General features: G+C 40.9%; 2 protein-coding genes across 5 annotated transcripts in view; both read right to left on the minus strand.

Annotated features, from left to right (window-relative positions):
* The window catches only part of slc2a12 (solute carrier family 2 member 12), an 8,773-nt gene extending 6,917 nt beyond the window's left edge, over positions 1-1,856 (minus strand). The window contains exon 1 of one of the 2 annotated variants that reach the window (XM_085770282.1): positions 1,756-1,856. The gene's annotated coding sequence lies outside the window, so the exon portion shown is untranslated. Of the gene's footprint in view, positions 1-673; positions 809-1,755 lie in introns of those variants that run through there. The other variant, XM_085770281.1, reaches the window with a different exon arrangement.
* A 5,328-nt stretch (positions 1,857-7,184) lies between these two features.
* Positions 7,185-42,880, minus strand: sgk1 (serum/glucocorticoid regulated kinase 1). 3 transcript variants are annotated; one of them, XM_085770822.1, is made up of 14 exons: positions 42,654-42,880; positions 41,791-42,007; positions 37,183-37,422; positions 23,217-23,432; positions 20,263-20,326; positions 11,500-11,575; positions 11,235-11,310; positions 10,880-11,068; positions 10,570-10,701; positions 9,549-9,785; positions 9,346-9,441; positions 9,047-9,202; positions 8,850-8,939; positions 7,185-8,731 (listed from the first exon to the last, which is right to left on the minus strand). In XM_085770822.1, the coding sequence occupies exons 2-14, from the start codon at positions 41,953-41,955 to the stop codon at positions 8,564-8,566; spliced, it is 1,905 nt and encodes a 634-aa protein (XP_085626948.1). In that variant the 5' UTR covers positions 41,956-42,007; positions 42,654-42,880; the 3' UTR covers positions 7,185-8,563. The 3 variants fall into 3 exon arrangements, with proteins under 3 accessions (XP_085626948.1, XP_085626950.1, XP_085626949.1); XM_085770824.1 differs by lacking the exons at positions 20,263-20,326; positions 23,217-23,432; positions 37,183-37,422; positions 41,791-42,007; positions 42,654-42,880 and adding an exon at positions 13,673-13,777; XM_085770823.1 differs by lacking the exons at positions 20,263-20,326; positions 23,217-23,432; positions 37,183-37,422; positions 41,791-42,007; positions 42,654-42,880 and adding an exon at positions 11,687-11,816.
* Positions 42,881-72,089: the final 29,209 nt, after the last annotated feature.

Here is a 72,089-nt window from a genome sequence, read left to right on the forward strand (position 1 = left end):
GTTACAGGAACATCACAGAGGAACAGAGTACTGTTTCACTTCATTTCAGAAAACCAGACCTTATTATTATTCAGCGTAAGTAAAACACTGAGCCTAGGCATTTTCCAAAGGACTGCATAAGGCAATCCAGGGTCAACCTCACACCAGCTGATGCCTTTTGGTGGTCCTGGATAGCCTACTTGCAAGTCCCCCAATGAAAGCCTGTGTCATAAATACCAGCTCTTTGAAGCTCACAATGGACATTTGCAGTCGGTTCTAGAGGTGCTAGTCTTCCAAGACTGTTGTTTTTAGTTTACACTTCTGTCATCTCTTGTTTTTCTTATTTTGTTCGCATTGAAAGTGTGTAGCCTAGCATTCATTTTGACTGTATACCTCATCCTCAGCAACCTGCAACAGCATATGAAAGGGTGTCATGTGTTATAGTCTGTGTGAGGCTACACAATGGGACCACATCGTTTTGTATTGAATACATAAAGCTTGGTTTAAAGATGGTCCAAGTTCATTTTGCGGACCTCAGTTACCACCTCATCAAAAACACAACGTTTGTAGCTAATGCCAACACCGACAGGTTCCTTTGAGACACCGACTTCAAGTGTGGGCTTGCAGTTATTTACATGCACTTCGCTACACTATTTCAGTTGACAACAGCTGTATGCAGTGACAATTTTCCTACCTGACGCTCCAGCCGAGTTTTTGGTTTTGTTTTGTGAGCTCAGAATCGTGTTTGTCGTGTCGCCTCCATTCGCTTACTTCTCCTCCAAAGTTTCCCCACCGGACTAACTTTTCCTTCGCTCGCGACTCCTATCTGCGGCTCGTGTCGACGCACGCATTCGGCTTGTTTTGGTAAGGCACTTGTTAGCCCCGCCCACGTTTGCCCGGACCACGAATAGGAAGCGAAGATTTGGCTTCTACCGTGAAATCTCATTGGTCCAGACGTGTCAATCTGGAATTGCCTATAGAACTATGTATTTATTGTAAACAAAGTAGCCTGCGAACTATTGTTGCTCTTCTGTAATATGTTTGAAGTTACAAATGATTTCTGTGCTGCACGTAGCTATAGCTCATCACGAATTTATGTATGTTGCTGTAATCATCGATATACAGTCAACCAGCAATAAAAAAAATACACCTGTATCAATAATGCTGTTTCACACCAGCTGCCAATGAAAACAAACGGAGTGGCCACCTGCCTGAAATGCTCAGTCAGTTCCCATGCCCTGTTTCTGCAGCATGCTGTAGGGCTGAGCTGTCCCATCTGCCCCTGCTGCTTTACATATGACAGAATGTACCCTAATGTGCCTGTAACATTCAGTTTGTGCTTGGCCTACTTCTGCAGAGATGTATTTAGATGTTGGCCTATAGGATCCAAAGTCTGACCTGTTGTGAACCACTGTCATTTGAGCCTCAGTTTAGTTTACCAGAGATGTGTGTGGGTGTGTGTGCGTGCATATGCGTTATGCAATGACTTGGTAACTGAGATAACTATGAGTGGCCTACTTGTCGGACTATGTCAGCAAAGTCACAGATTGTTTTCCTTAGGTTTAGTCCTGTGTCTTAAATACCACATTGGAAAACACTTTCAGCATTTCAGGTTAAAAGCACTATAAGCAACTAAGCCTACACATTGTAAATGTATGCTTTCAAGGCTGCTTTCTCTCAGTGTAGAACAGTCATTGGTTTGATTCTGACAAACAATGCGATATAGCTCTGTTTTAGGCTACTTAATATTACGTAGAAAAGAAAGTCTTTACTCACCACTGTAGCTACAACACAGTAATGGTAGGGTAATCAGCGGCAGACCTATTGACAGTTTAAAGGCCAAACTAGGATGTTGGTTGTGCAAATCAAAACAAATTAATCAATAGATTTGTTTTTGTTCAAAGTGGGGGAGTGGTAGACAGAGTAGTCATACCTTATTTTCGTATGTTTTCCTTTGACATACAGTGTGTGCATTCAAGTGAACCTGTATGACACAACACACAACAGTAAGATTTTTTAAATAAATGCAAGCTTCTTAATACAGTATAAATTAACTGTCTGTGCACACATGATGACATGCACAAGGCCATTCATGGAAACACACCCTCTTTTTCTGCTTCCCTCTCTCACCATCTCACATGCAAAGCTATGCTGAATATCAAAAGAAATTTGCAGGGGTACTATTTGTCTGAGAGGTTTAAATTCTGTTGTAGATTTATCAGGATATGGATGATGTAGGATCTGAGTTTATAAAGGAAAAAAAGAACGTCAGTTCTTCGCCATCATCCCAGTATACCTATGTCCAAATAGGCTAACTAACTTGTTTGGTAAGACAGGAACAGCAGAGTATCAAACAACTGTTGTAATAACACACACACCCATACTTTGACATTTAAAACTAAATATATGGTTGTAATTTAAAAACCATCATGACAGATAGGAGAGGAGTATAATATACAGGGTAAACATTTCCTGGATTTTTTTGTTTTGTCTTTATGTAAAGCACATTGAGTTGCCTTGGTATGAAATGCACTATATAAATAAAGATGCCTTGCCTTGCCTTGCCTATTGCGCACATTTTTTGCAACAGATATATGGAATTAAGTCAAGATGACATCGTCATTTTTGAAGGCTGCAGTTTGTGGTACTGTTGAACTGTATTGTGTTAAATAAGCATGTGTTTCTGTTATTAGGGGAGACTGGGGACAGTTGCAACACTTTTTACATTTTTCTCAGTTACTCGGAGACTATTTGGACTAGGCTCACCAAACTTTTATAGATTAAACATACATTTGTCAGCTAATTAGTCATACCATTTAAAAATGGTTACATATGACACATCAATCACAATATTCATTTGAATGGAAGAATTCAGACATTGCAACTGACCCCAAACGTGGGGACGGTTGCAACACGGATAAGGGACGGTTGCAACATATTAAATATACATTAAATTTCATTAATTAACTTTTGATTTTTGTCAATAAGCAAAGTATTCCTAAAATATGCATTGTCTTACAATAATACTATAGTATTATTTAGTTATTTAGTAATATTTATCAGAGAATAGTTGGAGTTTTGTTTTGTGTAGAACATAGGCCTTGAGTCAATGTGCAGAGGTACAGTGGTAATAAAACTCAATTGCTCAGTGTGAGACAAGAAGAATGGAACTATTTGCAATACAAGAAACTTTTATAAACATGTACTCTACTTTTGGATGATTTATTCACTGTATGACATCAAATAAATGTACTTTTCTCTAATTTTCAAAGGAAAATATATGTGGCTACGTCTGTCCCATAGATTAAGATACAACTACAAATTGCATATTTCATTATAGGAAGTTATCTAGAGAATTACTTTGAAATCTTAGTCTGTCATGGTTTAATATAATTGGCTGTTCTGTTCATCATGAGGGAAAAAAAAGATATATTGTGCCTATTTTATGCTAAAAATGTTTCATTTTATACATTTGCATTTGCATAGTGCTTCCATATTCAAATGGCAGTTGTTGCAACCGTCCCCACCCTGTCAGTCATGACAAAACATCATGTACTAGCTAGACACATGACACTGACACATGCTAACCATGTCATTTGATAGTCAACAAAACAGTGATTCAAACTAGGTAGGTTTGGATTCATTCATACAAAAGGTCAGGACAGTATGACAAAAATACAGCTCATGAAAAAAGCTACTGTCATACCCTTAAAACAACTTTGTCTCAGTACAAGCAGGAGCAGATGCTGAATATGTCTTTTCTATTCTTGGTGGGTAGAGGGTCTAACTGTGAATGTGCAGTGTGAGTGTCATCACTCTAGCATGTTTCTGATTGGAGAAATAAGGCTTGTTGCAACTGTCCCCAGTCTCCCCTATTAGGTCAACTAAATAACAGCAATTTGGTGTAAATTCAAACTTCACTTTAAAGAAACCTAGACTTCCTCAGATGTAATGTGAGTGTGGCTGAATGTGATGTAGTTGCTCAGTGTTTCAACTGCTGCCACAGAAATATAAAAAACTAATTTCAAAAAAATCAATCGGTCATCAATTAATATTTTTGAACTCAGAACAACATCCTCTGCCATTGATTAAAAATAAGTCATCTTAATACAGACAATTGTTTAAAAAGGATACAATATCAGCCAACCTTTTCATAATGCTCTATCTCACTGTTTTCTGTTGTCAATATTGCAACATCGTGATTAAAGAACTTAACCTTAATGTTACATTATTTATTCAAATTTTTTCAAGTGTCATCAAACTCATTATAGTGTCTTAATTACTCTGGCTGGCTGTGACTCTGGGCTTGGACCTTGAGCAAAAGAGTTCATGTGGTTGTCAGGCTCATGAATTATAAAGAGGGCTCCTTGCAGCTGTGCACTCCTGCCCTCTTGTGGTCGTGAGCATTTCTTTCAACAAAGAAAATTAGACAAGAAAATAACTTCATTGGATCTGACCATTTACCCCTACTCTTTAAGTGGACCCACACATTCAAGAACCAAGTACTCTAACAACTTCCCAACCACTGGAATCAAGTATAGGAGAGCTGCCTTGAGCTGCTGTTTGGCCATTCCAGTAAGCTTTTTGACAAAATTCATAAGAGTAACAAAGTGTGAATTTTGGGTCAATAACGCTGTGTGTCCTTACTACAAATTTCTTCAGTGGTTGGATAAAGCCATTGCCACTACACTAGTGTGAGGTGGTATGTGTGACACATGTAAAATTAGACAGAACGATTTTGTGTTGTAGATTTCAGATCAAATTCACATGTATCCAATTTTGGATTTATTTAGATTTTTCAACAGCATATTTGTGAAAGGACAGACACAGACAATCGATCCATCAATCAATCAAACAAACAAACAAACGTTTTAATAGCACTTTTCATACAATTAAAAATGCAAAACAAAGTGACAAACTAGGACAGATGTTCTCAGATGTTGAGGGATGGTTTGTTTAAGATTTTCATGACATTTATAGAGATCAGAAAAGTATAGAATGACATCGGCATCATCCTCTAACCATTAAAGTTTATCCGTCTCCCTGCAGGTGATAAAGGAAACATACCAGGGTGTCTGAAATTCTGTTTTTAAATCAGATTATTAAGAACATCTAGGATGTGTGTGGTGTTTATGACCTACCTTACTATCAAAGTCCAACACACACACACACACACACACACACACACACACACACACACACACACACACACACACACACACACACACACACCTGTGACACCTCCCTCATGCCAGTGTTCAGAGAGATGATGGTCAGATTGTGTGACTCCTGATGATAGTTAAGGTTCATAATGGAGAAGTTTGATGGAGAAACTTAAGGTGGTATGAGGGGGGATGTCATCTCTCTTGCCTTGTTAGCAAAATGACTATACACTTCATCCCTCTCATTGACCTGCCATGCCCCCTCTCTATCCCCTGGCAGCAGAGAAAGTGGGTGGTTTAATATATGTAACTCTCGGGCCGCCTGACTCATTGATCCTTTATCTGACTGGTTGTGCGAGTTACTAAAATCTATGACTGTGAACATGGCTGTGAAATATCAGTAGCTCTCTCTGTGCTGTGTATTGATAAGTCTATGATGCTGTCCTTGGTGCTGAAGTGGGAGACGGCTCTGCCTTACGCCTTTCTCCCTCAGACTGTTAAGACAGCTGTGATGTCAGATCTTTATCATGTGCCTCCACCTTTTCTGTGAGTCTGTTTTCGTTTCCTCTCCCAAAAAAGATGAACAACTTTACTCACCAATCTGCTCAGTCCCTTAGAACATCTCATGTTCAGTTATAAAGTCACATTTATCATGGGAATTTTGGCAGCTAGAGAATAAACCCCTTGTGTATTTTATCAGTTCACGGCTTGGCCAGCAGATGGCAGTACATGACTATGGCTGCGGAGCAGATTTAGAACTATTACAGAACATCTTCTGCCTGATACAGTTTTAAAGACAGAGACAAGCGACAAGCGACAAGAGAAGCGACTTAATAATCTGCAGTGATGACATTCAAAATATTCCAATAACTGTAGCGTACACGTTTTTTATTTTATTGATTGTGCCTCTTCTTTTAGGATTCATATGCAATAAGGATAATATTTTATTGGAATTTTTAATCTTGTTTTCCCTCTTGGAGCAGTGTGAAAAAAAAGGTAAACACTACAGTGAGAGCAGTAGCAACAGATCTAGATTTTACAGCAGTGGGGCACAGATACATATTCAGTGAAGGGCATTGACCTGAAGAGTCTGTAATCTAAGATACAGCACAAGCATACAGACTATGTGTAGAACATTATTCTTTAGATCAGGATATAGTGTTTTAGGAAAAAATGCCATCAGGATTTTCTATTTCTGATAAGCACTGATGCTCTGTAGACCCAGTTACAGCCCAATCCATAAACATTCTGCATCGCCCTCATGCTGGGTTTTACTGAATTTACAGGAGATGCCTCAGAGTAACAATGTCAAACTGTTGGCTGGTAGACAGAGTTAAATCTTTTATGGGTCTTCACCAGGACAGTTTCTGCAGTCCTTTTATAATGTATGGTAAGTCTTTTGTGTGGGAGGAAATCAGAGGTCAGAGGTCACCTACATAATAACCACCTAGATCTAGCAGATACTCGGTGTGCACCTCAGCAGACACTATTAACCTTGAACTCAGCAGGACATCAAGACACCACCCTGCTGTAATCTTACCGTAAACATAATTCTTATTATTGTCTCATGATTTATGAATTATTATTTTGAATTTAAAATCAGAGCCTCTCCAGTGCAGGTAAAGTTTCTCTGCTGAACTGATATTATTAATATCTTTATGTCCTGGAGTGGCCTTATCAGTCTATCAGACACTGGCCAATAATTTGCTCGTCAAGAGATCAGTCCATACGCGCGCACACACATTCACACACTTGGACGTCACAGTCATTGTTGTGTAAGGCTGCTGACGCATGACGGTTGGTTAAAGTCCATTCGATAATGTGGGACGTTTGGCAGAGGTCAGTAGCTCAGGCCTCTTCCAACCATCACTGGTCAATGTTTATAATTTAATCTCCTTACATGTTTTAATTTACTCTCTAACTTTGAAAAAAGCTTTCATGTGCATATTTTCTGCAGACACCGGATATTCGCTGCCAATGTTGAAAGATTAATCCTCATATTTCAGACTCATAGAAAATCAATGAAATGAAGCCTTCACCAGGTTTTAGGGTGTAATAAAGTTAAACTTTTATTGCAAACCGAACATGGTCACATAAATCTTAAACAATTTTACAATTTACAGTACATTTAACATGAATTGTTACATATACATATTTAAGCATACCTTAAGTCGTTTTTTGTTCAATATACATTAAAACTAGTACACATAACTCCAAATATACAAACAAACTTAAATACCATCAAACTGCATTACAGCAATATTAAAATGGAATGTTCAGTTTCGATGTAGTCAGCCCGGCTGCAGGCCGCCGTTACATTATTGTGAGGCGAATGGAAGACTATATGAGGGGGACACAGTTGGCAAGCAGAACCATACAAACACCTCTGAACGCGTTACTGTCTTTCTCACCTAGCAGCAGCAGTGCTCTCTCTTTCTCCCTCTGTCACCGTTATTGTTTTATGTGCAAATGAAGATATGAAACAGTTCCTACATCTCACGTGTTACAGAGAGAGGAGGTGTGTAAAATTTAGTGCTACATCTTTCCTCTCTGATGACTTTCAAAAATAATAATAATAATAATAATAATAATAATAATAAAAACAATGGGTGAAACTGTGACATTAAAGTTTGACACAAACAAACCCAAAGGAGGTGAGCTCTGATGGAGAGAAGAGAAAAATAAAGGCACCTTTGAGAGAAATAGAAATGTCCCCCTCTGTAACATTCAGCTTCAAATGTCTCCCTTTTCAAACACACAGAAAGGAAATGAGAAGAAACTAAAGCACCAAAATGAATGTCATCTCCGAGCTACTCAACGCAACAGCCAGGTTCCCATGGGTGGTTAGACAGAATCTCAAAAGGGAGAAGATGTTTCGCTACATAGATGAAGATGGAATTCCTTTTTCAGGGCTGGTACTAAACGGCCCAGCCTTCCTCTTTTGAGAAAAGGTGGAAGTTGGTGTATGTGTGCTTGTCAGTTGTGGCTTTAGGGTCGAAGGAGGTGAGGAGGGGGCTTTTAAGCTGCCTGAGCTATGTGCAAAGGACCTCCACTATCAGGTTTAAGATGAGCAATCGAGGGCTGAAGAGGGATCTGGTTTGTGTCGGCTGCGGAAGGTTGAAGAATTTGTGCGTTGGTAAATAATGGTAACATGGAGGATTGTAACCCCAGTAAGTCCTTTTAAACGTCAGGCATCTTCTTGTAGCAAGTCGTCTTCAATGCATTCAAGAGTTGGAGAGATTGTGGAAAGTGCACATGTATAAACTTTTGTAGATGCGGAGTTGTTGCAGAGGGTTGGTTCAAAAATATCCATCATCCTGATGGGAAACGTAGGGTGGGGTCAAGATGCAGATCCATGGACATGCCACAGTTCATGTCCTGTAAGTCTAAACTCGTGTCCATTGAATGTCCGACTTTAAATCCTATAGGTAGGAGTCCATAGAAGGGGCGTAGGAGAAGCCCACAAAGGCCTCAGCTGCCTCTTTGATGCTGGCTGTGACAAGTGCGCTGTCTGGGGAGCAGCCAATGGAGCTGGGCACCGGCTCATCTGTGAACTCTGGATCAAAGTGCCGCAGGTCATTGGGTCCTGTCTGGAGGCGGGAAGGGGAAATGGAGAAGGGAGACAACAGGGGATTAGTCTGGCTGTAGAAATACGAAGCCACAAACGTAGAGAAGCAGCACTTATTGGAGTATTAAAATGGAACATACCACGTTGGGGTTGAAGGGAGGGGTGATCTTCTTAGCATTGAGGTCATCCCAGTTGATAGGGGAGAAGAATACGTGGTTCTTGATTTCAATCTGGAAAAGACCGGAGTAACAAACAATTAAAGGATGGGCATAGGCAGAGAATATGTGTAAACAAACATATAGGAATATCTCATAAGAATAATATAATAAACACTTACAAAGTCTTCTGTGCAGCCCAGCCTCTTGGTCCGGTCCTTCTGCAGAAGGCCCTCCAGCAAGTGTCGGGCTGCGTTGGAAATGTTGGGTTTCAGCTGCAGTGGCTTGTTCAGGATGTTGTCATACATCTCCGCTGTGTTACGGCTGTAGAACGGAGGCTGAGGAGGGACAAAAGGAAATGATTAGGATCGAGGAATCCACATGACCAACACTGATTACATCACTTCAAATCACGCACAAATTCCTGAGCCAATAACAAACGGGACAAAAATGTTGCCAAATGACTGTGAATGTTACTCACCAGGCCGTAGAGCATTTCGTAGAGAACAGCTCCTAAACACCACCAGTCTACTGTCCTGTCATACGGCTGCTTGTGTAGCACCTCAGGAGCTAAATACTGTGAAGACAGGGAGAAGTGGTAAGAGTCAAATACTGAATGTTCCAGAGAACTGTCAAAACACCTGAACAGCAGGGGGTCAGCATAACTGAAGAGTTCATCCTTACCTCTGGCGTACCGCAGAAGGTCGACGTGGTCCCGTTGGGTTCGATGTTCTCTTTGCACAGGCCAAAATCTGTGAGGATGATGTGTCCCTGGGAGTCCAACAGGATGTTCTCTGGCTTCAGGTCTCTGTAGACAATGTTGAGGGAGTGGAGGTATCCCAGAGCGCTGGCGATCTCTGCAGCATAGAACCTGGCTCTGGGCTCAAGGAAGCAGCGCTCTCTCTGTAGGTGGTAGAACAACTAGAGAGAAAGAAAAAAAAAGAGGAAACAGGAGAGTAAAGGTTATTCATACATGTATATTTTTTAATCATGGTTAATCTAGAGGGAGGCTCTGAAAGACATGCACCGAGATAGGAAATGAGTACAAGAAAGCCCGATAATAAAGGGTACAGAGACAGAACGGAAACTGACTGGCAGGAAATAAAGAGGCAGGAAGGTGACGGCTTAAAAAGTTCGACAGGGGAGGACAGATGACATGAGGGCCAAATTTGGAGCGAGAGACCAGTTATGGAGAGAAAAAAATAGAGGGGAAGAAAAGAGAAAGGGGAGAAGGAGAGTAAATGTGTCCTGTTTCCTGATAAGGCCCATATTTAATCAGCAATGTCTTTGCTCGTCCAACAATCACAGGAAATTAGCTCGATTAGACACACACTGAGTCTGAATGGCGCTGCTAATTTTGGCCCCCCGAGTCTCTCCCGCTGTCCCAACCCACCCCACTATTTCCTGAGAGGTGTTTCCTTAAGTGAAAGAGAGACTAAAAAAAAAGAAGAAAAAAAAGACAGAGAACAACAGTCTCTGTTCTGCTTCTCATGACAGGATATCCCCTCCTGTCTGTCTCTGTCTCATCTTCATGTCTGATTATTCTGAATTTACAGGTTGGGGGCCTCTATCTCTCTTCCCCTTTCTCTTTCAGCTACATCCACCATCCTTTTCCTGGTTCAATCAGCTCCTTCCTTAAATAGCTCAGCTTCTCCTCTTTTATCCTCATTCTTTAAAGGCAGCAGCAGTTCAGTAAGTGACTCACCTCGCCTCCGTTGATGTAGTCCAGGATGAAATAGAGTTTGTCTGCCGTTTGGAAAGAATAGTGCAGGCCCACTAAGAACGGGTGCTTGACATTCTTTAGCAGCACATTCCTCTCTGACATGATGTGTTTCTCCTGAGTTACACAAAGAGCTTGGGTTAGACATGTTGGTGAGAACAGACTTTTTTTGTGCTATGAGTTTGTCTGAGTGTGTGTTTACTAGTTGAGCGCCTGTGTGTGTGTGTGTGTGTGTGTGTGTGTGTGTGTGTGTGTGTGTGTGTGTGTGTGTGTGTGTGAGAGAGAGTGCATTTACCTCCTTCTTCTTGAGAATGGCCTTTTTCTGTAAGACTTTGACTGCGTAGAACTGGTCATCTGTGCGGTGGCGTGCCAGCAGGACCTTCCCAAAGCTGCCTTTGCCAATCACTTTGAGGAAGTGAAAGTCGCTGGGTTTGGCTGAAGGGTTGGAAGATGGACCGAGGTTGATCTGTTGGGATGGACTGGGCTGCAGGAGGGGGACCAAGGGAGAAGAGGATGGAGAGTGTTAGGGCTATAAACCAACTCCCAAATGTATGGTAAACATAAAAGAGGAAATGAGTGCATCCCTGCATGTGTCAAGTGTAAACAGAGGAAGAAGCACACAATTCACTGTTTAATTCAAATATACTTACAGGGGGAGAGGGGTTTGCATTCATGAGTTCAGCTTCCTGAGGAGGGCTTAGGTTCAGAATAGACTGAACCTCAGGACTGAAAAAACAAAGAAACATAAAAATGAGCTCATCTAAAAGGAAAGCATGATAAAGAGCCTCATTTCAAAAATTGAATTAAGTCACATGAAGTCGCAAAGTTTCTCCAGAGGGCAAGTAACTGGCATTTCTGCTTGTGTTTTGTCCTCTGGCAAATGCAGAACAATAACATGAGTCAGATGGTACTCACTGCTTGCAGGCGTAGGAGTTTGTGGCAAGCCGCTGAATGAAGTCGTTCAGACCCATCCTCCTCTGTTTCATAAAAGCTGCAAGGCAAGGGAGAAAAAGGGAATATTTAGATTTTTAAATAAAAAGCAAAAAGTTGTACATCCAAGCAGTAAAGAATCAGCGTCAAATATCCAGTTATGACTCCGTACCGGTGACTAAAGCTACTAGTCCTCTAGATTTCGAGTAGGTCAGGACAGGCTTCTCTGTTTCTGTTTTGATCGTCATGATGTGATGAGTTGGACAGACACCGCACTCATCAGCTGGACAAAGCCAAAATACAACTAACTTGCTTTAGGCTCTTGTTTTATAACAGGCCAGGAGGAGGAGGAGGAAGAGGAGGAGGAGGAGGAGGGCGGAGCCGCCCCTTTTTTCCCACTCCCCCCTCCAACCTCCCCCTCAGTGGGCGTGAACCCCTGCAAGCATTTCACTCTGGTAAAATGGGCCATCAGAGGATGATCGATCTCGTTCTCGACCAATCAGAAGCCGTTGCGCTCCCTGCGCGTCACGGCCGCGCCTCAAGATGTGCTTGCGTCAAAAACAACAGAGGAAAAAAAGAGTCCTTTACCACAAGCCCGACTTGTACTATTTGCACATATGTTTGTGCAACACCATAGCAACTTTGCCTAATGCCCCATGTGTCACACAGTCTGAAATTGTCGCAGTATATTTCCAGCTGCAGAAACAAATCTTAGAGGATAATGACACCCAGATGTGCAGATGTCCATTAAGTAGCATAATGGTGCCACTTAATGTTCCATGGATACAGAATAAATGTGCAGTAGGTAAAACTGCTCAAGATAGTTGCTGTGACTCTACATTATTCTCCAGGCTGCTGATAAAATTTTTTTTGTCACAGACAGTCAGTGTATCCAAACTCCACAGCCTACCCCCCTCTGCAAGTAGGCTCCTGTACAAATAATCTGATAGTCTCCGAACTAGGCCTATCAGCTTAACTGTTTGGCTGTGTCTCAATTAAAACGGTCGGGAATGACGCAGGTTATACAAAAGACGAGAGGGAGAGCCTGAGCCGAGGGAGGCCAGATGCCAAGAAAAGCCGCCGGTAGTGGAAAAGTACAGAGTGAGAAACTCCAGTCCGAGTACATTCAGCTCGAGAGGGAGAGAGAGAGGGAGGGGGGAGGAAGAGAACCTCAGATCGGCAATCTGTTATGAGCTAAACCTCTCGGGGGTAAGCCCAAAACGCTTCAATGTGATGTTTAAAAAGTGAAAAATTCTGTGGGGGGAAAATGCCACCCTGCGCTGTGTTTTGGCCGCTGGCACGCAAGAGCACCAGCCGGCCTCAGTTAGGCACGGTTATGTAAGGCACCTGGTTCAAGTTTGATCAACACCCCCCAGTGGAATGAGAACGTGTAAGGTGATATCACCTGTGAAAGCCAAAAAAATATTACCCCACTATGAAATAGGACATTGTTCACCGTGACTAGAACAAGGAAGGAATCCACATTAAAAATCCCAAATGTGGCAACACTCAATGGAAAAATCACAGCTGGGAAACAGCTGTGTAATACAGTACAAGGGGGGTAAAGTGCTGATTGCAAACTTAAAATTCTATAGGAAAAACTTCACAAATAAACTATTCGCTCACAAAACACACACACGCAGCAGACTCAGTTTCCATGGGGAAACAAACAAACCTTTCAGATCTGAGGGAGTTCTCATGTCGCCTGCCTGCAGCTCCGCAAGTTCAACAAGTTGCGAACTAGAGCTGCCAAAGTTTCTCTGGCACTTTTAACAGAACAGACCCCCTATCAGCGAAGCATTTCCATAGATAACAGCATCATAAATCCAGGTCACGGGATTAAGGGGGTGAATGGATGGAGGCCCCCCACCCCCCTCCATCCCCACCCCTCCAAAAAAAAGTATGTCTGCCAGTTCTGTCTTCCCAGCCACACACACACACACACACACACAAAAACAGCCCACAGACACACAAAGTAGGTTAACAGCTATGCTTACAAAATAATCTATAAATATCACAATAGGCCGGTTACTGCACTAACACCATTAAGTCTCGCAATAACACCATTAGTTCATTAGTTTCCCATAGGAGCATTAGAATAAAGATTTCTTGGACAGATCCATCGCTGTTGCGTTCAAATACAACACAGACTACTTACACGTCAAGGTGGTCGTTTTGTCTTTCATGGGGATGCTTTAATTCCCGACTCACAACAGACGGAGAGGGTAGTACAGGTTCCTCGGCGGAGAGGTAATCGAACTACATCGCATTCTTCTTCTCGGTGAGTTTCATCAAGCAATTTTTTTTACCTCCCTGTTGAGGGCGGAGACATCCCGCCTCTATTTCCTTCCAGTTTAGTGTTTCATGCATGGTTGGATGAGTTTTTCCTCAGCGCGGGGGGGTTATGCTGCCTTCAAATGCTCCTCATGAGTTGAGCTCCTAATTTTTTTTTTAGCCACTGGAAATATTGCATTTGAAGTTTTATTTCAAATATTAAAACAACAACAAAACTTAATGATACGTTTGTTTGTGTATTTTTCTGCAGCCATACCTCCCTCCCCCTTGCAGGACAGTGTAAGCACATGAAACTGAATGAATTATAGCCTTAATATTAGTTGTAGACTATGTGCCTCTAACTTTAAAAAAAATTATATATTTATTTATTTATTTATCTCAAATGCTGTTCATGCACAAGACAACAGTGCCACAATATCATACTGGACTAATATAAATGTCTTGCACCTGTAAATGTGGTTTGCCTGTGCAAAAACTCAGGTTGCCAAATTTTTTTTACATATCATTTCATGTTCATTAGAGCAAAAAAAAAGAAAACAGAGCGATAGATATCTATCGCTTTTTTTTTAACACCACAGCAGGGGCCATTCACCCACTGTGCTGCTGGGAATGAAAAGGTTTATAGAGTTCACAGTCGGCAGCCACCAATAAGTTATAGGGTCATATAAACCCAGCCTCTCAATGGAATGTTCTCTTGACTATTTTGAGCAGACATGATTTAAAAAAAAAAAAAAGTGTTTTTTGATTCATTTTAGTCACAATCTGCTTCTGTATTGTTGTTTGTGTTTTTTATTAACATTTTCATTATGTATTTTTTCTATTTTGAAAACATTATCTCCTGTGTTGGCTTGGATTGGAATGGGTGCTCAGTGTTTTTAGGTGCAATATATTTTGTAAACCTATTATTATTCTGGATAGTTTCATTCATTTTTAGTAATACCTTGATTCCACTTGCACAATCGTACCCATTCACCCTAAAAGCTGAGCAGCTGCCCAGTACAACCAGTGACCGCCAAGCAGGAGGAGGAGCAAATTAAAGGGGGGGGGGGGTTGTCTTGAGGAAGCTTACCTCAGCAGAGGTAATAATGGTGCAGTTGCTGCTTCCTCACTTTCCATAGTCAGATTCACCCTGTCTGTCTAATTCACTTCAAACCAGCAATCACAAATTCAAAGGTAATCGAGGTCAAGCGCGTTAAATGTTGGCTATGTTTTAGTGCGACAGCTACTCCGTGTGTAATCGTTATTAGACTGTGGAAATGCAGAGACAAAGACAAAGACAGCAGCGATTTAAAGGGATAGTTCAACATTTTGGCAAATTGGCCCATTGCCATAATCGCTATAGTCATAGCAGTAGGTTCATTACCTTTAATTGTAGGTGTAAGCTATTTTCAGTACGGCGGAGCGCAGCAGCTGGCTGCTCAGAGCTACGCTATGGAGGCTAACGGAATTTCTTGGTTTCCCTCATCAAACTCATCAAATTCAACATCCCAAAACTCCACAGCGCTTTTGTAGACAAGTTGTGAGCTGCACAACCACCACGCTATGAGATAATGACGGAACGATACGAAACGGAGCCGTTTTCGAGGTAAATTCATACAAAACCGCTGATGCGTGTTGCGTTCAGGGACAGTTTTTCAGCAAGCAGTCTCCGTATTTACCCTGTATTTACCTCGAAAACGGCTCCGTTTCGTATCGTTCCGTCATTATCTCATAGCGTGGTGGTTGTGCAGGTCACAACTTGTCTACAAAAGCGCTGTGGAGTTTTGGGATGTTGAATTTGATGAGTTTGATGAGGGAAACCAAGAAATTCCGTTAGCCTCCATAGCGTAGCTCTGAGCAGCCAGCTGCTGCGCTCCGCCGTACTGAAAATAGCTTACACCTACAATTAAAGGTAATGAACCTACTGCTATGACTATAGCGATTATGGCAATGGGCCAATTTGCCAAAATGTTGAACTATCCCTTTAAGCTTATCCACAAATTATATGGAGTCAGGGAGATGGCTGTGTGTGTGTGTATTCTTTTGTTCCTGACCCCCCGGCTTCTGTTGGAGAAAATCATTGTGTGGCTGCATGTATGACTTTGCAGTTTTTAAATATAGCATCCACTTTTCACTGCTGTCTCTGTGTCTCCCTTAACTCAGGTCAGATCTATTATTAATCTGTCTCCCACAGCCACCTGATGCATGTACACACACACACACACATGCACACACACAGAGCTAGAGGGCAAAACAAACTTTGCAGGGAGACTGACAGAACATGCACACACACAAGTTCCCTCAAGGTGTCCAACACGCCCCCTTCCTCACCGAAATGCCAAGAACTTATTTAGAAAAAGAGATTTCTCCTTGAGGAAGCGCAGGTTGCAGTGATACAGTGCCATCCCTCAGTGTGCATTTATCATCAACTGTATCTCACTGTCGACACCGCAGAAGCAGTCCACGTGGGACACAAACAGACATCTGTTATTAGCACTTGAGAGCATCACAAGCGAAACCTTGCACGTCACACGGTGTCTCCTCAAAAGAGAGCGGAAAGGACGTAAGGAAAATGTGAATTAGTGCAAAACAGTGTTGACCTTGAAAAATTAAGCTTAAAGAGACAAAAAAAAAACAAATTGTGGATAAAACTTAAAGATAAAAGTTGTTACGTTACCTCCAAAGGAGTGTAAGCAATGTTCTTGTGCCTGCATCTGTGGTCATAGCCCAGAGTTGAATGAAATGAGAGAGAGGTGTTGAGAGAAGATCAGGAGAGAGGAGGAAAGAGAGAGAGGAGGAAAGAGAGAGAGAGAGAGAGAGAGAGAGAGAGAGAGAGAGAGAGAGAGAGAGAGAGAGCAATACCAACAAAAGCTGCACACAGTGTTTTTCCTCTCTGGCCTTCTTCCCCTTCTGAATTTACAGGCTGCTCGAGGCTCGGACCACGAACAAGAGGAGGTTCCACAATACTCAAGCTGTGTGTTTATTGCCTATGTCTGTGTGTGTGTGTGTGAGAGAGAGAGAGAGAGACACTTGTACATTATGTAACCCTCTTGTGGCACTGTCATCTTTGCCAAAGCCCAAATTGGCTCAGACACACACACACACACACACACACACACACACACACACACACACACAAAGGCAGACACACACACCCCGGGGGTTAGTTCATGAAAGGACAGGAAGGGTTTCACTGCAGCATCAGAAGGGTTGAGGTGCAGGATATTAACGTTGTAGTATAAAACACAAAACACGCACACGCGCTCCCCTCAGCCCACCCACCGACAACAGCGTACCCATACATACACAAAGACCAGCACATGCCCATATTCACGCGGTCTCCGGCAGAGGACATCCATCCATTAAGTCCGCTCATGTCTGTCATCACTCTCCCTTCCCTCCATCCTTGTAGTGTCCGTTTGTCTGTGCCGGGGATGATGAGTGTGTTTGTGGCTATAGTTGATCTGGTGATGAATGTGAATGAGCCTCGGTGGTGAGGAACCAAATGACACTGTTACATAAAGGCCTCGGCTATTCAGAGAGGACAGCCAGGCTTTTATTTTGCCAGTGGATATGGTGAAGGGTCAGTGTGCCAGTGTGGCCTGCTTGGCTATATCCAAAAAAGTAGCCTCCTTATCCATTCATCTACCTCCACTGACGGTCATGTGACCGCCATTTGCTCAAGCTTAGTTCATTGAGGAAATTATAAGGCACTCACAAACCCATAAAACAAAGCATTAGAGTGTGTTTCAGTCTTTTTTTGGTGGGGGGGGGTGCATTTAATGTGTCTATTATTAGACTTTGCAAGGACAGGACGTTATGGTGCATCCTGAGCTTTTAGTAGCTTTTTATTTGAGATTGAGGATTTAGGTTTCGGATTAAGGTTAGAATTATGAATGTGATGGTCAAAGGTAGGTTTAAGGAACACAGAGTGCATTATGTCCTTTGCTGTACACCCAAATCCATCTCTTAAAGCACTTTGCTGAAATTTTTCAGGGTATGATGGGAACATGGTCAAAAAAATCCTCTTTAAGCTGTCAAATATCTCCGGTTTGGGAGTGCCTTTATGAATTGCATGCTCGTCCTGGTGATGTATTGTATGCGCATGTGTATTTGCATGTGCCTGCCTGTGCTGTGTGTAGGTGTGTTTGTCTGTAAAGGGCAGGTGAGTGATGTGTCATAAATAGTGTGAGAAAAGTGTAAATAACAGCCTTAGAAAAGGGCCTGTTGATAGTATTTCATGTCACTGAGAACAAGGGAGTAAAGAACACACACACAAACACGCAGGCTTAGTAATCACACGTTATATAAACCTGTTGGCATTTCAATGCACAAAAACCCTGTGTAAATGCTGATTAGTTGTACTGCAGCGAGTTGATGAACATACTAATTTGGTTTAATAAGGGTGTCCTGAGCAGATGCTTTGTTACATAAGACAATCTGTACTTTTTTTAAAAGACGCACACAAGGCAGCTTTCACAAAGATATTTTAAAGTCTTGGGCCAGTCTTCACTTTGCCCTCAGATTGGCCTGTTCCAAGTTAAACAGTATCCCAAAAATAAATCCGACTCAGCCCTTTCGGCCTAACAAGTTAACTGCTTGACCTACACTTTCAACTAAGCAATATCTCCATGGTAACAATCAATACATGTGCTGCCAGTGGCATCAAATGACAAAATAAGTAAATAAAAGTAAAGAACAACGTCATGGAGTGAACAATGAGAACTGAAAGAGTTTTTAGAGATGGCAGTGGCACCTTGGATATAACCATTGTTAGTTTGCTCTTGCCCAAGGAAACTATTTTGCAGTGGAAGTCCTGCAACCATTAGAAGCCACTGAATCTCAGCTCTGTTGCAGGAGATTTTTATTCTGCAACAAATGCCCTTATTACTCTTTAGTTCATTCAAAATGTTTGAGGTTTTCCTCTGGACTGAAAGACATGAGTGGCTGGACATGTCAGTCATGTTTCTACAATAAATCATTGCAGATGCTACTTAAGAGAGTGAGAGAGTAGAAACTTCAGTACAACTGATGGATTTAGATGTCTATGTGAAGTCTGGTGACTTGGAACTGAACCATAATCAAGGTCTATCTTTGGTTTGTTGTTTGTTCTTCCTACAACCTATGATAATTATTATGAGATCTATAATTGCCCTTTGCTGCTCTTCACACCACTCACATCACATCACTACATCACTGGAAGTGGCTGTGATGTGTGACACCCTTCAAACCTAAAAAGTGCTTCTGTAGTAACTAATTGCTGAACTTGGAACAACAGGGTGTAGCAGCATCTTGGCCGAGGCCACAGGAACCGCTTGTCACCAGCTCGGCTAATTGCTTGGATTTCTCTCGGAAAACTCCCATAATTAACAGCCAGACTACTCCCAGTGAAAAACATTTTCATCAAAATCAGGCTCTTGTCACATTTCTTTCTTGGAAATGTTCCCATAGACAGCAGGTACCTGCAGCACTGCCACTAACACATCAGCACTTTGACTATTTCCACTTAGTGTCTCTTTATATTTGCACTTCACATATAAGTAGTTACTTTACAGATAAATAATTTACACATTAGCCTATAATTACCACTGTGTAATTCTTAAAGTATAGAAACAATAACAGTATCTAAAAGTTAAAGCTGGCCATACCTTGGCCAATTAAACCAACATCATCAATACTGAAATGCCAAAAAAAAAAGTTAGTTTGTTCCTAAAAAATGAGGTCACACACGCACACAAGGAGCTCATGTCTGCAAGATTCTCACCAGAGTTAAAAGTACAAATATAAAAGGGAAGACTGTCGATAGGCTTTCTGCCAAAATGTCACACGCGTACATACTGTGCCCTTTGGATTGGACTGTGATGTGTGGCAGAATGATGGAAAATTAAAGTACAGTCACTTACAGTTATGTCGGCTATAAAGAGATTATGGACTACTGCCCAGTGGTACACAGGTGAGAAAGAATCATACAGTAGTTCATGTTAGTGCTTGCAGATGAGCTGTAAACAGAAAAGGTCACTGTGTCGTGTGTATGATGATCGGCCCTTTGTATTGTGCCTGTAACTACTGTTTTGCCAGTTTCCACAAAGCAACAAATAGTAATCTGGGTTTATGGACAACAGTAATTATCCTGTTTAGAGGTTGGATTAGAGGGGCCAAGTGGTGAGGTAAGGTAACATGGCTGAATCTTTTTTGCTTCCACAGCCGTCAGGTCTGGATAGCAAGACAAACAAGAGGAAAACAGACAGAGAATGAATGGTAGGAGACCATTTTGGATTGATGGTGAAAATAAACTAAACTGCAGATAATAAAGAGAAATGAGCCGCCAGTGACTGAGGGAGTTGCTGGAGAAAGATAAAAGAGGACGGAGAGCTTGTGCAGCGGAGGCACGGTGTGAGAGATGGATGGAAAAAAGGGAGAGACGGGAGGAAGAGGAGGAATACAAAACAACAGGATTAGTTGGTGGTGACTTACTGTTGTCGCCAGGGCAACAGTAGCTGTCTGGGTCTGACTCATTGTGGTAGTACAGGTCCATCGCCTGGAAGAGAAATATGGCATTGCTTAGTAAAAACAACTCAAACTCAAACCACAAAAGTAAATTTAAAAAAAATGGACAGACTTTGGCGATCTACAGTATACAGATATTTATGACTGCTGGTAGAAAACAAAACAAAATACTCACAACACTGTATTTAAACATACATAAATCACAGACTGATGCATCTATGTCTTACTATGCATCCAACCTTGAAAATCCAGTTTAGTTTTCTTGTTTTTAATCAGGTGAATAGTGACAGTGGTTGCACATCTTGTGTAACAGCTCAGCCCTCAGGCTTATAACATCCTTTCAAATGCCCAGATAAAAATAAAAAAAAATAGCTAAATAAAGGCAGGGTAAGCTACAATCTAGACCAGTGTTTCCCAACTTGACGTTTGGAAACTGAAGCTACTGAAGACAAATCTGAGAGGTCACTATGTGATTAACAGCTGAGAAGAGAAGACAATATTCTAGTTTCTTCTAATCATTGTTTTTGCTCTTTTGAACAGTTTCACACCGATTAGTTCAGGAAGCTCTGACGCCGAGTTGGGCCTCCAGTCCACAAGGTTTTGGCGCACGGTGACATCACGTGCCGTGACCTTTTGGAAACAGCAGCATCCTAAATCAGCTTTTCCAAAACCACAGGTTCCTGACCCAGTTTCAGTTGGTTTCCCACGTGATGTGTTTTAATGAGTTTCCAGGGTGAGACTGCATTAAATCATTTAGGGAAGTGGTGAGAAAACTCTGCTCTATAACATGATGATGCTTGTGCTTTCTAAATGACTTGATGCTAGTTGGACCTTCATCAGTAATTGGGCCAAGGATAAAACAGGGCATCATTAGGAGGCTTCATTACCTCCTAATACTCATAGTATACCAATAAAGTGTATTTATGTGTTCCTCATTGTGTGAACCCTTATTCTGAAAAGTAATGAGAAATCATTGGTATAAATTAATTGAAGTGGACTGAAATATCTGATAATATTAATTGCAAGTGCAAATAAGAATCTAAAAACTGTAGAGTAGTTAGGTAGAAATATCTTACATGTTTAGAGCTGATGTTTGACTTGCCCCATTTCATTATAAAACTTGCTCTACATATGGTTAAATGTCTCAGAAATATGCAAGTAAACACACGCGAATTGCGCACACGTCTTATGAGCAGCTGCTTATGTCTGTCCCACTTTAACCCTCTGCATACAGTAACAGTATAATTGGCAGCTGTCATCGCACAAGCAGCATTCGCATCTCAGGACATTCCCATGAAAGTTGCGCTGTCGTGTCAGATATGCCTTTTTCGAGACGCCCGCTGTCAGTCAGCAACTTTTCAAAGTGTCTGTCTTAAATACAGTCTTAGCCTAGTTTGCTATTCCACGCGGCGGCTCTGAAAACTTATTGGAGCTCTCAGTGTTCTCCCATGGGTGTTTTCTGAGAACAAAACAAGCTGAGGCATGTGTGTGTTTGCATATGTGTGTGCGGTGTGTGTGAGTCGTTTCAATCTCATCAGTTTGTTTAGTCACTCACTGCCTCCAACAGCCTGCCTATCATGCTGGTCATTTCATCTCTGTGTGTAAGTCTTAAAATAGCTGACAGAGGCCTCATCTATCAAATCTGTTCCTCTGAGATTCACTAATAGATTCATATGTAACTTGCTCTTCATATCCCTTCATACTATAAAGATTTATCCACAGTCAAAATCTCTTTATCACTCATACCCCTTTGTCCTTTCCCTCCTTCTGCCTCACTTCGGTCATGTCCTCCCTCTCCCTTACCTCAGGTTGTTTATTGATTCAGTAAAGAGATCCGATGGAGTAGCATCCATAGTGATGGTGAATCTAGGCTTTCTGTTCATTAATATTTCATGGTGAATTTATTTTTCCAACACAAGGCAGAAAGTTTGGGTTGTTCCAGCAGAGGCAAAGAGAGACAGATGGGGGCGGGGGGTTGGGTTTCTTTGTAAGGGTCAAGGAGAGGTGTAGGCTTGTATGGCTTGAGTGTGAATCATACGTTAAAACTCATTAACAGTAAAATATTAAAATATTTCAATTTGTACATTCAAAGAAATAGGTATATTTTTTGGGATGTTTCCCTTGGTTTGAGCCTATTAAAATGTGCAAAAGAAATAAAAGAAAGAGATGCAAGTAGACATCATATTTTATTTATACCAATGTGGAAAATCTTGTTTGGTTTTTTCTTTTGCCAAACTGTAGGTGAAAATGATTTGCGCATTGAGCGACATTCTATGAAATCATCAGCATCTAACGAGTCAGCATCTTACTTTAATTTTTTTGTCATCTGCTAACTGATGTTATGTAATTAAAGGAGTTATTGTGTTTTATTTTTGCAACATAGCCAGTGTTAACTTTATAGTTTTGCCAAAAGCTTGTGCCATTGCTGTATTTACAATAGTAGAGGTTATAACATGCCTCCTGAGCAGATCTGCTTCTTCATGGCAGACCAGATGCTACAGTGACTCGGTATCGGAAAACTGAAGGGACGGACCGACCACGCCAGATTTAGCTGGTTAGCATGTTGCTTGTTCTTGGTGTGTAAAGGAAATATGTTTTATACTGAATTCAGAATTTATACTGGTAAATGAATATCTTCTAATGCTAATGTTGGCTATGTAGCATTAGCAAGACTTACAAATAACTCCTTTAACCTTTTGCTGTAGGTTGCTTACCTCACATAACCCAGAAAATAACATCTGCTATTTAATATAACTCAATGTTATAATGGATGTTTACAGTCCATAATTTCTCTAGAGATTTCCTGAACTAACCTCATGAAGGACACCTGGAAGTCCCCCTGCTTTGTGAACCACTGATTACTGTGATAAATGAGTGTTTGCTACCTGTAATTTAATTAGCTGCACACAGAATGAACTTGCCTGTGTGCGTTGGCGTGGCTGCCAGATATCCTCCAGGGTGTAGCTTATGTAGGGTCCACTACAGATGGAGCACTCCAGCATGACTGGGCTGGCCTGGAGGGGCGACGCGTGGACCCCCCAGGACTGACAACCTCCCAGGTGGACATCTGACTCTGCTTCTTTCTGCTTGCCTGTACTGTCGCCGTGATGGCGAGCCAGCATCTTCCACTTTCTGACCTGCAACAATAAGATTGATTGGGTTTTTTTCATTAAATTGGTTAAAACCAAATGAATGGAATAAATGAATCCATATGAGAAAAGGTCACATGATTATTATCTAAACAGACTAATATAAGCACACAAGTGTAAACCACAGTGCATCATACTTCCAATGCAAACCCTAGGTGGGAGTTTATACAGAATTTAACCTTATCAACATTAACCATCTACTTAAAAACAGCACTGATCTGATTTCAGCTTAGTGTTGTTGGTGGTTTAGACTTATTTAGATAATCTTCCTCCTACATCTTGTCAAAACTTGTCTCAAAGTTGATAACAGGTCTGTTTAGTTCATAAAATGGTGGTTCACATGTTTAACAAAGTCCTTAGCCTCATTCCTGAACTCTTACATATACATGAATCACTTATATACTAATCAAGAGACACATTCTTGAACTTTTTTTTTTTTAAATTATACTTATACTATTCATTTTTTCCTTTATAGTGAGATAAACTTTGAGCAAATACATTAGGCCACACGGGCCACGTAGGGCATAGAAGTAATATATACATTATAAATATACAACAGTGGTAGAGGAAGCAAATACTGTAGGTATTGTAAGCCCTGGGTCAAGGCTAACACTGTTGTAAAGGTCAAATGTAATATAAAGCATGTATCAAGAGTGAGATCAGCTATAACATGACTGCAGCTACAGGACTCCATGAGTAAAATATCTGAGACTTGTGTCTGCATTGCACAGGAGGCAGTGAGTGAGTCAGGCTTAGCCTTTGCAGTAATCCCTTCTCATGTGACAGCAGAAAATTGACACACTTTACTGAGTAGAATTTTCATCACAAACTCCTATCCTTATAGTCTTTCAGCATGTGACTTACATCACAAGCAGAAAACACAAAAACACGTTAAGCACACACACATTCACACAGAAGGCGTGAGAGAGAAATACTAGATGCATGATGTGACAATGGAAGGTAAGGTCAAGGTGCACATAGTTCTTGAGGGAAGTGAGTTGCACAGATGGATGTGTTAGTGACCCAGAATGGCTGTTACGTAAGGTAAATGGTGTCCTTGGCACAGAGAGCGGACGGGTTCAGTGACTGCAGCCGTTTCAAATGAGTCTTATCAAGGCCTCTATCAGTGACTGCTGCTCTGCTGGGCCTCTACATTACCACGACTTGGCATGGAGAAATGTGTGTGCTAGTGTATGTGTGTGCGTGCGTGCGTACGTGTGTGTGTATGTGAGAGAGTGTATTGGAGTTCAAACTTGCAACTCAGCAAAAAACTTTCCCTGTGCGTGAATGGTCGTTCCCTTGACTGTAATTATAGCCCGGTGCTGGAAGGACAGAGGGGATCCAAACAATTACTGAGGGTGTCAAGTACAACATGATAGCATTCTGTCGCAACAGAGAGAGAGACAGAGAGGGTGTGTGTGTGTGTGTGTGTGTGTGTATGTGGTCTACCTTACTTACCTAACTATGTCATTTAGTCAAACTTTAATATTACCATATTAAATTAACACATATTATAGTAAAATGTTAAAGGAACAGTTCCGTATTTAAAATAGCAGCTCTACAATCAGCAATTGTACATTCAAAATAATAATAACACTAATAAGAATTTTATGGTCTAAAGTTTTTCTAAAAGTCTTGGTTGTAGTGGTTCTAGCTTAATTGTGATTTATTTGTATTTCAAATGATCAACACACTAATTGTACATGTACAATTTACATTGCCTTTCATACTAATTCACACCTTTATCTTTTCTGAACGCAAATATCTGGTTATGTATTTATTGGTGACCTCAAATTATAAACAAACAGACGTCCAGGACAGGGCAGCAATATCACTGTGTGTATATTGTGGATTGTAAAGATTCTTCATCTAAGCAATATTTCATCATGTGTATGTTACAGACCCATAAAGGCTGAGCTGTACATGTTTATAATGCAATTTATCATCCTTTATTGTATGGCCTCTAACTGAACCTTGTTCCAGAGAAGGAGCCACACATTCTTCAAATGGGTAAGAAAATATGTGGACAGGATGTACAACACACACACACACACACACACACACACACACACACACAAATACCAGTGTCCAGACTCTCGCTCCTATTAACCCCTTTTCCTTGCCCTCTGACCTGGTTTTGTTCTACGACCTTTTAAGACAACAGTGGTGCCGCTATTATTTAGGTTACATAAAGCCTCCTCTATAAGATCTGTCCCTTCACGTCATAAACTCAGGATGTAATAAGGGAAATTTGTCCATACTAATCCCAGGATATACACATCAGCCCCATAAATCAAGAAATAAAAACATCACACACGACATACTCAGATTCATGACCCCTTTCCTCTGTTGCCACCTCACTCACCTCTTTGCCCGTGTCTTTGCCTGTGTTTTATACAGATTATCTTTGAAAAACAACATTTTAAGTCACTCACAAAGTTATGCAATATCTTCACTTAAAGTCCTAAGCGTAACCCCAACCCTCTCCATAAACACTACAGTGACTTTGCTGTCTGTGCAGGATCATATTGTTTTAATCAGTGACTTTACAACAAGGCTAATATCAGTTATGGGTGGTGATACCGAGGGATTAGATGATAAATGGGCAACACATCACTGGACATTGAACAGTAACAACTAAACCTACTGTAAGATGATGGTTTTAAGTTTTACAATGAAATGGTCTGAAAACGTACCTACTAACCCTCAATGTGCCACAATCATGTAGTTGTGACTGTGCAACTTTGCATTCAGAGAAATCATGACATCAAAAAAAAGAAAGAAAAAAAAACAAGAAACAATGCTTACTGAGACAGAAAAGACGGGAGGACATTTGGTGTAACAACCAAACTGATAGTCTTGAAAAACAAACACAATTATCATTATGAGCTTCACTGATCTAGTGTTTACAGCTGTTGAGTTCTGTACAACATGTCTGTTATTACTATGTAAGCGATACGATCTTCAAGATTGTGTTCACAGCAGGGTTTTAGCCAGTCTACGCATGGCCCTGTATCCTGGTAACCTCGTTTCCGCCTTGTCCTTATCCCTTCCTGTCCTCCACTATCTCCCCTTGGTGCATTTCTCTACCTCTAACAGGATGTGTGATGTCCCAAATACTGTATGTCTGAGCATCAAAGAGTAATGAAATGAGGGGGAAGACAGCATTAGTGAGGGGGGGTAATAAAGTGGAATGAGGTAATACGGTTCAAACTGCGATGTGGAGACAAAGGAAAAATATGTTTGAAAGACCAAAAAGATAAACAGAGAGAATGAGAGTGCAAGCTAGTCTTACATAAGCAATCCCATTCTCTGTCAGAGATAAGATTTGCTTATTAACACCAAGGTCACTTCTCTTTCTTGTCTCTTTCTTTACCCCGCGTTTGTTCCTATACAGTAGATTGCAAACATGGGTCCTAAAATGAATGAGTATAAGGGAGTAAAGTCAGAAACCAAAGGGCAGAGAATCAAAGAGCTATGATACAGGAATACAAACACAAATAGTAGGCTACATTATTCCCCACGGGAGATAAGCATCAGAAATACTATTCAGACTCAACAACAGAGAAAGAGGGGGAGTCAAACTGAGAAAAAGAACGAAAACGGGCGTCTGAGAAACAAGATGGATATTGTTGTTGAGCAGGAAAATCGGACCAAGTGGTAAATTTGGGATTTTAAGATTGGGATATTGACCTAAGCTGCTTTCAGGTTTGCAGCCACTTTCATCCTATTGGGTCATACTCAGGCTTTTTTCAAATTTAAATCCTGAGGAGCAATGAGACAATCGTCTCTAAGCCCTGACTTTCTATTAAACATTAATAATCATGGTCGTCCACGGTGACTCAATACGCAAGTTTTCTTGGGAATTGAAAAGAAGAAGCTACCCCATCACCTGTTTTTCTGTTTTTCTCCTAACATATTTCTTTTTACCCTCTTCCTTTTTTTGTCTCATCTCTGTAAACAGAAATATATCCATGTGGCACAGAGCCTCTCTGCAGGGGCTATTATGAGATTTGTTTCGTTCTCCTTTGTTTTGACATTAAACCTCACCTCCTGTCACACTGATAGTCATAACTACCCAAACATTTCACACAGCGTGAGCACCGTTTGAATAAATTGGCCAAAGGTGAAAACATTGGATCACAGACTTTAAAAACATCACTAAAATACAGTATTTCACCCACAAGGCTCATCCTGTTTTTGATGCTTAGGGTTAAGATGATCTGATTATTAAGTTGCATGGTGAAAACACTTTTGTTTTGCCCTGCATAACAAAAATTGATCTCTGTATGTCACTGACCTAATGGATAAACAAGACTTCACACCTATGGATACAAAGCTGCTACCAATATCTGGCATCTCATATCACCAGTCAATCCTTTTTTCGTCAAAGGTGCATATGGAATTAGTTATGCTAACATCAGTAACTTAGTACTAAATGCAAACTTAAGCTAAGGCTAACAGTAACGTGATCCTTTCAGGTTCTCATTCACCAAATACACTTTGCAGATGAGAACATATTAGTGATGCTATATGAAAAGTCAGTGGATCATTAATAAATTCACCCTTTGTGGAACATGAATGTCTGTAAAAAATGTCAAAATCCAATAGTTGTTGAGCTATTTCAGCTTGAACTGAAGTGGTGGAGTAACAGCTCATTTGACACAAATCAGTTATTAGTATCAACATTGATTTCACAGCCAGATATAAAGCTGATTTGACATTCTTTACTTAGGTTAGGTTAGGTTGTTTCCCTTGTTTGTTGCTACATTAGGTTTTGTTAATATACTTTACTGGATTTAATGCTGCAAATCTGCATCTTTAGCCCAATGTCCATTGGAATAGGAATACCACTAAGACCTATAAGTCTGAGTCTTTCACAACAGAATGCAGTATCACAGTCAGTAACAAAGCACAACCACAGTAGCTTGGTGTTGTGCACCAGTAATGCCGTGAGTAAGCATATTGTCCACGGTGGAAGCAGATCAGGTCAACTTTAAGCTCAACTGTCGAGGGTGTGTTATAAGCCTAAAAAACCTCAGTGCACAAAGCAGTTTCAACAGAGCTGAGTATGTGAATGGGATAGAAAAGAGAAAAAAAAAAAACAAGTTACATTGCATAGTCAGGGTGCTGCTGAGCCTCTGTGGCGCAGTTTTGGCTTTAGCTCTGGAACATCAAGATGGAAGAGGGGATTAGCCGGGTTCTCAGGGTAGATTAGAACAACAATAATTCCCAAATTCCCTCAGAATGAGAGTCGGAAGGGAGGGTGCTCCCTTTTTCTAGTGGGCCAAGGTCAGCGGAAAGAAGAGGGGAGGGCACGAGGAGAGGGGGAGCATGAGGAAAAGAAGTATCGATGCCGGTGGATCTCCCAGTAATGGACGGTTTAATCCTCACGAGGTGCGGAAACCGATACAGCATTTTTTAAACCTTCCCTTTTTGTCCCTTGCAAACCCAATACACACCGAATAATTATTATATCATATCCATTTGATATCAGTGTATTAACCATAGGAAAAAAGCATATAGTGATGATTTCTTTAGTGGTTTTCTTCATCATATCACCTCCGTCTTTAATCCTTCTTGCATTGAAACTCAAATTCCACAAATTCACTTTCTCTAAATTTCACCATGTGACATGCAGTCATGCAGATGCATATCTTTGCGTACCTCAAATGCCTTTACTAACCCTCTCTCACCTGACACAGATTAGTCAAGATGGCTCGTAACATCAGAGAAAAACTGTCGGACTTCTCACCAGCTCTCCTCTTGTCTGTTGTAGCTATAGGGCTGAAACACTACAAAGACATTTCAAACATTTCACACAAACGTAAAATGACAAATAATCTGTGAAACTGCCAAGATAATGAAGTGCTATACCTCTGTGATTACTTACCTCAGTTTTACCCTTTGGCAGAAAAAAAGAGCCTGTCTAATCCTGCAGTAACAATGAAAACAAATGCACCATGCACATTTTGGGATATATATACAGTTCATCTACTGTGAGCAAAATGGAGAGATCACGCAAGAAAAGCAATTCCAAGTTTATTACTCCAACCACATTCTTCCACTGCCAGAGTAGTTGGCTTTGGAACAAAAGCATAGCTGAGGATTAGCAGTTTTCCATTGCTAAGTGTATGCTAAACAGTGGTAGCTTTGAACTGCCTTCCCGACCATGGGAGAGATCCCTCATTAAAATGCTGCTTAAATATGTTTAAATCAGGGGAGAGTCGTGACAATAAGGAGGGCAACGGCTAATGGCAGGAAAATATCAAGGTTGTGAAGGACATGAGACATGATTTTAATAGAGGAACTGATACAAACTGGCTTCGCACCAATGCTAAGCTGGCAGCCCACCAGTTTCATTACTAAGCACAGAATCTGAGAGACTCCAGGGGTTCTGACTTCTGGCATTTACATGGAGAGAAAGTGAATATGTGCTGAGGTCTTTAACAAGGAGAGAAAGTTTTGAGTCAATTAGCCGAACTACTCAAAAGAGCACAAACATGAAGTTTGGTGTAAGAGGCATTCCTCCCTGGTATTGGTACAGTATGCATGACAAGACAGCAACTTGGAAAGGGATTTTTGGCTCCCTATGCAACTCTTTGTATCAAATATAATTGGACCTTGTGGGTTGTTCCTCTTAATTCCTTTTTTTATTCCCAACGCTAAAACTGTTTTGACAGTAATGCAATTCAGAGCAAATACAACTGAAGCTTTTTGCAAGGCTGTTACCTTTTTTGGCTATTGGTGCAGGGTCACCCACCAGGGCAAAAGTGTTCATCACTTCATTAGATACGTCTACATTTACCACAAGCCATTACAACAAACCTGTGATAAATCTTTTTTTTTGCTGAGTCTCTTTCAGAGAAGCTGTTTTTTAGACTGTGGTGTTACATTGGGTTTTTTTCATTATCTTTGTGAGATTGACCTAAATGTCTTTGGGAAATCATTAACTCACAAATTTAATTAAATCAGCAGAAAGTGAAAATGTTCCATCTAGCATGGACAGATCAGATAGCCGTGTGTGACACATTTGCAGTCTGGTCCAGAGTTTATGTCATTGCCTCAAAAGCGTCAGTGGAATGCCAGTTAAAGGTCACTGGTGAAACGGTGTAAACTTTGACACCCAAGGCATTAACCATTAGCTCCTCCGAGAAGTGAACCGCCTGAGATCTGTTGCTTCTCCGAGAAAGGCCACTTCTCAGATACGACTGGACCGATGACCAAAGTCGAGCAGAAAACCTATAATAAAACCATAAAAGTGAGAAATATTCTCATCCTGAGGTGTGGACAGCTGCACTAACACAGTGACCTGTTCGGTGTTGACACAGCTGAATTGCATTTGTACTTGTGAACGACTCACAGTCTAACTTGACACAATCTTTGAGGGGAAATTGGCCAACCATCATCAACCCCCTTCTTGGTCTCAATCACCAGCTGAGACACAATATGCATTAGCATTCGTGGACCAGAGCTTTAAGCCTGCAGGGCCTTGTCACTGCTGAGAGAGAACAGGACAGAGGTGGATTTGTCACAGGTCGTCTCCTTCTGTTTCCTCTCGGTAGAGAGCGAAACAGGATAGCCGGCGGAAGAGACACATGTTTAAAACACCAGTGACCCAGTGATCATCTGACTGAGCGTTTTTGACAGGGAGGAGGACAAAGGTACGGTATGATCACGCCTTTTGTTCTAGCTGACTCCTACAAAACATTTACAGGATTAGCTCACCTCTGACAGATGAAGTAAGAGCTTTCTTGCATCCCAGCTAATTTCTAAAGAATTCAGATGCAGTTTTTCGCCCTCTACTTCGTGCCACTCTTGTCAGCTGAGATCTAATCAATAGTCAGCCACATCTCACAGGCTGCAGGGGAGTAGATAAAAATCACTGTTCTTCTAGGACACGCTTGGCTTCTCTCATCTCCTTGGATTTCCTCACCCAGCGTCTTCTCTGCTTCACTTCCTGCTTTCCTTCCAGCCCCCCTCAACCACCCACCCTCTCTCTCTCTCTCTCCTCTGCATGAATGAGTTTTGGACAGTAAACACAATTAGGACCATAGAGGGTCAGTCCTTTCAGGGTAAAGTTGGTGTTTAAACCAATAATGACTATACACTTGAATGATTAACACCATCACCTGATCCATGATCAGAACAGACCACATGCAAATAACAGTAAGCAACTTATGCAACTGCAATGAGCTTATGTAATGTACGAATCTAATATCTGCCTTGTTGAGAAGTATAATATTAGATTACAGCTCTTACACAGAGGTTAGTTTCTATATTACAGATCCATTAGTTCCTTACTACTTAAAGGTGTACAGAAATGGCCGTTTGTCCCGTTTGTCGCGCCGAGTTGTCACGAGCTGCAACACGAGTTTACCCGAGTAAGGAAAATGAATTTGATTGGTCGTTATCGAGCGGGCGGGATATTCAAAGTTTGGGGCGAGCCCGAGCTCCGTGTGTGTGTGCGTGTCTCAGACGTTTGAATGACGGATTACGGATCCAATATCAGTGGCTAGTGAATCGTGTACAGGCTGACGTATAATCCGTGCGCCTGCATTATCCAATACGAAAAAAAAAAACTACACTAAAATACACACTTTCATCACGGATTTACTCAAAAATAGAATTTTGCACAAAGTTTGGCCTACATCGTCTGATAGATGAGTTATTACACTAATTTTATGACCCAGAGTGGGCTCAAATTCAATTTTCTTTTCTGTACACCTTTAAACAAAAGTGAAAAAGAAAAGAAAATAAGAATTTTGCAATTGCAATTAACCTTTGGGTTTAAGAAGGATTTATATAACATTTTATAATGATGTATATGTGTGTATAAGGGGATAGCCTGATAAAAATTAATTGTATCATTTGCTGCTATAAAAAAGTTGAGGGTGGGTAATGGAGAAAACCATGAGGTGACGGTAACTGCATGAGGTGACGGGGGCAGGTGCACACTGGTGTTCCAACAAGAATGGGAGGTTAATTATTGCAGCGTGTCCAGCATGTTTAATCCACTCATCAACATGTTCAGTTTCAACAGGCCTGTGACAAACACACTCCTTACCTCCCCTTTGCCGCAATTTGCGTCAAAATTCCTACTCCTTCTCTGAGTCAGAGCTCACAACACACATTCTTTTTCTGTGTGATTTACACTTTCCACAGATATAAACTCAGATTCAAGCAAATATAATGCCACTGCCTGAAAATCAACATGTTTTTACGTTTTCTTCAGTGTTAAAGTAATCCATTGAGAATGGACTGTGTATGGGTGCACTTGCAAAAAGGAACTGCCAATAAATAATTAAGCATGCTTGCTAATGGCATCAATAAGCCAAAATTTACAGGGGGAAATAACCGGCCTCAAGTTGTTGGCCACAGGTTATGAACTTACTCCATGGGTACATTTGACTTCCTGTCCACTTCCCCCAGTGAGACAAAGAGTAACAAAATCCACTTTTTGCATGTAGCTCAATCAATGTTTTATGACAGTACAAAGGTGTGGGTTGGTAGGTGGGTAGGTATATCTTTATGTTTTGCATGAATTTACCTCGAAAACAACTTCGTCTCATAAAGTTCCATTATTATCTCATAGCGTGGTGAATGTGCAGGTCACAACTTGTCCACGAGAGCGTTTTGGAGTTGTTGGATTGCGTATAAAATAGCTTGCACTGACAATTAAAGGTAACAAACCTTCCCAAAATGTTGAACTATCCCTTTAGGTTCCATGCGGTATCTTGTTGGTAGCCTACCCTGTATGTATAAAATACAACATACAGTACACTGTGTTTGTGGGTTGCAAATGTTTCTTAAGTTCCCATGAGACTGCAGAGAAAATGCATGACAAGAGCGATAACATGTCAGGACAACCATCAGTCAGCAAAAGTTCGCATTCTATTCATTTCAGATTTAGTCTTCATCAAGAACGGCACAGGCGAGAGATTAGTGGAAAGGCTGCGTTTGCATTCGCTCTATGTGTGTTTGTGTGTGTGGAGCATCTGACAGTGTGCTGGTGTGTACATGGTACAGTACAGGACGTCCTTATCAAGAGGATTTATGTGCCTTTGATTTCTGGTCCTACTCAGGCAGTGGGGCAGATGCTCTGACCTCATCTCCTCCATCGTCTAATAAAATTGTCCTCTCAGCTCTTCTCATCTCTCTCTCTCTCTCTCTTTCTCTCTCACTGCTGTTTCCTCTATTTATGTCTCTCCCCTCAGCTCCGTCAATCCCTCATTTCTTCTCTCCTGTCGTTATTTTTTACTCTTTGTCTATATTTAATTATAAATTCTTCTGTTACCCATCTTTCCTCCTACTTACAGTAAACATCTCTCCCTCTGCTCCCTTATTTTCTCCGCCATCATCTCCCCATGGACAAAATGCAGGTGTCATAAATTCAGGGCACTGATTTTACAATATAATAAGATCAGCGCCATAAAACGTGGTCTATATTTAGCTTTGGGTTTGACTTATCGAAAGTAGCACAAGGGTGAAGGCTATGCAAAGCACTGGGTCAAGGCTAAGCTAAGCTACATGCATTTTTAATAATGCTAATGCTTTGTAATTAGAAAAAAAGGTGCCATCATAGATTTTTAATAAGGCGGAGAAGGAGGTGGGCAATCCGTCACAGACGTTTTTTGGAATGAGAACAACACTCAAAGTGCGCACGAGGGTTGGGCGAATGTCCCCACATTAAGTCAAATATTGCAGAGTTCATATTTTATTTATTTTGTGCCCTTTAATTTCAGCTCTGATGCAGCTCCTCTGGCAACAGGAACTGCAACAACATTTTTGCTGCCAAGTACAGATTAGCTATTTCTAACAAAGGCTTCCACTCACAATGAGCGTAATGCAGAAAAGAGTCGGTGAACAGGACAAAGGCTGAATACCCAGTATTCTACAATACAGGGCACTTAAGGCAAAATAATACACTTCTACATCATAAACAGAATAAATAGCAGAGAATAAAGAGCAACATATCAAACCGAGACAAATATCCCCAGAGCTTTCCCATCAGTCTCTGCACACTCAAGAGTAATCTGACACTGTCTGTCATCATCTGCTGTCTCATTCATCTTCACCTCCTCTAAAATGTGAAAGCACGAGCAGCCTCCCGGCGTCATCACCCCCACTTTCTTAAGTCCGAGTCTGAGACACTTGCTAGACAGCGACTGACACGGTTCACTTTGATGGGCTGACATATTTTTATAGTGAAGCTTTTGCTCATTTGCATTTGAGTCAGGTCGTGGGTGGCTTTCCTTAAGATCAGAGCAGTGTACTTGGCATGCGAGGGAAATGTTTCTGTTGCTGCTTCATTTGTTGAACAAGTGTCACGCTTGGGGAGTGTTTGGCTCACCAACTTTGAGGGCCCTGAGATGCGGAGCGTTTGGACAGAGTGTGCCGAGATATGGTACAGTATGGGGAACATTGCAGAACATGACGTCTGTGAGCTGAACTTTGTCGGGGAGTATTTGGCATTGCCACACAAAGTCAAACACAGGAAGAATGCATTTCAGCCCATATTTAGATTTTGCTGTATGTTGTAAGTTTCCATTTGAATCACTGACTGACTGAGCTTCGGTTCAACAAGACCATACATGAGATATGAGCGGTTACTGGAGGTCAACCCTGTTTAACTCCACATTGGCTTTGCATCGACTTGACACACATGCACACACACACACACACACACACACACACTCTGCAGTGAAAACTATGACTCACCGCTGAGCCCCCTCCTCTTTAACCCGTCAGCCTGCTCCCACTGCTCCACAACACCCATTAATTCTACACATACACACACACACACACACACTGGTTGTCTCCACTGAGACATTAGTGACAGATCTATCGGTTGTGAGGCCAAGAGGTGGAATTGATGGAGAGATAGAGTGAGGCAGAATGGCTGGGAAGAAAACCAGAGCAGAATGAAACAAAATGGAAAAAAACCTGGAGGACTGCAGGGATGCAAACCGTGCGATAGACAACTCCACAATCCCGTTTCATACTGGTATACGCCTCTGTGTTGATTCTCTGTGCACGTACTCACATGCAAACACATACAATACAGCCTGGCTTTGTCTTGCTGGGATGGTGATGACTCATTCTCTCCTGTCACGCATGGGACTGGAGAAACACACACACAGACATGGGTAGGGGACCAACTGATGGGTATGATGATTGATAAGGAGTGGGATAGCTATTATGATTGCAGTTACATAACCAAGGACAACCTGGACACCTGCAGCAGCAGCAGCATTAGTGTGAACGGACTGGTGTGTGTGTGTATGTGTGTGTATCTGGGCCAGCTGCTGACAGCTCTTCCTTTTCACTTCCTTCCAAAGGGCTTGTGTTCATTTTCTAAAAACTTTTGTCGAATTTTTAACACAAAAGAAATCAACTTAGAAATTCTGCTTCCTGCTCTGATTTCAGAAACACCAGCCCACGGTGAGCAAGAACAAGGGGGGCTTTGAAAAACACCCCTGTCGCTTTAGTGTTTATGTTATGCAACGACACTCGTGGTAGAGCTTAAAGGGGGAACAAAGACAAAAAGAACAATGTCTAGAGTCCTGTTAGCGCCTAATTTGCTTCTTTGACTTCTTTCAATGAGCACTAATGGGTAAACAGAGGGAGGCCTGTGAAGTGAGTCAAGTGTCATTATGGAGTGTGTTAGTGGATACTCTCCCACCTGTGGAGAGGATGTGGTGGGTGGGATATGGGTAGGATGGTGAAAGTCATATCCTCCTTATTATAGTAACCCCTCATTTGTCTCTCTGCATGTAGGCTACAGAGGTTATTCCACACAGAACAACAATATCACATATGTGCTGGGCATTGGCTTCCTCCAACAAAACAAAATGTTCTAAATGGTAATGGCATTTTTTTTTTTAAGTATAGTTAAATTGATTTTATGATTGCAACATGACAGCAAGTGGACATATGCTGCACACATTTCTTCAAAATCAAGTCTGAAGTAATGAGATCTCTACTGGACATGTTTGCAGGTTTGCAGGATTAAAAATGGTGTTTCCATTGTATTAAAACTTGTTTCGTATCATTTCATAGTGTTGGTGTTAGTGTCTTGTTCTTATCAGCAGCTATAATGTTGCTTGTGTACTTGTAAATGTGGTATCTTCAATAAAAAAGAAGATGTCTAAGTGAAGCAACCTCATGATCCATCAAGAAATCAAGGATACAGTGTGAAATCATGAGCCACATGTAAAGTGATATGCACAATAGGTTGGATTATATGGCTCAGATGTTGGCTTGTTCAACTTGTTTGACAATCTGAGCCTTTACCAAACCGGGGTTTCAAGATTTACTGGTGAGGTTATGTTGTTCATTCATGGGATTAAAAAAAAAACATTTATGATTCAAAATGTATTTCTTCCTGATGTCTGTAGCATTTATCTAAAATAGTCAATATTGCATTTTTTATAGTGTATTTTGGGGATTTTGTCCCTTTCTCCTACTGATAGACTTAATGATAAACTGTCGTAACGTATGATTTGATAAAAATGACGACAGTAGGAGTTGTGCTTTATTTAGAGGATGATCACAATTTAGCACGTTATTCACAGCCTACAGCTGTGTGTGTGATGGAGGTGACAAATGATACTCGTGAGGAACAGGCAGCTGATCGTGTGTCACAGGGAAGAGTGTGACTTACAATGAATGGGTAGTGACACAAATGCGGTCAAGGACACACAGGCACTCTCTCTGTTTGTTTTCCCCTCTTTACCTTACAGCCCTTGCTCTTGTCGTGGCCGCTGGTTTGTCCATTGGCGGGGCACGGCGAGCACGGCTCATGGTGGTAGTACTGGCCCCCTTGCAGGCCGGCGTAGTGACAGCAGCCGTAGGGCGAGGGGAAGTGTGTGTACCACAGGTCGTCTGACAGCGGACACTTTGGACAAGGGTAGATGAGACCTTTCCCCTGGGCCTTCTCCACGCTCACCTTGGGGTTCCGCATCCATCTTCGTACCTGGGCAAGAAAGAGATGTTTGGTGTCAAAAGCGGTTGGTTTGATCTCATCTTTACTTTGCTTCTTGTTTTTTTTTATTCACACATATTTATAAGTACTTGCACAGGTGCTCCACAGACACACACACACACACACACACACACGGACATATACTGTCAACCCTGCCAGCTGCAACCTTTGATCAGAGAAAGAGGAGTCTTTTTTTTTGTTATCCCTAATTACATGTCAGTTCAAGTAGGACACACACCACACACACACTCAGTAGTGCACTTCAAAGAGGCACAGATTGCGTATCTGCTCTGGCACACTTTGAAGACATGAATCAGAGAGGGAACACACACAGAGTGACACACAATATATGCATATACACTTGTTGCATGTTGATGACACAAGGTAAAATGCTGATGGCCCTTACAAACATGATGAAGATGGAAGGCAAAGTCTGTCCTGTCAAATCTTATGTAACCTCTGACTTGCTTTAATGTCAACAATAGTGGAGAAGCTGGCCACCAGACTAGGGAGATTAATCCGTGATGGATTAGCACAAATGAAACCAAGTCACTGACAGACATTATACAACCATACTCTACCAACAATAAGTGAGACATGATGGGGCATGCAAAGCACACTGCTCAAATACACACATCACTCCTGCAGTGACTAAGACTTCCCAGTAAAGCACTGTCACTAACCGTAGGACCAAGTGTGGGTGAATGTGTGTATGTGTGTGAGCGTGCGTGTGTGTGTGGTGATAATGGAAAGGAAGCAGGAAAAACCAAGAGAAAAACCCAAGAGAAACACAAGAGAAAAAGAGAGAGAGAGAGGCATCATTTTCACAAGAAGCCTTGTGAAATCCCGTCCCGCTGCGCGAGCCCAACATTTAGTAAACACACACCACAGGACGGTAGCCTATGTGACTGAGCATAGAGTCCAGACAGCTGTGTCATGCACACATACACACACACACACACACACACACACACACACACACACACAAACACACTGAGATTAAATGGCTAAGTCAAAGGGTAGCCAGTCAGCATGTCAAGACGAGTCGCATCAGAGGGAAAACATTCCAGCAGGTCAACACAAAAACAAACCAGCCACTGTTGGACTGACACAACAACTTCTACACGTGTTGCTTCACGTTAAACACGAACTAACGTGTGATTGACATCACTGCTGATCTTCTCGTTGTTTTGCATGAGAAATGAAAAGTGAGAAATGTCTCGGCAGTAACTCGTGGATCAAATCTGCGCACTGTCATTACTCTTGTTTACGCTCTGACAATGAACCTATGTCTTTTAAAGCTTAACACTTTTTCACCTTAGACACAAAACAGCACAAGTCATCATATCATGTGATGTGATGTCATGTCATGTCATGCAAACAACTGCAGTCACAGTATATTTTCTCTCTTATGGGCCCCTTAAAAATTCACTGAAGAAATATACCGTACACCGGTGCATCATATTCACTTGTTTCCTCTAATCACATAAGTCATCTCAATTGCACAGTCTAAATGCGTAGACAAAAACAAACACTTACACTCACAGGGCCATTGATTTTATATTTCCTTCCATCATTTCCCCTCTCTCATTTGTATGATGCAGAGCTTGGTCTGGACCCGTGCTCTCCCCATTATGTAATTAGGTTTATTTAGTCACAAATAGAGAGAAAAATAAACCCTGAAACAGCAGCAGGCATTAAATCTGATCTGGAGCCATGTGTGCATGATGGGAAAGTTCTTTTATTCGATCTGGCAGGGAAGAAGGGAAAGCTGGACTTATACAGTGATATGCAAAAGAAAAAGATTTAACATGCATAGATAGATAGATAGATAGATAGATAGATAGATAGATAGATAGATAGATAGATAGATAATCACTAATTAGTGCTAAAATCTCATGGGAGACTCATCGCAGCAGAATGTGCCTGTGGGAGTGCATGTGTGTTTGCGTGTGGGTGTTAACACAACACAATCTGTCCGTGTTCACCAGGCGAGTCATCAGTGATCCACACCATACTGCAGCACCATCTGAGCCCAACACTCACAGTTACACACGCACCTCAGACGGCCACACTGTCAGCAACAACATACGGCGGCGATGACACATCCACGCGAGAGAAAGTTTGTAAGCTCCCAGAAACCTAAAGCGAAGACATATTTGTCGAGTACATACTGTAAATGATTGTGGATTGTTGGCAATTTGTTGCTATCTTGGAATCCATTCAGTCTCTAAGGCTGGAAATGTGTTAACTTGAACCTGTGCAATAAACTCTTAATTTATTATCTGATTTATTTTATTACACTGTTTGGGTAATGGAAAAAATAACGTTCTGCTTTATCCTCCCAGCAATACAGTGATTAGTGAGTGAACGCATCAATCCATCTCTCCTCCACAGGCTGGAAGTAATGTTAGTCATTTCCTTCCCATCATACCCCTGCAGTCATTACTGTGTGTTTTCTTTTGATCTCATGTAAATCAGTGGCAAATTATTCAGATTTAAAGAAGCAGAAGTCGAACTGTTTGTCATGCTCGGAGTGTTTTGAGTGAGTGTAACAAACCCTAATGGAGGTTTATTGAAATTAGAGTGTGCACTGAAGCTCTGGAGTCCAACAAACTCTTTCTCATGCCAACTAATTTTGCAAGAATTCGCATTTGAATTTATCACCACTACAGTGTTTGCTACATTAACAAGGATACTTGTTCATCATCTTTCTTTTGAAACTTTTTATCTCTACACTTGACTGATTTTTAAAAAATATAATTACAGAGTTTTAGGCAGAATCATTACGTAATTTTTAAAATCATTATTTAGTCACTTATGGATTGTTTTCATCTGTTGGCTACGACAAACCATTGGGTTTTATCATCAATTAATTCACTAAAGAGCAAACATGAGCAAAATTCCTATTTCTTTTTTTCAGTTTGTTTCAAATGTGTTTTGCTCTCATTACATTGATAATGTTAGCATTAACATGATTTCAACAATTGCGCAAATTCCTTTATTGGCCAAGAGCAGGACACTTGTTTTTCATCAGCTTCTCTTTCCCATCCTGAACTTAGCATGCTAACCAGCTAGCCCGTCCTGTTGTGTCACTTTCTCAGAGTGAGTCACAGTAGCATTCAGAGTTCAGCATCAGGGTGAAGACATAGACAAGATCAGAGGGAGTGTTCCAACCTCTTGTCTTGTAAACACAATTTCTGAAGCTTTTGTTCAGGGATCAACCACCACCACCCCGACTACTCGCACAGATAGACAAAGAAAATTTATGGCTTAAGAAATGACATGCAATTGCTCAATTGTCAATTTTAGATTCATTGTTTGTGCTCAGCATGCGTTATTGCTCTAATTTATGCATGTATTTTAAGCCACAGCATGTATAAACAAAACAAAAAAAACACTCAACTCAACACTGGTCAATGTGTTGCTTCCTAATCAGAAATACATATAAAAGGATTTGCAGTTTGTAAGGGCTTCTTCATAAATCTTCAATTAAACAGTGTAAGAAATGCCATTATGCTGCAATAATAGTGGTATAATGCAAAGTCTGTAGTTGTGAATGTTAATAAATTCCTATTGAGTGCATCTGTGTTCCAAATTCTCTGCGAATGTTCAAGTCAATTGGTGCAATATTCCTTTGTGAGGGACTTATTAACCATATTACACTCCATAATAGGTGATTCATTTACCTCTAATTAAGTTATTAGTTACGATTCATCAATCTTTGTGACGTATAGCTACCTTATCAAAAAGTGGAGCCTGTCCTTCAAGGGGATTTGTGCAGCCTATTAAATCCCTGCATTGTTCTTTAAGACAAGTCAGCACATGCATTTATTACACAAACACGCCAAACAAGGAAAACCTATAATGCAAACCATTAACATTACACAGGAAATGAGCCTTAGTTGTGACAGCACTGCAGCATAACGCAGGATGTGCTGAGTAGATCTTGGACGACAGTGTAGCACCTCGCCAGCACAATAATGATGTCATGATTTCAACACAACAGACACTTGTGGGCTCTGGTAGTGCAACAGTGTTCTGGAGCAGACACAGGCACAGAGAGGCAGACTCACTCACACACACACAGTAAACATAGACACACGGGGAGCCGAAGCTCGCGCCTGATTAGCAGGGCTTAGCTTCCACAATGACATCATCTCTGGCGTGCACATACACACACACACACACACACACACACGTTGAAGGAGAGAGGGAACACTCCGGCTGTGACACCTCCTCTCTCAGCCAATATAAAGCTCATCCTGTATGTGGGCGTATGTGTGGGCACACACTCACGCATGCATCATCCCAAATTGTGTGTGTTTGTGTGTTTGTGTGTGTGTGATCCAAACTCACCTTCCTCTTGACAAACTGGAAAGCGGAGCACTTCTTAAAGGAAAAGGCTGTCTTCTCTCCCCCTCCTCCAACTCCTCCACCTCCACCTCCTCCTCCACAACCACAACCACCGCCACCACCACCTCCTCCTCCTCCGCCACCTCCTCCTCCATTCACCAGCTTCATGGCCGACACCGGCACTCCGCTTGCCTCTGTAGAGCCCAGGGTGACGGACAAACTGGCAAGGAGTTAAAAAGAAAAAAGAAAAGAATGAGAGACAAGAGAGGGAGAGTTGTTTAAGGCATGAGGAGGAGGAGGAGGAGAATGTTTGCAGGGACAAGTGTGGGACAGCGAATGAGAGAGATGCTTCTGTGTGGCATGAAAAAGGATGCGAGGGAGAGAGTGGAAGCGAGAGGAGGTGGAGGTGGAGGAGGCAGATGGACCAAAATATGAGGGAGAGGAGGCAGGATGCTGCAGAGAGAATGAGCTTATTGGAACAACTAGGTGCCAGGATAGGGATGAATATAGGGTAAAAGTAAGAGAGAAAGTGAGAGAGAGAGAGAGAGAGTCAGGTGCCGATGAAGAGATGGAGAGACAGCGGAGGAGAGAGGAGGAAGCTCCTGTTGCTGTGAGGAGGAAACGGCTCTGTTTACAGCTCACGAGTCTCACAGCACTCAGGAAGCATCTCTTTGAACTGTCAGGCATGTGTGAAGTTTACCCATGCATGAGTCAGTGTATTCACATGCACAGTGTGTGTGTATATACATATATATCCCTTCAAAAGATGTGTGTAAAACCAATAGGATTATATTCACTTCTATGAGTGTGTGTGAATGTGTGTAAATGCATGCACTGTGTGTAAACATGCTTGTTTCTTTCTGTACCTTTATGCTGGTGTGATGGCTGGTCCCGCTGATCCCGCTGCAGCCTGTTTGTATCCGAGGATTCCTCCTAAAAACTGATCCCAGATCAGATGCGCCGACCTGCTTTCCTCAGTTACAGGTGTCCCCTTCTCCGGTTCTCACTGGACTATGCCCACATTCACAAAAAGAGGTGAAGGAGGAGGAGGAGGAGGAAGGAGAATCTGCGCTGATGATGCTGTCCAAGGCAATAAGAGAATGTCACTGCGTGGTTAGTGTGTGTGTATGTGTGTGTCCTCAGCAGTGCAGTTGTTTGTAGTGTACTGTGTGTGAATGCACTGTTGTCACTGTGGTGTCAGCCTGTAAACAAACACTCAGGAAGCGTGCGTCTGAGAGCATGATGATGATGCGGGTGTGATGTGTCCAGCTGCAGTCTTCTGGCTCACACCAGCGCTACTTTATCAATGAAAGGCTCCGCAGTGAGCAGACGCTGTCTCCCCTCCCCTATCTCTCTTCTCCCATCTCTCTCTCCCTCTTCCTCTCTCCTTCTCCTGCTCCCTCACTGTCCCTCATCAACCTTCTGCCACCCCCCCTTTTCCTCAGCTCGCTCATTTTTCTGCTGCAGTCGATGCAGGCTCCTCCTCCGACACCCCCCCCACTTCTCTCTCTCTCTCCGTCTCCCTCTCCCAAAATACCTCACCTCACAGCTCATCCCTCCCATGATTTCTTTCCCTCTTCCCTTAAATTGTCCCAGTGAGGATGATAGAAGAGAGGACAGGGACACCCAAAATATTTCTCAACCGTGCATTACAGTGCTTGTGTTTAATGTAGTGAGCCATTTTTCCTGACAGCTTTGGTCCGGCTGGATTTCACACAAACACACGCACACACACACCTCATCATATCTGTGTGTCTGCCCTTGGCTCAGTACCTATAACACAGGGGCACTTTAATTTCCTGATGTGACACCCATGGACGATAAAGCTGAATCATGTTCCTTTTATGAATTCATGGGCTGTATGTGTGCAAGAAATCTGGCAACCAAAATAAAATCATGTTTCCAGTCATGTGTCAGCTATATTGCATCAGAAACAGAAGATATTAAATTCAACAAAACTAAACAACACTTCATTTTCACCTATAGACAGACAACTAGATGTTATCCTGAAATAAATGTTGCATGCTGTTTCTTTTTTTTTCTTTTTTAAATAAAGCATTAGCTACATTATGTCCCAGTTAGAAGCTGTTTTTTACTGACTTCATTTCACTCATGATGAGGAAATAAGTTTACACTTGACCTTTGTCTACAGTAGCTAACAAACTCAAATGGCCGGAGGCATTTCTAGCAGCTAATGTCAAGGTGTGACTTGAATCACAATTGGAGGTGGCAGGGTCCAAGGCAGTGCTTGCTTCTTGTTTGGCATGAGTCACTAAAATTGGTTGTTGTGAAAGCCTGAAGATGAATCGTCTTTCAATCTACTGTAAATGGTCTATTTCTCCACTAAGAGTGATGTTAGTTGTCATTTTTAGTTTGGTATTTTAGAAAATATAGATAAAAGTGTCTTGATAAGTAGAGTATCCTGAGACGATTGATACCACTTTTATGTCTGTGTTTAATAGTAAGCTGGTGATTAGCTTAGTCTAGCACATAGACCTGAATCTAGGGCCTAGCTCTGTCCAAATGTTAAAAAAACAACACATGTTTAACAGAATTATTCACAGTTTTATTCCTATATGTGAAATTTAGCATAACAACAACACATGTTTGTTTTTACAGGAAGTTAATGTAGGCCTATAGCTAGCTGTTTCACTTTATGCTATTTGGTGTTCACACATGAGAGTGCCACTGATTTTCTTATCCAACCCCTAGCAAGAAGGTAAATAAGTAAAATGTTGAAACGTCCTGTTAATCATAATCCAAGAGTGTATCAACATGGTAACACTCTACAACCACACCTGCTTCCTTTCACAGTCAGATTATACCATACAGTATTTGCTTTGTGTGGGCTAATTCTGTCGCAGGAGATGTATGGTGTGAAGTTGAACTGTGAGCTGATGTGCCAGTTCACTTACTAAATAACATGTAACCTTGAGAAAAATACTGCAATATGCACAATTTGTCTGAGAAACACAAGGAAATCAATTTTCAGGGAACAGTAGCACAATTGTACAATTACTGGCTGTTAACATATTGATTATGACATATAATCAATTAAAAAGGAAAGGTTAAGAACCTGTAAATTCAATGGGAACTTTAAAAATATCTCCTCTCTCAGAGTAAATTAAAAGATATTACTCAACAACACTGCTGCGTATATCGTATGGTAAGCATTTGGTGGAAATGTAAGCCTCATTACGCAGCCAGCAAGTCAGTTCACCTCAGCCTCATATTGAGACGGATGTAGTTTGCTCCTCTCAGGGGAAACAATGACTGTGCAGTATTCACTGTAATCAGGATCAATCAGAGGCCCAATCAACAGTGACTCAGAGGTAATGACATGGAACAATGATTGGTGAAATCAGCTTTGCACACAGCTGCATAAAAACTGAGGGCACCCTGTAATTTGCCAGCGGAAGAAAACAGAGTATTTTCTTCCCTGGAAAACCTCTCAGGATTTGTTTCTAGAGTTTACTAGCATCTCTTGAAATTTAATTTGCCCACAAACTATTATTTCAACCTATATATACTGCATTTTTTGTTTTGTTTTGTTTTGTTTTTGTTTTTCTACCTCAGATCTAACTTTAACTTGAGCCCTGTTCTTTTTGCACTGACTAGATGAATAGCACAAAATGTGATTTTTAATACTTGCTTCGCTTTGCCTTGTAAATAGAAAAAAGGAGGATAAAATCTATTTTGACTCTCAGCATTTAAGCACCAGTGGTTTGCTTCATTGATTTGAGTCAGAAGAGCAGAAGAAGGCAAAACCCTACTTTTCCCAAAACATAGAGCTGTGAAGGCCCCAGGGTGCTTTTACATTGTCCGACAGCAGTGAAACTCTTACATACATATGAGTACTCTTACATAACCGTAACTTACATTAAGTATTTCTCTCTCAAATACAGCTATGGCACAAAAATTATTCTGTGATTTCCCAAGAGACCCCAAAGATTCTGCGCTTCACTTGTAAATTCAAATGCAGCAGATACATAATTAATAACAAGATTTCTTAAATGGTTCAGAGAATTGCTAAAATGATCTTAAAGTCAATAAATTATGGATTTCCCTCTAAGTGAGTTATATGCAGTAAAGTAACATATAGGCAACACCTACTCAAAAACTTAAGAAAAAAAAGAAAAAGAAAAGAAAAAGCCCCCAACTGTAAAGACTGGCATGAGGTGTGGGGGTTGGTGTTTACAGTGCACTTCCATGCTTATTATTTACCCGGAATAATCAGTGTGTACATCTGAGGCTGAGTACTTTTAATAGAAAGCCAAGTGAAGCTGTATTATGCCCTTGTGATGGTCAGGGATGATATGCACTTGCTAACTCAGAGTGCTAATGAGGTCCACTGGGCACATTTTGATCATATACCAAACAAGACCTGGTTGTAAAAAGAATCTCTGCTAATCCTTTTCATTCCTTTTAAAGAGAAAGAAAAAAACACTTACGATTTGATTCCACTCCGATAAGATCCAGTTCATCTGAGAGGTAGAGGGGAGGAGCACTGATGCTTATTTCAAATCTTTATCAATCTGAGAAGTAAATCAATAGAAAACATGAATGTGTCTTTTCTGTAACAGATTATGAGGCATTCTGTATCTCATCTGGATTCTTCTGCACAGACAAAAGTTAAATCACAATGTAAAAGGCAGTAAAAAAAAAAAAAAAAACATCAATGGAAATTGATTACTTCTGTTCCTCCTTGCTCTAGAAACCATACGTACCACCATAATACGGCTAGCCAGCCAGATGAACAGTGTTCACATTAACAGCAATCTATTCTGAGAAAAGGACAAATCAACATTGCAAATGAGAAGATAAAATGTAATGTTTTGCATCTTCCTTTGCTTTGTCTCTATTTGTTTTTTGCCCTTTGACCTGTCTCCACTGTGTCAAATACAATTGATTCCCCGTGGCCTTCTCAGCTCTATGTTCCTGCTTAGAGAGGCCGGGTCATGGGCTGCTTTCTTGTCAAGGTTGAGTCTTGTCAGGACACGCAGAGTCTGGCTGCTGATACCTGCAGAAGAACTTCATCTCTGGGAACAATTCCCTGAATGATTGCCAACATGTGCGCCTGACTGCATGCGTACCTGTGTTGTTTTCTGAGACACCTTCACAGACACCCTTCCTTTCACTACTCACTGTCTTTCACTTTAAAGAAGCTGCTCTTGACTCTGAGTCACTTTCATAAATTAACCATATTCCTGCTCTGCTTCCACAGGCTGCGGCAGAGAGCATCTATAGGGAAAAGTGCTTCTTTCATACACCACTTCCAAGTTCTCTCCCACGCTGAAAATAGCAACTCTGCTTTGCACACATGTTGCCGCAGAGTTCCATATTTCTGCAAATAGGATTCGCTGGGTGACAAGGTTTGCATACAGTACGTGTGAGTTTGTGCGCATTTGCATGTGAGAATGTTAGCATATACACATGTTGAACGCATTTGCTTTGTGTGAATCTCATCATTGTGTATGTGTGTGTATGTGTTGGTCTCTATCTTACTTTCTTATTAGGTGTAGTTTACCTCAAGGCTCTCCTAGGGCCTTAAGTCAAGCTCACTGAATCTATCACTGCCTAATGAGCACCACACACACAGACACGTGCCTACTGTTGATGCCAGTGTGTGTGTGTCTGTGTGTGTGTATGTGTGTGTGTGAGAGAGATGCGTGGGAGTATCGATGGTGCTCGCAAAAGAAAGGAGGAGTTGTTAGAAACTAGTGGGGTGCGCACACACGCAACCTCACGTGCCACTGATGCCTTTGTGTGAAGATGCTCATTTGTGTAGTTTTTGTTTTCCGGGGTACAGTAATGTGTTGGTGCGTGTGTGTGTGTGTCTGTGTGTGATGGTGTGTGTTGGTGTGCGTGGGAGGGAGTGCAGCCATGAAACATCTCCCAATGGGACTGACAACACTGCAGTGCTGAGCTAAGGAGACAGAGGGAAAGAGCTGGAGAGCAGAGAACCAATTACAATGGCTCACTGGCCGACTCTCATCACTGTGCTCAGTCAGCTAAAGCACGAGCAGGGGCAGCAACTGCGACGATCGAGACTCCCTCGCTCAGGACTTATTTTACGCGTTTCATTCGGCATGACGCTTCAAAATAAACGTTTTAGTTTCAGTACTTTACCGGTGGTGTGGAGTTGAACCACTTGGCTTGGATTCAAGTCACAAATTTCAAGTTACAAATCAAAAGATGACTTAGAACTCAATTGTCAAGGTTAGGGGATTGTAACGCTCTGCACATATATATCCATAAAATATACAGTATAGTAGACTAACTTCAAGACAATGGCTTCTCTAAGAGCAATATCACCTTTGTTATATACTGTATTAGATGACTGAATCCCAGGATATATGTACTGTAAAAAAAATAAATAAAAAAAATCAACACGACAATGAGGGGAATATTGGACATTGCACATGATGGCATGCATGGTTAAAGGGAAGGAGAAACTGAGGTTATGGATAATAAAGTATGGCTAAACAATCATTGACTGCAGGTCTGTGACAAAACAGCCATCTGCATGAAAGTCAGACTTCAAATTACACAGCCATCCATCAGCCTGACCTCCTCACTGCTCTACTTTATGCTCATACTTGTATTTACTATGTTCCACTTCACCACAGAACCTCAATTTACAGATTCATCCACTGGAACTGAACAGCGGCGAGAGAGCAGGGCGGAGAGACAAGAGAGGGACGGATTGTTGTCAGGTGATGTTGTGTCGCTTGTCTTTGTACAAATCAATGACATCCTTATATTGTTGTAATTAAGCACGCATAATGCAATATATGGAGGACTCGGCTGGAGATTAAGACTCATGGGCGCCACTGATATTGATGAGCCATTATCTGTTATTACTGTATCAGGATTCAACATCTCAACATTATATAATTAACACTAGATTGAGTTTATCTGTTTTCCATGAGAAAAATTATCTGATGGTTATGTTGTGCCTTCACTGACAGAATCAAAGCTTGTTGTCGAAAACTTCAGCCATTGTGTCCACCGCCTGCACAAGACTATTCATAGGACTGAGCAGCAGGGCTCTGCAAGTTTGTTTGTACAGCACCTTTCAAACACAAAGGCAATCCAAAGTACTTTACATAATGCATTACATAAAAAAACCCTACCTGTTGAGGAGCACTGCCTATTTATCACCATGTCTCCTTCATGTGATTACCATCATGCTGGGAAAACACAGTGCTGCAGTTTTCATGCAAAAAGCGGATGCAGTTTCACAAAACTTCACGAGACCAGGTTCACTTTTAAAGTCCTCTTTAGCAAGGGTTACTGGGAAAAAAAACATTGAAACAATCTTTCACTGATAGCGAAGTGAGAGTAAATGGCAGCCACCTCATCAACACCTCATCAATCAGTGAAGGTTTTCTATTGGACTGAATGGATATATGTATTATATTATATTATATTGTATTGTATTGTATTGTATTGTATTATTGTATATTTTGGGGGGGATAATAGTTGGAAAGCTTTACTTACTCTCCCGATGTGGAGCTTTTGAATGTCTCACATTGTCCTCATCAACATGCTGGAGTTGATCAGTTGCCAGGACTTTCACATGATTCTCAGTCGCAGACTTCAAAACAAAGCTTTGCACATGGAAACAAAACATTTGATAAAGTCTCTTCTCAAGGTCCACTTATCATCTGATGATGATCATGTGATATGGTCAAAATCTTTGAGATCAATTATTTTGTCAACTGTAAATGTGTAATATTATAAAGATGTTTTCTCATGACGTGTTTGTGATGTCTGGTTACAGCCTCACAAACAGTTAACTTTCTGTAGAGTGACATTTTCAAGACTAGTAAATAAACATTCCCACGTGACAGACTTATGTGTGACTGCCTTATCCACAGATAAGGCATTCATGCAATACAAATCCAAAATCACCACAGATACATGGAAGTGGGGCAAGTAAAAAAAAAAAAAAAAAAACAGGCAACTGGATGTCTGAGATGGGTGTCAAGAGTCCCCTGACATTTAGACATTATCTGATGATGATAACAATAAATGATAGACATGGTATGTTTTGAGATATGTGGCGTGATGTGTGTACTGTGTGTGCCCATGCCAAGAAAATGTTGCGTCACACGTAAAAGTTCTGCAGTGTTGACTAACTGTGTTACAGTATGTGCTTTGTAATTGTACCAACTCTAATTATTTTGAAGTCAGGAAACAAAGCCAACAAAAGGGTGTGTGTCTGTGTATAATGGGAGATCGACATTACCAACCGGACATTTCTAAGTGACAGTGCACACACTGTACCTGAAATTTACCATGGTATTCACATGACATAATCTTCATCACAAGCTGTTAACCTATGAGTGTTTCCACTTTCATTTGTGTTCAGCCAATCACCAGCCAGAGTCAGAATCACCAGAGCCAGGGAGAACAAGGCATGAGAAGAGATCTGCTTTAAAGTACAAAATGTATTGCACAGAATGAATGTGTTAATAACATGTATCACTTTAACCCCTTGTAACCCACTGGCCTGTGGGTTGCATTGCTTCTAATGCAATACATATCCCCTTGGCCAGCAGGCCATAGGCTTTAAGGGGTTAATGTCTTGCTTTAATCATAGAAGTATAATAAGTGCAGAAATCACCATAGAGTGAATTTTACAATGGCCTGCAGTATTTATCTGTTGACTTCAGACAGTATACCTACTCTATGTTGTTGCATCAATGCGGCTTTTCCAAAGTACATTAGGTTCCAATTAATTTCCCAAATGCAAAATGACACAGAATACCTGATGGTCCTGTTGACCATTTTACTTTTTTTAACTCCAAGTTTGACAATAAAGTATTAAAAAAAGTTTGGCAAAAGTTCAATTCACCTGAAAGGTGTTTATCAGAAGACACGATCAAGAGGGATGTCAAGTATGTACTGGATGTGTAAAAGCAACCATTATGTACCTAGTTGTGTAGTAAAGTTTGTTACACTGCATATATATATTGTAGTACACAGCAGCTGAAAATATTCCTCCTGACTTCCAGTCTAATTGCATCAACACAACCAGACAAATATTGCCTCTTGGCATGATATGAACACCGTGCAGGTCATCTGCATTATCTTTGCCTCTGTGTTAGCTCACTCTACCTTGTGACTTGGCTGCCCTGCCTGTTTACCCGTGTCCTGTGACTGCAGTGGAATCTCTAGAAACAGGAGGAAGCGAAAGCGAGACATCGCCTGAGCGTTTCGGGTGATACATACCTGAACAGGTGATTCCTCTGATGCACCGTGTGAAGAGGGTTGATTGGAAATCTTTGAGAAACATTGTGTTCTAGACAGACTGATGTTCAACAAACCAGGAATGTGGAACAGCAAGTTGTTAGGTGTCCTCAAACAGGAATGCTGATCTGAATCATATGTTAAGATGCAATTAGTCAAATCCAAGGAGATAGACTGCTCTAAAACTATAAGAAACTGGGTGAGATTCATGAACTAGCTTTTTGATGATGACAATATTTTAAATACTTTGAAGTGGTTAAACAAAGAAGGAATCCTTCTTTGTTTAACCACTTCGCAGTATTTAAAATATTCACTTCTTTCTCTCTGTTTGTCTGTTTAGCAGATGCCTTGTGACCTTTTTAGTAATACAGTCTTTAATGAATGATTGACAGGAATAAGCCAGGGGACACAGAGACATATAACCTGCTCACACACTCACAAACATGCACACTACCAAAAGCTGAAACTGGAGTCATGTGTCTCCAAGGACACAGAGTGAAGGGCATTTTATCATATCTTTGACTTGATAATGATCTGATTTTGTCCAGAAAACACAAAGGCAGAAAAAAAAAACATACACACACTTCACAAACAAAGGCAGAGGCTGTAAACTTGTGGCTCAAGTGAAGGTGCACAACTTTTCTTCAGTTTTAGTGACTTTTGGGATACAGCCTCAGCAGTAGTCAGCTTCATTGATAGTCAAGCACACCAGCACCACTCCTCCTCTGTAAGAGCATGACTCAAGAGGACAGTCTACAGTGGCCTCGCTTAAGGTGAAATCCAAAAGTGTGCCAACACACATTGTGACTGCTCGTATCATCTTTACAAGGCAGATCCTTCCAAAGGCATTAAAGTTTAATTTGATTTCCACTGCAAACCCTGACGCTGTGCTTTTTGCCAAAAAAGAATGTACATTGGATTTTTGTCATGCTAAATACAGCATACACTGAAATGAATGAAAGAAAATGTGTCTTGATTTGCACCTGTACAAAAGTGGAGTAAAAGGTCCAACTTTTTGCATCAAACCCTGATTTGTAACATCTCGAGTCAAGTTAACTGCTGAAAAAGTTATGAGGCTGGAAAAAGTTGAACGAACTGTAAAGTTTCTCACTAAAGATGAAAAGTGTCTTTATTCATAAGAAATATATTTTTCACAGTTGATTTTTTTTCTTCATAGGTCTTCATTCTCACACAGTCTGCTAAATTCAGTATTTCAAGGGGAAGTCAGATTGGCAGGGGAGTAGATCTCCAGCCCATGGTGTCTCCTCTTTGAAAGCAGTGAATCATAAATCTTCCCCCCTCCCTGTCAGTTACTGGTCCAAACACTGTTTTTCTCAATTCTTCAATTATCAATAGGCTCATCATGGGATTTTTAATAGCTGTAGAGTAAAGTTATTTTTGTAGGCTCATTTTTTTCCACATTAAAAGTCAGTTTAGCTTTTTTGATTTCAAAACACATACTGTATGCACAAAGTTGTTGTATTTCCTCTGCTGAGTTTTCACATACACACACCCGCCTCCTATAGCTAACCAAATATGGACCAAGTCAAACATCTAAAAACAATCCGATTGAGCACTAAAGGCATTCCTCATTGTCTTTTCTCCTTCCATTTATGGTCCATATTGAACATTAACTTTGCCCTGTGTCCCTGCTCTCTACCATTGTACCAGCTGTGGAATTCCAGTCTTTCCAGGAACAATGGGAAGCGTTGACTTCAGAGGAGCAATCCAACTGATGCCTCTCAGATAAGGAAGTCTGCAGGAGCCACAGAGAGCACACAGACAAGCAGCAGCACTATTTACAGACATGCTTTGTTTCTGTCTTTTGTCTCTCGGGCGGCTCATGGCATGCCAATCACTTCCCTCCACCTGATCTGTGCTTCAGTATGAAATCATGGCTGTAAGGTAACCTTATGTGATGCAGTGATAAAAAACTATAATCTCAGCTTCAGATGTCACATCACTACTAAATAGAAAGATATCAAATATTTAATACCAAATTTTACTTCTATTTAATTCAGTTAACGCATGCACATTGTGAATTCATTGGAACACTATTCAACACTCTCCCTCTCTCTCTATTTAGCCTTTAGTACAGTGTATAACACACAATAATGTGAATTTAAGTGGTTAAAAATCGTTTATGTACTGTATAAACAGTTGCTATCTTGTGCAGTAAGGTTTTTTTTCTTTTATTAGTTGTTGTCAGTTATCGATGCAACAATTGATGCTGTGTTATACATTCATAAATACTTACAATGTGTCAATATATTTTAAAAATACCCTCGAGTGTCCTTGAGTATAAACCACAATACAAACTATGTATTATATCATATATTACAATAAATATCTATATTATGATTAATCATTATGTTGCCTTGCATTACTTACAAATGTGAAATAAAAAGTCTGAAGATGATAATCATTAAGTTTAGCTGGGCTTTACCCTCCGCTCCCTCCATAAATGGCACCACAGACAAACAATGGTCTACATATTTACCCACTATGACATACACACACACACACACACACACACACACACACACACACACACACACACACACTTTTCTTGCCTGAGGTTCAGCGCGTCCTTTATTGTCCACTGCCTGCACAGCGGTCAGCTGCTTCCTATCTGGCGCCACACCAATGAGTGACTACCGACCCCCCATCGCCACCACGGTAACACTATGAGGAGGTCGAGAGCTGAGGGAGACAAGTTAAAAAAGGGACATTCCCGTGTTCAAAGTTAAACGATTAGCGGAAATTGCAGAATGATTTTGCAATGCAGCAGCTGCTATAGTGCTAAAAGGTGTAGGATCATATCAGAGGCCAATAAAGGCCTGGAGAAGCCAGGAAAATCGTCACAGTCATTGTTGTGAGAACTTTCCTTTGTTAATAGAGGTGAAGAGAAAACAGCATCATTCAGTGGTTCACCAGTCACATTTCGTGTCATCATTTATAAAAGCACACAAGGTATTAACTCATCTCATTAACTCATCTTCTAATGCAAAACTTTCTGGAGTGATTTCATTCGAAGCGAAAGATAAATCATGAGTCAAGGCGCCTGTTTTAGCCATGAGGCAAGAATTTCAATTTCATCACGAATGCCGTGGACATGTACGGAGAGAGAGAGGGGAAACCAGTTCAAAGTGAAATCCTGATAGATTCTGAGAAAAGATATGGAGAGCCAGATGAATGAAATACAGGAGAGTGTGCTGGAGGGGTGAGTAGATGTGAGAGAAAAGAAAAAGATTAATATAAAGAGGAGAGAGAGAGAGATGAAGGCATGGGGGGAAGAGAGACAGAGAGATCTGACAGGGGGAGACAGCTCTCTTTCATAAAGAGCATTGGATATGAGCCTTAGTCTGTCTCCCCAGGGGATGTAGCCTGGTTTCTCTTTTCCAACACACACACATACACACACACTTATTCACATATACAGTGGGCTGTCAGTAGAAGCTAACACTATATTAACCAAGAGCACACAAACAAAATATTTGATACATAAAAGCTAGGGCAGGTATATCATACGGTCAGTTCAAACATCAAAGCCGATTAAAGTTTAATTCCCTGCTTAACATATGGATCAACCAAACACTTTGATGCGAACTTAAGGCAGAAAAACAGGCATCAACAGTAACTGTCAGCGTGTGGTGCCGGCTCCTCAGCAACAAGGCCTCCACTACAGACTTTAAAGCAACACACTGACATTTTGCATTTAGTAGTCACGGTACATGATTTGGTTGCAGAAGCTGTTTACAAATCCACCCCTAAGTTTGTGTTGTGTCGACCTCTATAAGTCCTGAGACACTACATACGGTAGTTATATTAGCTAAGATCTAGTAGTGATTTGCTAAATTAGGTCACTCGTCACTAACATTTACCTAATTTAAATTAGTTAATGTTAGAGTGTGATTTGTGTGTGTGAACGATGAAGAAATTTAGTGGTAAATATCTGAAAACGCTAAGCTAACCAGTGCTAAATTGACGAAACTGAGGTAGGCTACATTGCATTGGTATGAAATGCAAATTAAAACCTTCCTAGCCTACATTAACCTTTCTGATAGCTCATGGGCTAACATTAGCTTTGTCAGTTGGTTCAGTGTACATCTCTATTTAGTAAACGTTCCATGTCACTTACAGTATGAAAGCTAGATAGACATGTTAGAAACTTTAACCCCCCCCCCCCCAAAAAAAGGCCGTTTGCATTTCCAGTGGCAAATCCTCAAGCAGAATGCTTATCAAGAATTTCAGAGAATCGTGACAGTGTTGGATGTATGGTGTTAAATTTTGTGCCCTACAAGTCACCAGGATACTGACTATGATATGTTATCAGCTGTAGCTACTCCCTGTAGTCTAGATAGATGGCCCTAAAAGTCAGGGTGAAGTGTTTTTTTCTTGGTATTTCCTGTCCTTTAAATTCCATTCAGACTAAAAGTTCCAACTGAGAAGGACAATTCACTTCTGGTGCCCTAGGGGTTGACTGGACTGATTTATTATTGCCACTGGGGTACATCCTGTTAAGTATGATGCTTTCACCTGCTTCTTCTCTCTCAGTTTCATTTAAAACCTAAACCCATATTATAGCAAATGTAATTTATTCAGGAAAATATATAAGCTGAAAAGATAAACATCAACTTTTTCTACAAGGAAAAAGATGAAGTGAACTGAGCTGCAGCCTCCAGTGAAAAAACACTTCATCTCTTACTGTTTCTTTATTCTCTTTCATCTTTAAGGCTCACTGTTTTACTCCCTCTGTTTTACATGCATTTGTAATCAATGCTATGGGATTTTCGGGGGGGGGGGGGCTCTTTATATTCCACCCACTCCCACCTCTACCGCGCACACATACATTTCTAATTCTTCAGCCCAGTGCGTACACATTTGCACATTTATTTTGTAAACACCTCATCAGTCATTCATTCATGTTTTTTCACATTTCAGCTGAAACTCAAAGAAATACATGACTCAGCCTCAAAATTTTGATAACAAAGTCAATTTTGTGTATTGAGTGTATTGCAGAAAGTGAGAGAAGACGCCTCTAACTGCAAAAGATTATGTGACTCATCAAGCTCCTGCTGCTTTTACAGCATAGCACAGTAATAAATAAAGATGTGCATTAAATTACCTTCATTTCTGGTGACCTGGATTCAACCATCCATAACTTTTCTACTTAGAATGGAGACTTTATTTTCAGCACCTGATATTTAACCCTAAATATCCCTAAGCAACTTTAAGGGGTTTTATTGAGAAATAATGGCCATAAAGTGCATGTGTATTATGTTTACTATAGAAAGTGTATTATTGTGTAATAACCCTAATGGAAAATGTTAATAGTAATAAAATGTTGTTTATTTGGTCTCGTGTTTTCTCACCTTTGAGTTAAAGAAGGCTGTTCATCAAAACAGGAAGAACAGGTCTTAGTTTATTATCCTGCTCTTTGTGATGAATTAACTGTATCAAGAAAAGCCTGCTTACGGGAACAAAAAATATGGTTGCTAAGGTATTGTGTAAAACATGTGATGTGTTGGTATAAACAAAAAGATATATCACTTCAAACCAAATTATTCTTCATCCTGCTGCATGGCTCTGAGAGTGATGAACAGGTGAAAATGCCATGTCTAATTTGTGTTATTAGCACATAATCCATTCATGTTTCAGAACATAATCTTCGTATTAGTCCTGCCCAAGAATGTGCATTAAAAGTTCTTATTTTGTGCACGGCCACATACAAACTCACACACATGCAAAAGGTTTTGGTATCAGACATATTCATGCACATGAATATGTGTGCAATATTTGTGAAGCAGAACATTGTCTGGTCATTGAAAAAGAGGAGTGGGGAGTTTCTTCAGCTCAAGTTACTGTTACAACATAGTCACCTATAAAACTCATGCAAACACATTTTTATTTTTTCACCTCACTTACTCCCTTGCTGGGGAAAAAAACGACGCATTTCCTCCTCCCATTCCATTTGTGTGCCTTACTGCCTTTGAAGAGTGAATAAAAGATAACAGTTTTGCTTTTGGGTAAGAAGCAAACAGAGATGTCGCTGAACATTTGAGCAGGAAATTTCAAAAAGCTGTCCTCGTCATGGAGTTCAGCAGCCTGACACACACATACACACACACATACACAAAGTAAACCATTGATATGCTGGCACACGCACACACAAAAGCATGCACATTGTATACCCATGCACACACTCTCTCATATACGCTTGCACTGATTCAGAACTCCAGCATTGCTTTGAAATGGAAATGTATTGGCCATGTTGCAGGGAAATACAGAGCTGAGGAAGAGGAAAACATTCTCCTGACACAAACAATGAAAAAATAGAAAGAAAATGACAAAAAAAAGAGCCTAGTAACCACAAATAAATGATTCCCCTGGCCTTGTTTGCTAAAGACACAGTGTCACTTTGTAAGATTTGCAAGATTTGTTTCAGTTTTGTGATGAATAATCCAGATATGTATGTGTATGTAAAGGAGGTGAGGTGAAAACAAACACAAATAAAAGCATCACAATGTAGGTCACACTGGAGCATAGGTGCAAAGTTAACACAAACTCCAAAGTTGAGAAAGCTGACATTTCTCTACCTGCAGCTTTAACATAAACACATGAGTGGGCACTTGTAGTAGTTCAGCCTTTTAGTTTATTACTAAAAGAAAACAAAGGCAGCAAAGTGGAGTCAGCACAGCACAGTTGTATAATGAAGTTGTCCTCTATGGTTTGAACAAAACTTTGAACAAAACAGTTAAGAAGTTCCCTTCATTTGTCCCCCAGAGTCTGTTGGTTTGAAGTTAATCCAAAATGAAACGGTAATACTCGACCAAAAGAGACAGTTTGTATCTTTGTATACACGATTACTGTAGCCATTAAATATATTAAAAAAAACATTGGTGGAGCATAAGAGGTTACATAAACTGCCAACAACAGACTATTTACAGACAACAGTCTGTATCTCCTATATCTTATCCCTGTATATCTTTTAATATACAGGGTAAAATGCTAACATTATAAACTGGTTATTCTTTTAATTAAGGTCAGGTTGTTCAGCTCCTGCTTCTGTTGTGAGCTGGAGCTGAGGTCAAAAGTTTACACACAAACCATACCTGCCAACGCCCTTACGTGAACACTTAAAAAAGCAAAGCGGACACCAGACTACACCCTTCCCTGGAACAGAACATGTTGCGGTCTGGTTTGTGTTACCTGTGGTCCATGTCATGTGTATCGACCGCTGGGAGCAGCAAATGCGCATCGACTAGCTCCCCTGAAGGATTACATCTCGACTATCTGTCCAGAGAGCGAACAAACAAACAGTCAGATGAGAAGAGTCATCACATCATGCTTCATAATATTAGAGAGAGTACACCATGTTGACACGAGCTGCTGTCTTTTGCATTACATCAAACGCACACATGCACCTGCTTTTGCCTTCCACATCACGTGTGGTGTAGTCTGCATTGTTCCCAAAAAATCCACTTCACACGGGTACGCAATTTTAATTTAATCTATTAAAGTGCAAACTCCTAGTAGCTTTTTGCAGAATACAGCTATACTGAATGACCAAAGCTGGGGAAATACTCTGCATTGAAAATACAAACAAAACAGGGTGTGATTAAGTTAACATTGTACCTACAACAATCTCACCCTAAGCAAACAAGGTTGTTACACCTTAGTGGCTCATTTTTGAAACAACTGCTCACCTGGATTATTTTACATAATGCCTATAAGGTCTGCAAGGGAGGATCATTTGCCTTCACTTTAAAGGACAAAGCACCACAGACGACGCTGACTTCAGACTACAGTTCTCTGACCCTCGCAACAGGACTCCTGAGGAGCTGCTTTGTGCTTCTTTAACCATGACTTGGCACGAGTCAGGGGAAAGAGAAGAAGGAGGGAGAGAGTCAGAGAGAATAATAAATAAGCGCTGTGTGCTGATTGCTCCTGGTGTCGCATTAGATTTCTTCTAATGTGTCATTATGCTGCATCTTTTCTCCTCTCACAGCCTGAGGAAAACGTCTACGCTGACACAAACAGAGCATTTTCCACATACACAGTCTTATTTATTAATGTTCTGTTTTGACCATCTATCCCTCCTCTCTCTCTCTCTCTCCCTCTATCTCTCTATCTGTCTCACACACACACACATACCTAGATAGACTGCATGGTGCACACACCACTGTGGCTATAAAATCTTGCTGCAATTTCATTGGCCGAGGCAGAACATCCCTTGAACCAATGAGTGCGCAGGACAGGTCTGTGGACTAGTGGCCTGGTGAAACTACTCAGTGACTGAATCATCTTGGTATGCCAATGCATGTGCATGTACACAACACACACACACACATACACAGAGAGGGCAGATCAGGGGAAGTGGGACATGTCTGGCATACAGATCAGCCGGATGTGTCTCTAAGAGAAAGAAGGATACAGCTATTGCAGGAAAAAAAATGAGGTGAAGGAAATGTGACATCACTATTATTACTACTGATTGCTTGACTCTGTGTGTGTGTGCTCTGTCTTCTGTCTGCTCTGTCATCTCCAATTTCCCCTCTCCTCTCATCACCCCTCACTAATTGACTCCTCAATGTCAGCAACCATTTCTCCCCTTCCAATGCATCTATCTCTGTATTTCACTTCTCTCCTTTGCTCTTGCCTCCAAATTTGTTTATTATCAGGGACCAAATCTCCTCTATACGCTGCTCCATCATCCCTCTCCTTTGTTCCTTTTAGTCATTAGATCCTTTTAAGCTTTTTTTTTGTATGATACAGTAATTATTTCTGCCTTCCCCTCCCCTCATCCCATCTACTTTCCTTATCTTCTCCACCTCCCATGCCTCCTATTTCCCTCTCCTCTGCACCCTCCTCTTCCTCTCATGTTGCTTCCAGCTGACTGAGTAATAAGTGTCTGTGGGCTGGCAATCAGCCCGTATTCCCAGCAAGGATACACACATTCATGAATCAGCTGTGTGCTGTGTGTCTGTATGTGAGATTAGATCTGCAGGGGACAAAGAAGGTGGACAAGGAATTGATGAAAAAGATTAAAGTATAGTAGAAGAGATGTGGGATAAAGAGAGAGAAGAGAGAGATATGAAGGTGCATTATTTTGTCATGAGGTAATGACATAGCCTCAGATAAACTTTTCCCATTTCTGACTGGTTGATCAAGAAGCCACATGTGCTGCGCAAGATGTGAATGATAGGATAAGAAGAGCAGGGCCAGTCAAAGGAAAGGCGCCCACCTACCACCTACCACCTACCACCTACCAGGTTACATAACAATTAAATTCAATCATTGTCGGTTTGTGTTCTCCGTCTCTGTCAGTGAAGATTAACGTCACAGTTCGATGTTCTATTTTTCGTTTTTGTGAAAGAAACACCCGTACCAAAGGCTGTGACTGCAGTTACCCTGACATTACATCATTGCCTCGGTGGTTGCATCATAGGAGCGCGTCAGATTGGTGTTTGGTGACGGGATGAGGGTCACTCGTGTCAGAGAGTGTGAGCAGGGTTTGCATATGTATGTGAAAGACATAACAACATGCTTTTTACAACATATCTGCATATTTAAGTGACATGTTAGTGCCATTCTCTATGCAGGCACCTGATGTAAAATATAGATAGCTGTTACATCCTGTCATGAAATCAGATAACACTGTGACACTACTGATGATTGCCATTTTTTCACAAGTATATATATGATTAGATTTTCATCTCACAAATACAATAAGGCTTTTACATGTTAAGCAACCAATTAACACCACTCCTCCCAATGAGAAACCACCTTAAAACCAACAATATATATTCTACCTCTTATATACAATTGCATTAGATGTTGTGCTAATATTGAATTTTGGTAACAACTTAAATCCAACCACATATCAAGGATTTTCAGCAACCATAAGAAACATAATGCATATGAAATTTCCTGCACAAAAATCCATCTAAAAAGCAAAACATTGATAATTTTAAGCATACATGCATTCCATGGTTGTATACTGTACATCAAACAGCGAATAAAGTATAAAGTTTCATTCAACATCTCACAACTGTCTATGAAAATTGGACGATTTTCACTATTTTACGAGTTCTCATTAATCCTCCTTATACGCCAGATGGGGGACGGTTTGCCTCTCAGGACGATTCAGTGAGTCATAAAGTTGAGACAATCACAGGAAAGTAACCGAGAGACGATTTATTTCACCTCTCTCCGCCCTGGCTCTCAGAGAAGATAAAAAGTATGTTCATACGCTCGGCCCAGGTTTGAGTGGTTGGTTTCCAATTCAGAACGACACCTCTGCTGGGTGTCTATTTTCTTTTATCTAATCTCTGAGTGGGCAGAAACTTTCTGGGTGAAAATACACTTTTGTACCTCTGGCGTCCTGCGCCTTTCTCTCTGTTATCTACTGCTTCTTATTGAGAGATTAGAAGCAGTGGCAGACAGACACACAAACACACGCAGCATGTTTCCGATAATGTGGGGTGTTCTCCATAATCTTGCCACTCCGTAACTCTCTCTTACTTCTGCGTGATATATATCAGCTATTATGTAAAGATGCTGACTGCCTCAACGTGCAGGAAGCAGCGCTGTGCTGACTGGCTGACTGAAATGTCAAGTGTTGTCAGGAGAAGAGTTTCATCAGATACTGCAGAGCTGCAGTCACAGTCTTGCTGGCTTTATGACTTGTGATATACATCAAACTGGGGTCAAAAAAAGTCTCACCAAATACTTTGCCCTGCACTCACACAAACATTGCAAGGAAAGCTGTCAGGTATACAAAAAAAACTGCCAAGTTGACATTTGAGGTGAATTGTATAGGCCTATAGGTGACAAACATGAAAACAACTTCTGCTGCTTATGTCATGGATCAATCGTGAAAACTATTTGACACAAACAACTCACATAACCGTGGGACAACAGGAGGGAGCAGAGTCCAGGAAAACAGGTAAACAGGTTTCACACACAGAGAGACAAGTCAGCTGGTCGTCAGCACTTTCTCTCTCCCACTCTGTCAATCACAAATGTAAAGCAGACAGCTGAAATATAACAAAAAAAACTGAGCACACTGCTCATGATGGACAGAGTGCTTTAAGGGTGAAGGGTGTCCCGCAGGTCTAGATGATGTATTCTACTGCAACTACTACTGCATACAGAGATTTCTGTTCTTTTTTTTCTATTATTTGTAAACAGGCAAACACATTTTGTACATCAGTGAGGCCTCAAAAATGTATTAATGTATTAATGTATTAATTAAATGCATTTTATTTCTCATTGAGCATCTGCAATGAATTTGAAACTGTCAATGTTTTCATCTATGTCTGCTAACCAGTAATCTTCCTCTCAGTTGTGTGGTCTTGTGTGCATTCATAGGAAACAGGGATCCTAAAATCATACAAATCACCCTGTAAAATCTTCTCTCCACAGCATCGGTGGTGAACAACTCCTCATGCATTAGGACCCACAAGTCCACATATTGCCAATACCACCTCCTGGGAATATGAATATAGCAACACTTTACAGCAGCGCTGACATGCAACCCTTGGCCAGACGTGTTCTTGCATGCAGCATAGAAACTTACAAAACTGTTGCATTGGGTTTGACTGCATGTGTGTGGTTATGTAAGCCCTGGCGATCAGGCGTGACTTGACAGTAGAAGGTTGCACCTTAAGTAGTAAAGGTCATGAGAATTCCCATCATGCCTCTGATGATGATTCAAGTGCAATACTCAAGGGACTTAAGTGTCAGTGAGAAGAAGTCAAACTTTGGACCGGTTTAACTGAGAGAAGATGCAGCACGTTGTATGTGCTGTACTGTCTGTTATATCGTAGATTTTTGCTACAGCCACACAAACTGCAAGTTGATAAATGAATATAACTAAAGCAGTATTTGAAATCCATAAAACACTCTAGATATACAATACAAAATGTAGCTAAAGAATACTCATTTGCAGAATTTATTTCCCTGAAAGCACCCTCCTATTATCCTTTGTCAACGTTTTACAATAGCCATCCTCAAAGAATAGCGTGCAGCAAACACAGTTTCCCGCCTGGTGCCTGTGTGTCTACTGTCCAGTCAGTGTACTACTACAGGGGTGTGGTGGTGAGCAGGGATGGCGCAGTCTGCGGGAGGAAAAGAACAGACACTAGAACAGCTCAGACAATGGCTCTGGCTATGGCTTTGCTATTTTGAGAGGGCCTCCTCCACCTTTAGCCTCGCCCCAAACTTCACCCAGCCTCCTCTGCTCATAGTTCAGCTCTATCTTTTTGGTCTTGTATGAGGAGGAGGACGATCTAGACAAGAGGGTGAGTCATAGAGCATGTTCAGGACTTCTTGTGGATTGAAACAGCTTCCCGGATGCTGTTTCTGTCTCCCCAACCTGCTGCCATGCGAACAATGGGATGAAAAATTGCTGGTGCAAGTTTTTTTTAATGTTAATTTAATTGTTTAATGCATATGCAAACACACCTTTGTTCCAAAGAAGATTTCCCCACCCACACCAGGATTTTCTTCCTATTGTTTATGTATGTGTGAACTCACCCTTGTATGGTGCTGAAACGTATCCAATATGAGAAATCCACTGTACACACGCAAACTGTAACAGCGCCCTCAGCACAGGAAGCCCAGCCTTCCGATGACAGGAAGCAGCCCTCGCCATGGAGACAGCAGTCTGAGCTGGTGTCCTACAGGTCAAACACAGGCGCACACATACACACACGCAATCTGATGCCATCTAAGGGAGAGGCGGTGAGGTAGAAACCTATGAGGTGAAAAAGAGTCAGGAAAGAACTGATGCACAAATCCCTTCGCTGTTTATAGAGACCATAACCTTTAACCACTGCACAACACACACACACACTTTCACTTATACACACTCTCAACCCTGTGGTCAACACAGTGCTTTAAATAGACAGGAAGCGCAAAGCCTCTGTCAGACCACGAGGAGGTGATGACCTGCTCTCTATTCTCTCTTGTCTCATTGTCTTTTGATCTTCCCCATGTTAATCTCCACTTATTTTTATTACATTTTATAGATACTCAAGTCATGTCATTATTACTCAGTCCACACTGCAGCAGCATGCAGAACAGCCTCTGCAACAGTGGAGACATCACACAGGAAAGCTAGTGGCAAACTCTGAATATACTACCCATGAATATATTTATATAAGTGTATAATCACTATAAAATAAAATTAGTTTGGTTTTCGTAGCCTTATAATTTCTTTTTTTATATATATACATATAGTAAGACCTTTGCTATATGTATATATAAAAGAATAATAACAATAATATATAATAATAATAATATATTAATGGGTAGTATATTCCGATTTTGCCAAATTGCCAATTATTACATACTGAACCTTTTAACTACATAAATACAACAAATAAGGACTGAAACAATAAAATAGTTGACTGTAAAGATATGACACTGAAGGACAAAAATAAGAAATATATTCTATATATTTACTAGTTTGAACTAGACTTGGCTGTGTGTACTACTACCTGTGGGGTACATTGGTCAAATAGCTGTGCAGCAAAGTAAATCAATATATTTGCAAGACTCTAATGGTTATTAAATTAAACCCATCAATACAATAACCATCTGCCAGTTTTACTGTTTCAACAGTCATTGGTGATGTTAAAATGTAATTATACTGAAACCGCAGCGTAATTATGAGAAGCACATTTATCACATTCTGGCCAGAAGTTGCTGAGATCCTGCTCTGGAACGATGCTGCAACCACACTGTAGTGTATGATAACATTATTAGGTCTGTATGTACTGGGAATGAATATTCTGAATAGTGGTTTAAACATCCTGAACTTGTATGAGTTTGCAAATGTAGCTTATCCAACTACAGTTAAATAATATAATGATATAATTTCATTAAAGGCAAAACACAAACCATCATATGACATAATCTGACTGGTGATGCTGAAAAATGCTTAAAATCTTTATTCTTTTGTTTCTATGGTTCTGTTGGTTTTGTTGCTAAACTGATCACATGAATTAAGGCTGGAATAATGAAGGTGAAGGTGTAAAATATGAAGATTTCAATCCACGTTCCAAATGATGTTCAACAGGGCCGGTTCTAGGCAGGCATATATGAGGGGGCAGTCAGAAATGTGAAGGGGGCATCATGTGAACACATCATGCTTCAGCGCTTTTTTCTCTCTGTGCTTATAGTAACTTCATTGAATTGGGTTGTTGGCTATGTGACCAACCCCAACCTGGAGAAGTGGATTGCATTTTGTCAGGCCTCTACCTTCAGACCTGTCCAACTAGGGGCCGGGGTGGCCAACCAGGGTCTTAGAGCCCAAGAGCCACATTATATGGGGGGTTAGGGGTGCATATACCTGAAGACGCATTGCAAACCCAGAGGGGGTGAAAAAGGTGAGTAGCTAAACCCCCGTAGGGGGGTCTGGGGGGCATCTCCCCCAGAAAATGTTTGTGATTTTAAACTGTGAGTGAAGCATTCTGGTGTACTCTGAGAAGGGGGGGGGGCTACTATGGTCAAGATTTACAAAACTGAAAGGTAGTCTTACTGTATGAATACAAAAAAAAACAAGAAAAAAGAACAGAACATTTTAGAAAATACTGGTGTCCCTTTTTTGGCGGATTTTTGTGCTACTGCAGATAATTTTGTCAACTTGTAATATACACATTTTTTTGAGTAGCCTATATTAAAATGTGCTTTCTCAACTTCTAAAATTTGGATTTGAGGGGGCAAGACATTTATTTGAGGGGGCGATGCCCCCTCTTACCCCTGCGTAGAGCCGGCCCTGATGTTCAATGACTATGAGTGTGTGTGCGTGCTCATGTATTATAGTAACCTTAGCCCAGTGTTCATTCATCCACATTAAAGGGCGTATACACATCATTTCCTCCGGCGTTGTTTATTCTGTGGCTCCATGTTGACCCGAACCTTACACACACTTTCCTCATACTCCCTCCAAAGCAAAACCAAAACATTTACGTCCTTCTCCTCCTCTGCTCCTCCCCTCTTACCTCCCTCCCTCTCCGTCACGGAATCCTCCCCTCCACCTTTACACAGTACATGCACATAAACAGATGTACATCGCAGTCGGTAATGACGTCAGAGCTGTTGTTTTTGAGGGGTGTTTTGATGTGACAACATGTGTCTTAGGAGACAAGTTAATAATCTATTGGATGTCAAGGATAATCTGGATACACGTGCACTGTCAGACTTACCTAGACGGTCACATAAATGTGTGCAAACTAACATCCAGACATAAATCAATTCCAGATCTTCCCTCACCTCACATGGGAAAACAATAGCAAAAAAAACAAGAAAACATCTCAATATTTCACAAGCAATAGGATCAAAACATGTGATTGTTTTCGTTAGTGTGCAACCAAGCCAATCAGATCAGACCAATAAGGGGGAGTCTCAGGTTAGTCTGAGGGAATAAGGTCAATTGATTGAAAATCTCTACATGAAAACCATGTTCACTGCTATGCAGTGTTGGTGGATCAGTGGAAAATACTGCACAAAGTGGTTTAAGGATATGACCTGACAGCATCACATTGTTGCATCAGGCTCTTCATTCCTGTGATGTGAAAAGAGTGCACATATATCTGATAGGTTACCAGATCTGAGTCAATCCACAATCTTGTTAAATAGAAGCTTGTGTAATCTGACCTTCTCTTTGCATTTTCCTCCATTTCTTACTCTTTCCCTGCTACACACACACACACACACACACACACACACAATGCATCCCACCATCATGCATACCAGCACCAACAATGAAATTAGAACCAAAACAATGAGACACAGACAGCTTTGTTCATCGTGACCTCCCACAGAAAGATGAGTACAGACTGACTAGACCGCATCAAACCACCGTGTACCGTGCCTGCTGATCTGCTGTTGCTCACTTTATTGCCTTTATATATTCTAAAATCTTATATTACACAAAAAACCCCACTATATTAACTCTTAACCTTTAATAACCTTAACATAATGTTTCGCAATTGCACTGACTGGCCATTACAGGTGTGGAGAGTTAAACAGGGGACTGAGCGGCAACATCTTTCTTATACAACCAACAGCAATGAAATGACAAACAGGTGTCATTTGCTGTGGCTTTGAAACTATCATATGACACTTCAGCATGAAGGATGTCACTAATACTTGAGGGGAAAAGAACCAAATATCAAATTAAAGTCTTGCACATCTCCTAAACTACAGAATAGCTGCCATAAAGACGCTAACCCAATACAACCCAGTACAATTCATATTATAATGTCATTTCAGTTTGCCTGTGAGCCCTGTGGCAGCCATTTTCATTCTCACAAAACTCATTGTTGATGTGGTTGATCTTAAAGGAGAACACTTGAAAAAAAAAGTGCTTGACACTTCAGTTCTTCACTCCTCTCTCTGTCTCTGCCACTTCCTTTCTTCCTGCCTGCCTTCCTCTTCCTCTGCTCATCTCTCCAGCTGGTCCTGTTGTATCCTGAGCTCAGCATCCCAGTGGGCCAATAAATGGCTGGCCTGCGGGTGTTGTGAGGCCCCGCTGTGCATCTACACAGCCATCTTTCTGTCTGTGCCCCTCTTAGATCATCTCTTTCTCTATTTCTTTATTTAATCCCACAGTTGGTTTCAGTGGCACAACTGACAGCACCCTAGGACAAGTGCTCTTCTTCCCTTTTGAGCACTCCTCAAACAGTGGGTTATGCAATGCATGCACACATGCACACTCACCAAGCACCAACACACACACCCAATTAGCTGAGAGGAGAGGAGAGGAGAGGAGAGGAGAGGAGAGGAGAGGAGAGGAGAGGAGAGGAGAGGAGAGGAGACTGTTTTTGCTCTGAATTCAATACTGTCTGTCATACAATGATTCTATTCTATTCTATTCATAAAAGTATAAAGCTAAATCAAACCACTATTTTCCGGTTTTCTTTGGATAATGTACCATTCAGAATACATATTCACAATCACAGACAACCCTCAACCTCTTAAATTCATTTTGCAGCTTCACAAGCCCTGAAATGAACCACTATTTTCCAAAGAAGCCATTAAAACACATCAGTGAGTCATTGCAGTAGGTGACATGTCCCTGGCTGATTAGCCTGTAATTCATTTATGAGTAAATCCTGTCACTGCAGCCCATTAAGTACCCACTAAAGCATCAAATTTGTATCTGCTGTAGAAAATAGTCCTAAAGAAAGTGATTATTATTACCAATGTTTGAGTCATTTTTGACTACATATGTGCCTTTTTTTTGTTCTAAGAAACAATGAGTAGTGATGTCAGTATTGAAATTATTGAGAGATGGAGTAAAGGAGGAAATGTGAAATTTCAGATATGTTATTCTGAAAAAGTACTTTTTAGTTGTGGTGTCCAAACACATTGGAAATAAAATGTGTTTATAGTTGTTCTGATCAAGCTGTGAAAGAGAAGATGAGGATGCGATATTGATTGACAACAGGGAGTACAACTCATTGTTGTACAATCGCACCAGGGGGACATGCATAGTGTTGCAACTTGATTGCTCACATTAGAAATGCAAGAAATAGTCTCACCTCCAGTCAAATAATCAAATAGTCTGGGAGTGTTAATCCTGCCCCAGTATACAGTACCTACATACTGTGTAAACTTTGCAGTTTGTCATGAGTTATTGTAGAATTTATGATTTTACAGGCTATATAAGATAATTACACCATGTCATTTAGTTTCACGCACCATCTATCTTTCAACAGTACCAGTGAATGGTACTGGTGCTGAATCCCAACCAGCTAAATTAATTTTAGCCGAGATCACCACACTGAAACAAGCTAAATGCTTACTGAGTTAACCCATTAAACACAGAGTTTGCTATTCACAGTGCAAGAAATTATGATCGTAGTTTCCTGCGAGTGGTAAGACGCTTTACACAAGAGGAAACCAGCTTTGATCATATCAGAATTTGCATTCAGGAAAGCCAGCGTAAGGAGCCTCACTGTCTGCCTCCGGAGCAGTCACATTTGTGACAACGTATGACTAATTAGTGAAATTAAATCAAATGTTTTTATTGCCCCATGGGAGTGTTTGGTCAGAGACTAAATACAAAAGCGTGTGCGTATTTGCATTTGCATGTGTTTCAAGGCCATCACAGCAGAAGAATCCCCGGAAAGTGTCCCTTTCTCTGCACACTGAGTCAGGAAACGCACTGAGACAAGGAGCTATTGTCACAAAAAGTTTGAAAAAGCTGGCATGGAGTGTGTGTCTATGTGTGCATGTACATGTGTATGTGTGTATAAGGGTCAATGCACTTTTGAAATAATATTATTGAACTGTGTTTAGGTGGAGTACTTCACTTCCTCCACTGACCTTGCACCAATTCGATTGGTAAATATTAGGTTTGTTAAGAAATTATCTGGCCTACATTTTAGGTCAGACACACTCTTAGACTGAATGGATGAAAAAATAATCAATACATGGGTAATAATATACTGATTGGGTAATGAAAAACTTGAGTAATGTCAGGAATTTCCATGTGTTTATGTTTGTCCAATGTCCATTGTTACCTATTTGACAAGGGATCAATGCTGTTAGTCGGGGCATGGGCTCTACTGTCAGTCACGGACAGGAAAGAAATGTAAACAGGCGGCGAGGTCACATGGCGCCTTGTTAGCCATGTGCCAGGAAGGGTCAGTCACATTTTGTGTAGTTAGGTGTGTTTTTGATCTTTTATGGCTGTGTTCCCAGAGGTGGTGTGTCGCAAGCCAGCCAATGATATGTCAGGAAAGGGTACAAGCCTTAAAAAACAAAAGATGAGTGGGGTGAAGAGGATGAATATACAGGGGAAGGATGAAAGGAAAAAAGAAAAGAGACGGGACACAGGCAGATAACACCTACAGTATAGGAGCTGGGCACAGAGACAGAGAGCAGATGTACGTGGGTGTGGGATTGATGAAGGCAGTGGGTAGCACTTTCACTCTAACCCAATATTTAGTACTTACAGTAAAAACAATATTGCAGCAAAACAAAAACAAAGAGCTCATTATATAATGAAACACAATTGTTTGTAATTGGAGCAATCTTTAACTATTTAAAGAGTCAATTCAAACTGTGGACCTACGTTTTTTGAATATTTCAAAATATATTTTGCTTGTTTAATGCATGTAGTTTCAAGCTCAATAGGTTTTTTATGAGTTGTCTACATATTTATGGTCAAATGGGAATTATTCATACAAATTGATGTTTTAATAAATTAAAAAAAGAAATATTTTATGGAATTTTTGTATGGAAGCCGAGAACGGCCACATCCTTTTTTTAGTATTACTGTACCCTTTTGTCGTGATAACTACTTATTATTTCATAATCTCGATATAACAGAGATCGTTTTCTCATGATAATGAATTAATTTAGTTTGTCATCCACCTTTTTCCGTAGCCTACATCAAAAACGTGGACAATAATCACACCAGCGAGTAGAGTGGACTGAGGTTAAATGCCCCATGCTCAAGCTGAGTTGTTAAGCAACCATGTCAACACATTCTACCATAAATCAATTTGTTATCACAAGAAAACGGTCTTTGTTATAACAAGATAACGAAATAAATTAATTCGTTATCACGGGAAAACGGTCTTTGTTATTTCGAGATTACGAAATAATACGTTGTTATCACAAGAAAACGGACTTTGTTATATCGGGATAAATAAGTCGTTATCACGAGAAAAGAGTAATGAAAAAAATATATGGGCATGGCCGTTCTCGGCTTCCGTTAGCAATATGGTAAATTATGTTGCACTGCTTATCATCAATCCTTAATTATTAATAGATGCTCCTTACTTGAGGTTATAAATGCTGGCAAATCCATCATGAAACACTTAAAAATGCTTATTACATCTGCATGTAAGTGTGTTATAAGATGTATTGTAGTTCTGCTTGGTGTTACCTTGTTGTGTCAGATATACAGTAATGCTCATATAGGGCCATTCAATTTCAGGTGCAATTGTGTCATTCTGTCTATTTACTCACACCTTACAGTCGTATAGCTCTCTCAAACTTCTGGTTTTGCATGATGTATTTAGATCATCTAAGGTCAGGCTTTAAACTATTACAAGAGTGAGAGGTTGTCTTCAGGGTGAAACTAAAAAATAAAAAACTGGCTGGGAGATATGGTTAGTACGCACACACATACACGCATATATATAACTCTGGTGTGTGTGTATGCAGACAAATGCTCACCTGGACAATGGCCTGAGGAATCAGAGGCCAAACAGGGCCATCTGGTCCTACAGCCTGGAAGTGACCAGTCAGCATTAAGTCTTCAACTCTCCCTCTCTCTGTGTCTCTCTCCTCCTCGCTTTATGCACACACTCATCCACCCACGCACTGACAGACAGGCCTCGGCTCTGTGCAGTCTCAGCGGAGCTCTGATGGCCTTTGTGAAGCAGCCATGCTGGAGGCGACAGGCCCGGCACAATGTTCCACCATGACATGTTGGCTTCGTTATTGCTCCATTCAGGGGAGGATTCGGTGTCATCCATCCCCCTGTGCGTGGAAAATAAAATCAAGCCTCGTGAGCCTTTTTCCACTGAGACACCAATGCCATGAGGTATATTTTTAAAAATTCTATTGTACAGAATTTGAATAATATATTCATCGGCATGCAGCAGAGAAGATATTGTAGCTATGGGTGAGCGTCTTTCTTGTTAAAAAAAAGTTTTGTATGTGCTGCCTGCAGTCTGATTTTTCCTGGAATAAATGAAAAATTTGGGTTTGACTGGACTCACACCAGCTATTCATAGAGACATCCCAAAGTTTGCGTAAATTCATTACAAATTTCAGGCTAACGATTCACTACATTGTTGCAAAATAAAACTTCATGAATCTCCTCGCTAGTATATACTGTAGTAAATTTGTTGTCAGTGCCATCTAAACAAAACCAGTCAACCAAGTGACACTACTGTCTCCTTTACTGTCTTGTATTTCTACTCATACAGTATTATGTAGTGTGATGTATCACATCACTGTTGTTGCTTGTGATGCTAACCTAGTTTTCAGTGGCATCTGATAAATCA

The sequence above is a fragment of the Trachurus japonicus genome, chromosome 24 (assembly GCF_045865225.1).
Source record: "Trachurus japonicus isolate A0001 chromosome 24, Traja_1.0".
Classification (NCBI taxonomy): Eukaryota; Metazoa; Chordata; class Actinopteri; order Carangiformes; family Carangidae; genus Trachurus; species Trachurus japonicus.

Coding starts and splice junctions, on each gene's coding strand:
- sgk1 (XM_085770822.1), bottom strand. CDS start 41,955: ATGAAGCTGGTGAATGGAGGAGGAGGTGGCGGAGGAGGAGGAGGTGGT. Junction 8,940..9,046: donor TGGGCTGCACAGAAGACTTT/GTAAGTGTTTAT, acceptor GGTCTTTTCCAG/ATTGAAATCAAGAACCACGT. Junction 8,732..8,849: donor CTCCCTTCAACCCCAACGTG/GTATGTTCCATT, acceptor TCCCGCCTCCAG/ACAGGACCCAATGACCTGCG.